We start from the raw sequence: 72,089 nt of genomic DNA on the forward strand, positions 1-72,089 counted from the left end.
AAGATAGAGATGATACTAGTTAGATGTTTTTTGCATCTTTGAATTAGAGTATGTGATGTAATTTTACTTTTGCTATGAACATTAGACAATGAATTGAACTTACTAACTCTGTATGAGTTGGTTATAGTCTTTTTCTTCCTAACAAAAGGAGTTTTTTAACAAGGTAGTCATTGCATAACTCTAGTAACTTAATAGAAACATTAAGTTTTCTTTTGGTCAAATTTAATTGTCTTATCTTTTTATTTTTTATTACATCTGTTTTAAATTTTGGGCTATAACGTGAATTTTGGGCCAGAAATTGATTTTCAGGCTAGAAATTGAATTTTAGGCTTTTTATAATTTCACGCAGCCCAAAATGATCTCGACACGTTTAAACAATTACGTGTCAGGCCGTAGGTCAAGGGCTAGGTCCGTGGATTGGCCCGAAATAAATACGGTCGGGCCGACCCGAAATTCAAACAGTCCGGACCTTTTTGGGCTTGGGCCGGGTGACCCAAATGTACACCTATACAACCTAATAAGGATATGAAATTGTTGTTGACAGACCTAACATTACGGCTTTCACTGAACAATATCTATGGTCTCATTTGCGCTTCGTGTTAGGGGCTGCGCCACATGGGGGCAACGTGGGCCATGCCCCCCTCAATTTTTGAACCTCTTATACCTAATATTATTTATTGTTAAGTATGAAAAAACTAAAGTTTTAGGTGGACCAAATCAGTCCTGCCTAGGCCTCCTCGTTGGATCGGCCCATACCTCGTGAGTCCTCACTTTCATCCTCTCGGTCTAGTCCTCACATCTATCTGTCTGGTCCCATTTTTTCCGATGTCGCCCGAGCCAACCCCCCATGCCATGTTTTCGATGCCGCCCCCTTCCTGACGCGCGACGTCGCGCGCTCCTGCCCTAGTCCTGACACCCCCATCTTGCTTGACGTCATCACTTGCTTGACGTCATCACGATGTCGGCCCGCCCGACAGGTCCGATCTCGCTCGTTGCGACCTATCCTCGACGACGACAAGTTTGACGAACCAACAAGCCCTGTCTCTCGATCGAAGAGGCCGCCTAACCTCGCCCCCTTCCCGGCGCCCCTGGACTTCGAGGAGTTAAACATTCGACAAGGTACACACAACTTTGATTCAGTTAGCAAAAATCTAGCGGTATGTTGCTTTTTTGTTCATATAGTTTTCTTTTTTGAACTTGTATCATGTATTGATATGCGACTTGAATTCTATGTAGTACTAGTTTTTTTACGATCTTGCTTTGATTTGGTCCTACCGTTTTCTTAGCCCCTCATAAATTCTCGTCCTATGTCTGCCGCCACTGCTTCGTGTTGTCAAGAGTTCTTCTTGTCTTATCCTAATACTCCATCCTAAATTATAAAGTTGTTTTGTTTTATCTAGATACATAAATTTTATTATGTATAAGTGTGTGTATATACTATATGTTTGTTTGGTAGAGCTCTAACATTGAAATCTATGCTAAATCTATAGTTTGTAGGCTAATTATAGTGGTTTAACCAATTTTGTCTAATATAAAAGACAAATGAAAATGACTCACAAATGCGCTTATCATATCTGCGCCTCTAGATCCAGGGTTTTCTAGAGCGCTTCATTAGACAGGGCCAATATCTAAATACATAATATATATATATATATACATACTGTATTTATATATTACACCTGGGTGCATTCAATATAGAGAATGCACCCAGGCCGAACCTATGTGCCAGGTCCGAGCCAACCGTCCCACCCATGCCGGTTTCGTCCCTCCCGCACGCTCCGGACAGAACCTTTTCATTTTCCCGCCCCCGTCCCTCTTTCTCCGCGAACGGCTCCTCCACGAACGGCTCAACCTCCTCACATAAGTTGCAATCACACCAGACTTGCAGTTGCAATTATACCAGACAGCAGTTGCAATCATTGTTTTGTTTTAACAGATTTTTGGACATAGTTATATAGAAGTTGCAATCACACCAGACCAGCAGTTGCAATTACACCAGACACGGTTGCAATCATTGTTTTGTTTAACAGATTTTTGGACATAGTTATATAGGAGTTGCAATCACAACCAGACCAGCAGTTGCAATTACACCAGACAGCAGTTGCAATCATTGTTTGTTTAACAGATTTTTGGACATAGTTATATAGAAGTTGCAATCACACCAGATCAGAAGTTGCAATTACACCAGACAGCAGTTGCAATTATTGTTTGTTTAACATATTTTTGGACATAGTTATATAGAAGTTGCAATCACAACAGACCCACAGTTGTAATTACACCAGACCAGTAGTTGCAATCTTGTTTGTGAGAGCACCTAGAGGGGGGGGGGTGAATAGGTGATCCTGTAAAACTTCAAAACTTAAGCCACAAAAACTTGTTAAGGGTTAGCACAAGTATGGCCAAGTGGCTATAGAGGAGTCAAAACACAATAACCACAAGAAATCAATCACAGAGATGACACGGTGGTTATCCCGTGGTTCAGCCAAGTACAAAAACTTGCCTACTCCACGTTGTGGCGTCCCAACGGACGAGAGTTGCACTCAACTCCTCTCAAGTGATCCAATGATCAACTTGAATACCACGGTGTTCTTGCTTTTCTTTTCTCAATCCCGTTTGCGAGGAATCTCCACAACTTGGAGCCTCTCGCCCTTACAAAAGATGTTCACAGAGAATCACGGAGTAAGGAAGGGGATGAGCAACACACACAAGACTTCAAAAGATCAGAGCAACAGCACGCACACAAGTCACAACAAGAGCTCGCAACACAACTCAAAGAGTCCACAACTCCACAAGAGCTCTATATGCTATCACAATGAAACAAATGCGCGAGATCGATGTCTTGGTGCTTAGGAGTGTTGTAGGAATACTTGGTATACTCCTCCATGCGCCAAGGGGTCCCTTTTATAGCCCCAAGGCAGCTAGGAGCCGTTGGGAACGAATCTGGAAGGCCATCTTTGCCTTCTGTCTCGTGGCGCACCGGACAGTCCGGTGCACACCGGACACTGTCCGGTGCCCGATTTGTTTCCTTAAACAGCACATCCGACGTTGCTTTCTGATGCAGATCTGCGCACAGTTGGCGCACCGGACATGTCCGGTGCACACCGGACAGTCCGGTGTATCTTTCCGACCGTTGGCTCGGCCACGTGTCGCGCGCCGATCGCGCGGCCGACCGTTGGCCCGGCCGACTGTTGGCTCACCGGACAGTCCGGTGCACACCGGACAGTCCGGTGAATTTTAGCCGAAGTCGCTAGAGAAAAACCCGAGAGCGGGTGGTTTGCTCCACGCTGGTCTGGCGCACCGGACACTGTCCGGTGCACACCGGACAGTCCGGTGCCCCAGCCCGAAACAGCCTTTGGCTGTACACAGCCACTCTCCACTTCTTTTCTTTTCTTCTTCTTCCTGTTTCTAACACTTAGACAAGATATTAGTACACAAAACCAAAGTACTAAGGCTTAGAAACGTACCTTTACTTGTGATTTGCACTTTGTTCAACCATGGGCACATTTAAGCACTTGTGTTTGCACTCAATCACCAAAATACTTAGAAATGGTCCAAAGGCACATTTCCCTTTCAATCTCCCCCTTTTTGGTGATTTATGCCAACACAACATAAAGCAACTAGAACAAGTGTAAAATCACTTCAAATAAAATAAATTTGAGTTTTATTCAATTTTGGCATATATGGATCATCCTTTGCCACCACTTGGTTTGTTTTTGCAAATCAAACTCAAATCTCTATCTCTAAGTCAAACACACATGTTGAGTCATAAAGAGAGTCATTCCAAAAGAGATTGATCAAGGATTTCAAAAACTCCCCCTATTTCCCATAATCACCACTTCTCCCCACAAGAAGTCAACTTTTGACAATAGAGACAATAAGAGGCAATAAAAGCTTTTGACAAAACAAAAACTCACAAAAACTCTATTCTACTATTTTCAAAATCTCTCAAGTGGTAGCTGATCCATTTATTACTTTGGCCTTTATTTTCTCCCCCTTTGGCATCAAGCACCAAAACGGGATTAATCTTGGCCTTTTAACCCCATAGCCTCACCAAAGTCTTCAATTAAGAGCAAATGGCAATAAGATTTCATGAGATGAACTTGGAATTAGTTACCCTCTCATCGGAGTGCAGTGGAAGTCTTTCATGGTCCAAGTCCACCTTTTCCCTTTCAATCCTCCTTCGAGACTAAATCATCAAACTCAAGCACATGGTTAGTCTCAAAGGGTCAAGTTGTAACACATCTCCCCCTACACATGTGCATCACTTTGCAACGGACTTGTGAGGTCCAGGGAGTGTTTGTACAACTTGAGCACCATAATAAGCAACAAAATGCAAAAAGGAACATGATCAAAAGCATAAGTACATGTATGCTTCAATTCAATCCAGGTTCCGCGAATCTATGACATTTAGCTCACTACGCAACCTGCAAAAGGTCTTCTCATCTAGAGGCTTAGTGAAGATATCGGCTAGCTGGTTCTCGGTGCTAACATGAAACACTTCGATATCTCCCTTTTGCTGGTGGTCTCTCAAAAAGTGATGCCGGATGTCTATGTGCTTTGTGCGGCTGTGCTCAACAGGATTCTCCGCCATGCGGATAGCACTCTCATTGTCACATAGGAGTGGGACTTTGCTCAGATTGTAGCCAAAGTCCCGGAGGGTTTGCCTCATCCAAAGTAGTTGCGCGCAACACTGACCTGCGGCAACGTACTCGGCCTCAGCGGTGGATAGGGCAACGGATGTTTGTTTCTTAGAGTTCCATGACACCAGGGACCTTCCTAAGAATTGGCACGTCCCCGATGTACTCTTCCTATCGACCTTACATCCAGCATAGTCGGAGTCTGAGTATCCAACTAAGTCAAAGGTAGACCCCTTTGGATACCAGAGCCCGAAGCAAGGCGTAGCAACCAAATATCTAAGAATTCGCTTCACCGCCACTAAGTGACACTCCTTAGGATCGGATTGAAATCTAGCACACATGCATACGCTAAGCATAATATCCGGTCTACTAGCACATAAGTAAAGCAAAGAACCTATCATTGACCGGTATGCTTTTTGATCAACGGACTTACCTCCTTTGTTGAGGTCGGTGTGTCCGTCGGTCCCCATCGGAGTCTTTGCGGGCTTGGCGTCCTTCATCCCAAACCGCTTTAGTAGATCTTGCGTGTACTTCGTTTGGGAGATGAAGGTGCCGTCCTTGAGTTGCTTCACTTGGAACCCAAGGAAGTAGTTCAACTCGCCCATCATCGACATCTCGAATTTCTGCGTCATCACCCTGCTAAACTCTTCACAAGACTTTTGGTTAGTAGAACCAAATATTATGTCATCGACATAAATTTGGCACACAAACAAATCACCATCACATGTCTTAGTAAAAAGAGTTGGATCAGCCTTCCCAACCTTGAAAGCATTAGCAAGTAAAAAGTCTCTAAGGCATTCATACCATGCTCTTGGGGCTTGCTTAAGTCCATAGAGCGCCTTAGAGAGCTTACACACATGGTCGGGGTACCGTTCATCCTCGAAGCCAGGGGGTTGCTCTACGTATACCTCCTCCTTGATCGGCCCGTTGAGGAAAGCGCTCTTCACATCCATTTGGTACAACCTGAAAGAATGGTGAGCGGCATATGCTAGCAAGATTCGAATTGACTCTAGCCTAGCCACAGGAGCAAAAGTCTCCTCGAAATCCAAACCTGCGACTTGGGCATAACCTTTTGCCACAAGTCGAGCCTTGTTTCTCGTCACCACCCCGTGCTCGTCCTGTTTGTTGCGGAACACCCACTTGGTTCCCACAACATTTTGCTTCGGACGAGGCACCAGCGTCCAAACTTCATTTCTCTTGAAGTTGTTGAGCTCCTCCTGCATGGCCAACACCCAGTCCGGATCTAGCAAGGCCTCCTCTACCCTGAAAGGCTCAATAGAAGAGACAAAAGAGTAATGCTCACAAAAATTAACTAATCGAGAACGAGTAGTTACTCCCTTGCTGATGTCACCCAGAATTTGGTCGACGGGATGATCCCTTTGAATCATCGCTCGAACTTGGGTTGGAGGTGCCGGTTGCGCTTCTTCCTCCATCACATGATCATCTTGTGCTCCCCCTTGATCATCTGCCTCCTGTTGATGAACCTGTTCATCGTCTTGAGTTGGGGGTTGCACCATTGTTGAGGAAGATGATTGATCTCGTTCACCTTGTTCCTGTGGCCGCACTTCTCCAATCGCCATGGTTCGTATAGCAGCCGTCGGAACATCTTCTTCATCTACATCATCACAATCAACAACTTGCTCTCTTGGAGAGCCATTAGTCTCATCAAATACAACGTCGCTAGAGACTTCAACCAAACCCGATGATTTGTTGAAGACTCTATACGCCTTTGTATTTGAGTCATAACCTAATAAAAACCCTTCTACAGCTTTGGGAGCAAACTTAGAATTTCTACCCTTTTTCACTAGAATGTAGCACTTGCTCCCAAATACACGAAAGTAAGATACATTGGGTTTGTTACCGGTTAGAAGCTCATACGAAGTCTTCTTGAGGAGGCGATGAAGGTAGACCCTGTTGATGGCGTGGCAAGCCGTGTTCACGGCTTCCGTCCAAAAGCACTCGGGGGTCTTGAACTCTCCTAGCATCGTCCTCGCCATGTCGATGAGCGTCCTGTTCTTCCTCTCTACCACACCATTTTGCTGTGGTGTGTAGGGAGCGGAGAACTCGTGCTTGATCCCTTCCTCTTCAAGGAACTCCTCCACTTGAAGGTTCTTGAACTCGGACCCGTTGTCGCTCCTTATCTTTTTCACTTTGAGCTCAAACTCATTTTGAGCCCTCCTGAGGAAGCGCTTGAGGGTCCCTTGGGTTTCAGACTTATCCTGCAAAAAGAACACCCAAGTGAAGCGGGAAAAGTCATCAACAATAACTAGACCATACTTACTTCCCCCTATGCTTAGATAGGCGACGGGTCCGAAGAGGTCCATATGCAGCAGCTCCAGGGGTCTTGAAGTGGTCATCACTGAAAGGGAAATGTGCCTTTGGGCCATTTCTAAGTATTTTGGTGATTGAGTGCAAACACAAGTGCTTAAATGTGAAAATATGCCCATGGATGAACAAAGTGCAAATCACAAGTTAAGGTATGTTTCTAAGCCTTAGTACATTGGTTTTGTGTACTAATATTCTTGTCTAAGTGTTAGAAACAGGAAGAAGAAGAAAAGAAGTGGAGAGTGGCTATGTACAGCCAAAGGCTGTTTCGGGCTGGGGCACCGGACTGTCCGGTGTGCACCGGACAGTGTCCGGTGCGCCAGACCAGCGTGGTGCAAACCAGCCGCTCTCGGGTTTTTCTCCGGCGACTTCGGCTAAAATTCACCGGACTGTCCGGTGTGCACCGGACTGTCCGGTGAGCCAACGGTCGGCCGCGCGATCGGCGCGCGACACGTGGCCGAGCCAACGGTCGGAAAGATACACCGGACTGTCCGGTGTGCACCAGACATGTCCGGTGCGCCAACTGTGCGCAGATCTGACTCAAACAGCAACGGTCGGATGCGCTGTTTAAGGAAACAAATCAGGCACCGGACAGTGTCCGGTGTGCACCGGACTGTCCGGTGCGCCACGAGACAGAAGGCAAAGATGGCCTTCCAGATTTGTTCCCAACGGCTCCTAGCTGCCTTGGGGCTATAAAAGGGACCCCTAGGCGCATGGAGGAGGCAACCAAGCATTCCTTGAGCACTCTTGATCACTCACACATCAATCTCGCGCACTTGTTCGACATTCTAGTGATTTGAGCTCCGTTCTAGTGTGCTAGTCTTTTGAGCTCAAGTCTGGGTCTTGTGTGTGCGTATTCGCTGTGATCTTTGTGTCGTGTGTGAGTTGCTAATCCCTCCCTTGCTCTGTGATTCTCTGTGAACATCTTTTGTAAGGGCGAGAGGCTCCAAGTTGTGGAGATTCCTCGCAAACGGGATTGAGAAAAGAAAAGCAAGAACACCGTGGTATTCAAGTTGATCATTGGATCACTTGAGAGGAGTTGAGTGCAACTCTCGTCCGTTGGGACGCCACAACGTGGAGTAGGCAAGTTTTGTACTTGGCCGAACCACGGGATAACCACTGTGTCATCTCTGTGATTGGATTCTTGTGGTTATTGTGTTTTGACTCCTCTCTAGCCACTTGGCATAAACTGTGCTAACGCCTAATCAAGTTTTGTGGCTATAAGTTTAAGTTTTTACAGGATCACCTATTCACCCCCCCTCTAGGTGCTCTCAATTGGTATCGGAGCCGTTCTCTTCAAGAAAGGGACTAACCGCCCGAAGAGATGGATCCTAAGGGGAAGGGAATTGTGATCAACGACAAGGAGAAGGAGTCCTTCGTCAACGAGCCAAGGGATGACAAGTCCAATGACTCGGGCTCGGGCCACAAGCGAAAAGATGGGAAGAAGAAGAAGACAAGACGCATCAAGGAGATCGTCTACTACGACAGCGATGAGTCCTCTTCTTCCCAAAAGGACGACGACCACGACAAACAAAAGACGGTTAACTCAAACTTTTCTTTTGATTATTCGCGCATTCCATATAGCTCAAATGCTCATTTGCTCCCCATTCCACTTGGCAAGCCTCCTCACTTTGATGGAGAGGACTACGGATTTTGGAGTCACATAATGCGTACTCACCTATTTTCTCTCCATCCAAGCATTTGGGAGATTGTGGAAAGTGGAATGAAATTTGATAGCTCGGATAGCCCTTCATTCATTAATGAGCAAATTCATAAGAATGCACAAGCTACCACTGTTCTTCTAGCTTCATTGTGCAGGGATGAATATAACAAAGTGAGCGGCTTGGATAACGCCAAGCAGATCTGGGACACCCTCAAGATTTCTCATGAGGGGAATGACGTTACCTTGCTCACCAAAATGGAGTTGGTGGAAGGCGAGCTTGGACGATTCGCGATGATAAGGAGCGAGGAGCCAACTCAGACATACAACCGGCTCAAGACCCTTATCAACAAAATAAGGAGCTACGGAAGCACGCGATGGACGGACCACGACGTCGTCCGACTAATGCTCAGGTCCTTTACCGTTCTTGATCCTCATTTGGTGAATAATATTCGTGAGAATCCTAGGTACACCAAAATGTCGCCCGAAGAAGTCCTAGGAAAATTCATCAGCGGGCGAATGATGATCAAGGAGGCAAGGTATGTGGACGACGCCTTGAATGGACCGATCAACGAGCCGCAACCTTTTGCTCTCAAAGCCACAAGGAGCAAGGAGGCACTACCCAGCAAGGTGGCGCAAATTGAGGCAGCCGGTCTTAATGATGAAGAAATGGCCCTCATCATCAAGAGATTCAAGACGGTGCTAAAGGGTCGCAATGGACAGCCGAGCAAGACTAAGACCAAGGGGAAGCGATCATGCTTCAAATGCGGTAAGCTTGGTCATTTTATTGCTAACTGTCCTGATAATGAAAGTGACCAGGAAAAGGGGAACAAAAGGGAGAAGAAGAAGCACTACAAGAAAGCCAAGGGCGAGGCGCATCTAGGCAAGGAGTGGGATTCGGATTGCTCCTCCTCCGACTCCGACAATGAGGGACTCGCCGCCACCGCCTTCAACAAATCGGCCCTCTTCCCCAACGAGCGTCACACGTGTCTCATGGCTAAGGAGAAGAAAGTAAGTACTCGAAACTCTACTTATGCTTCTTCTAGTGATAATGATTCTAGTGACGATGATGAAATAGACTATTCTAGTGTATTTAAAGGTCTAGATAGAATTACAATTGGCAAAATTAATGAATTAATTGATGCATTGAATGAGAAGGATAAACTCTTAGAGAAACAAGAGGATTTATTGTATGAAGAGCATGATAAATTTTTAGAAGCTCAAAAATCTCATGCTCTAGAAGTTAAAAGAAATGAGATGCTTACTTGTGAATTATCCTCATGCCATGAAACAATTTCTAAATTAAAGAGCATTAACGATGAGTTGAATGTTAAGATAGAAATAGCTAGTAAATCAACAACTTGTGTAGAAAATGTTGCTATTTGCAATAGATGTAAAGAATTTGATATTGATGCTTGTAGTGAACACATAGCCTCTATTGCAAAGCTAAATAATGAAGTGGCTAGTCTTAATGTCCAACTTAAGACTAGCAAAAGTGAATTTGATAAGTTAAAATTTGCAAGGGATGCCTACACAATAGGAAGACATCCCTCAATTAAGGATGGGCTTGGCTTCAAGAGGGAAGCCAAGAACTTAACAAGCCATAAGGATCCCATTCCCGCCAAGGAGAAAGGGAAGGCCCCTATGGCTACTAGTGCTAAAAGGAACCATGCATTTTTGTATCATGATAGAAGACAAACTAGAAATGTAAGTCATGATGCTTTTGATTCATATGTTTATGATTCTCATGCCATGTTTGCTCCTAGTTCCTCTTATGTGTATGATAGAAATGTTACTAGGAGAAATGTTGTTCCTAAAAGAAATGCTATTCATCATGTGCCTAGAAGGAATGTTATTCATGCTCCTAGGAAAATTGCAAATGAACCTTCTACAATTTATTGTGCTTTAAATACTTCCTTTGCAATTTGTAGAACGGGTATGAAGGTAATTGCTAGGAAGTTAGGGGCAAGATGCAAGGGAGATAAAACTTGCATTTGGGTCCCTAAGGATATATGTGCTAACCTTGTAGGACCCAACATGAGACCCAAGCCTAAATTTGCCTTGCAGGTTTATGCATCCGGGGGGTCAAGCTGGATTATCGACAGCGGATGCACAAACCATATGACGGGGGAGAAGAAGATGTTCACCTCCTACGTCAAGAATAAAGATTCCCAAGATTCAATTGTATTCGGTGATGGGAATCAAGGCAAGGTAAAAGGTTTAGGTAAAATTGCAATTTCTAATGAGCACTCCATATCTGATGTGTTTTTAGTAGAGTCTCTTGGATATAATCTGCTATCTGTTAGTCAATTATGCAATATGGGGTATAACTGTCTATTTACAAATGTAGATGTGTCTGTCTTTAGAAGAAGTGATGGTTCACTAGCTTTTAAGGGTGTATTAGACGGCAAACTTTATTTAGTTGATTTTGAAAAAGAAGAGGCCGGTCTAGATGCATGCTTAATAGCTAAGACTAGCATGGGCTGGCTGTGGCATCGCCGCTTAGCACATGTAGGGATGAAGAACCTTCACAAGCTTCTAAAGGGAGAACACGTGATAGGTTTGACTAACGTGCATTTCGAAAAAGATAGACCTTGTGCAGCTTGTCAAGCAGGTAAACAAGTGGGAGGAGCGCATCACAGCAAGAACGTGATGACCACTTCAAGACCCCTGGAGCTGCTGCATATGGACCTCTTCGGACCTGTCGCCTATCTGAGCATAGGAGGGAGTAAGTATGGTTTAGTTATTGTTGATGATTTTTCCCGCTTCACTTGGGTGTTCTTTTTGCAGGATAAGTCTGAAACCCAAGGGACCCTCAAGCGCTTCCTCAGGAGAGCTCAAAATGAGTTTGAGCTCAAAGTGAAGAAGATAAGGAGCGACAGCGGATCCGAGTTCAAGAACCTTCAAGTGGAGGAGTTCCTTGAAGAGGAAGGGATCAAGCACGAGTTCTCCGCTCCCTACACACCACAACAAAATGGTGTGGTAGAGAGGAAGAACAGGACGCTCATCGATATGGCGAGGACGATGCTAGGAGAGTTCAAGACCCCCGAGTGCTTTTGGACGGAAGCCGTTAACACTGCTTGCCACGCCATCAACAGGGTCTACCTTCATCGCCTCCTCAAGAAGACATCGTATGAGCTACTAACCGGTAACAAACCCAATGTATCGTACTTTCGTGTATTTGGGAGTAAGTGCTACATTCTAGTGAAAAAGGGTAGAAATTCTAAGTTTGCTCCCAAAGCTGTAGAAGGGTTTTTATTAGGTTATGACTCAAATACAAAGGCGTATAGAGTCTTCAACAAATCATCGAGTTTGGTTGAAGTCTCTAGCGACGTTGTATTTGATGAGACTAATGGCTCTCCAAGAGAGCAAGTTGTTGATTGTGATGATGTAGATGAAGAAGATGTTCCGACGGCTGCTATACGAACCATGGCGATTGGAGAAGTGCGGCCACAGGAACAAGGTGAACGAGATCAATCATCTTCCTCAACAATGGTGCAACCCCCAACTCAAGACGATGAACAGGTTCATCAACAGGAGGCAGATGATCAAGGGGGAGCACAAGATGATCATGTGATGGAGGAAGAAGCGCAACCGGCACCTCCAACCCAAGTTCGAGCGATGATTCAAAGGGATCATCCCGTCGACCAAATTCTGGGTGACATCAGCAAGGGAGTAACTACTCGTTCTCGATTAGTTAATTTTTGTGAGCATTACTCTTTTGTCTCTTCTATTGAGCCTTTCAGGGTAGAGGAGGCCTTGCTAGATCCGGACTGGGTGTTGGCCATGCAGGAGGAGCTCAACAACTTCAAGAGAAATGAAGTTTGGACGCTGGTGCCTCGTCCGAAGCAAAATGTTGTGGGAACCAAGTGGGTGTTCCGCAACAAACAGGACGAGCACGGGGTGGTGACGAGAAACAAGGCTCGACTTGTGGCAAAAGGTTATGCCCAAGTCGCAGGTTTGGATTTCGAGGAGACTTTTGCTCCTGTGGCTAGGCTAGAGTCAATTCGAATCTTGCTAGCATATGCCGCTCACCATTCTTTCAGGTTGTACCAAATGGATGTGAAGAGCGCTTTCCTCAACGGGCCGATCAAGGAGGAGGTATACGTAGAGCAACCCCCTGGCTTCGAGGATGAACGGTACCCCGACCACGTGTGTAAGCTCTCTAAGGCGCTCTATGGACTTAAGCAAGCCCCAAGAGCATGGTATGAATGCCTTAGAGATTTCTTAATTGCTAATGCTTTCAAGGTTGGGAAAGCCGATCCAACTCTTTTTACAAAGACATGTGATGGTGATTTGTTTGTGTGCCAAATTTATGTCGATGACATAATATTTGGTTCTACTAACCAAAAGTCTTGTGAAGAGTTTAGCAGGGTGATGACGCAGAAATTCGAGATGTCGATGATGGGCGAGTTGAACTACTTCCTTGGGTTCCAAGTGAAGCAACTCAAGGATGGCACCTTCATCTCCCAAACGAAGTACACGCAAGATCTGCTAAAGCGGTTTGGGATGAAGGACGCCAAGCCCGCAAAGACTCCGATGGGGACCGACGGACACACCGACCTCAACAAAGGAGGTAAGTCCGTTGATCAAAAAGCATACCGGTCAATGATAGGTTCTTTGCTTTATTTATGTGCTAGTAGACCGGATATTATGCTTAGCGTATGCATGTGTGCTAGATTTCAATCCGATCCTAAGGAGTGTCACTTAGTGGCGGTGAAGCGAATTCTTAGATATTTGGTTGCTACGCCTTGCTTCGGGCTCTGGTATCCAAAGGGGTCTACCTTTGACTTAGTTGGATATTCTCAGACTCCGACTATGCTGGATGTAAGGTCGATAGGAAGAGTACATCGGGGACGTGCCAATTCTTAGGAAGGTCCCTGGTGTCATGGAATTCTAAGAAACAAACATCCGTTGCCCTATCCACCGCTGAGGCCGAGTACGTTGCCGCAGGTCAGTGTTGCGTGCAACTACTTTGGATGAGGCAAACCCTCCGGGACTTTGGCTACAATCTGAGCAAAGTCCCACTCCTATGTGACAATGAGAGTGCTATCCGCATGGCGGAGAATCCTGTTGAGCACAGCCGCACAAAGCACATAGACATCCGGCATCACTTTTTGAGAGACCACCAGCAAAAGGGAGATATCGAAGTGTTTCATGTTAGCACCGAGAACCAGCTAGCCGATATCTTCACTAAGCCTCTAGATGAGAAGACCTTCTGCAGGTTGCGTAGTGAGCTAAATGTCATAGATTCGCGGAACCTGGATTGAATTGTAGCATACATGTACTTATGCTTTTGATCATGTTCCTTTTTGCATTTTGTTGCTTATTATGGTGCTCAAGTTGTACAAACACTCCCTGGACCTCACAAGTCCATTGCAAAGTAATGCACATGTTTAGGTGGAGATGTGTTACAACTTGACCCTTTGAGACTAACCATGTGCTTGAGTTTGATAATTTAGTCTCGAAGGAGGATTGAAAGGGAAAAGGTGGACTTGGACCATAAAAGACTTCCACTGCACTCCGATGAGAGGGTAACTAATTCCAAGTTCATCTCATGAAATCTTATTGCCATTTGCTCCTAATTGAAGACTTTGGTGAGGCAATGGGGTTCAGAGGCCAAGATTAATCCCGTTTTGGTGCTTGATGCCAAAGGGGGAGAAAATAAAGGCCAAAGTGATAAATGGATCAGCTGCCACTTGAGAGATTTTGAAAATAGTAGAATAGAGTTTTTGTGAGTTTTTGTTTTGTCAAAAGCTTTTATTGTCTCTTATTGTCTCTATTGTCAAAAGTGGGCTTCTTGTGGGGAGAAGTGTTGATTATGGGAAATAGGGGGAGTTTTTGAAATCCTTGATCTATCTCTTTTGGAATGACTCTCTTTATGCCTCAACATTTGTGTTTGACTTAGAGATAGAGATTTGAGTTTGATTTGCAAAAACAAACCAAGTGGTGGCAAAGGATGATCCATATATGCCAAAATTGAATCAAAACCAATTTGAGTTGTTATTTGAAGTGATTTTGCACTTGTTCCACTTGCTTTATGTTGTGTTGGCATAAATCACCAAAAAGGGGGAGATTGAAAGGGAAATGTGCCTTTGGGCCATTTCTAAGTATTTTGGTGATTGAGTGCAAACACAAGTGCTTAAATGTGAAAATATGCCCATGGATGAACAAAGTGCAAATCACAAGTTAAGGTATGTTTCTAAGCCTTAGTACATTGGTTTTGTGTACTAATATTCTTGTCTAAGTGTTAGAAACAGGAAGAAGAAGAAAAGAAGTGGAGAGTGGCTATGTACAGCCAAAGGCTGTTTCGGGCTGGGGCACCGGACTGTCCGGTGTGCACCGGACAGTGTCCGGTGCGCCAGACCAGCGTGGTGCAAACCAGCCGCTCTCGGGTTTTTCTCCGGCGACTTCGGCTAAAATTCACCGGACTGTCCGGTGTGCACCGGACTGTCCGGTGAGCCAACGGTCGGCCGCGCGATCGGCGCGCGACACGTGGCCGAGCCAACGGTCGGAAAGATACACCGGACTGTCCGGTGTGCACCGGACATGTCCGGTGCGCCAACTGTGCGCAGATCTGACTCAGACAGCAACGGTCGGATGCGCTGTTTAAGGAAACAAATCAGGCACCGGACAGTGTCCGGTGTGCACCGGACTGTCCGGTGCGCCACGAGACAGAAGGCAAAGATGGCCTTCCAGATTTGTTCCCAACGGCTCCTAGCTGCCTTGGGGCTATAAAAGGGACCCCTAGGCGCATGGAGGAGGCAACCAAGCATTCCTTGAGCACTCTTGATCACTCACACATCAATCTCGCGCACTTGTTCGACATTCTAGTGATTTGAGCTCCGTTCTAGTGTGCTAGTCTTTTGAGCTCAAGTCTGGGTCTTGTGTGTGCGTATTCGCTGTGATCTTTGTGTCGTGTGTGAGTTGCTAATCCCTCCCTTGCTCTGTGATTCTCTGTGAACATCTTTTGTAAGGGCGAGAGGCTCCAAGTTGTGGAGATTCCTCGCAAACGGGATTGAGAAAAGAAAAGCAAGAACACCGTGGTATTCAAGTTGATCATTGGATCACTTGAGAGGAGTTGAGTGCAACTCTCGTCCGTTGGGATGCCACAACGTGGAGTAGGCAAGTTTTGTACTTGGCCGAACCACGGGATAACCACTGTGTCATCTCTGTGATTGGATTCTTGTGGTTATTGTGTTTTGACTCCTCTCTAGCCACTTGGCATAAACTGTGCTAACGCCTAATCAAGTTTTGTGGCTATAAGTTTAAGTTTTTACAGGATCACCTATTCACCCCCCCCTCTAGGTGCTCTCTTGCTGTGATGCGCTCCTCCCACCTGTTTCCCTGCTTGACAAGCTGCACAAGGTCTATCTTTTTCGAATTGAACATTAGTTAGACCTATCACGTGTTCTCCCTTTAGAAGCTTGTGAAGGTTCTTCATCCCCACATGTGCTAAGCGGCGATGCCACAGCCAGCCCATGCTAGTCTTAGCTATTAAGCATGCATCTAGACCGGCCTCTTCTTTTGCAAAATCTACTAAATAAAGTTTGCCGTCTAATACACCCTTAAAAGCTAGTGAACCATCACTTCTTCTAAAGACAGACACATCTACATTTGTAAATAGACAGTTATATCCCATATTGCATAATTGACTCACAGATAGCAGATTATATCCAAGAGACTCTACTAAAAACACATTAGAGATAGAGTGCTCATTAGAAATTGCAATTTTACCTAACCCTTTTACCTTGCCTTGATTCCCATCACCGAATATGATTGAATCTTGGGAATCCTTATTCTTGACGTAGGAGGTGAACATTTTCTTCTCCCCCGTCATATGGTTTGTGCATCCGCTATCAATAATCCAGCTTGAACCCCCGGATGCATAAACCTGCAAGGCAAATTTAGGCTTGGGTCTTAGGTACCCAACTCATGTTGGGTCCTACAAGGTTAGTGCAAATATCCTTAGGGACCCAAATGCAAGTTTTGTCTCCCTTGCATTTTGCCCCTAGCTTCCTAGCAACAATTTTCTTATCCTTTCTACAAATTTCAAAGGAAGCATTCAAAGCACAATAAATTGTAGAAGGTTCATTCACTACTTTCCTAACAACATTTCTCCTAGGCATTTGATGAATAACATTTCTTCTAAGCCCATTTCTACCATGCATAACATGAGAACTAGAAGCAGTCATAGCATAAGAGTCATAAGCATGTGAATCAAAAACATCATGACCTCTAAAAGCATTTCTAGAATATCTCCTATCATAGTACATGAAAGCATGATTCTTCTTAACACTATTAGCCATAGGAGCCTTCCCTTTCTCCTTGGTGGAGATGGGAGTCTTATGGCTTGTTAAGTTCTTGGCTTCCCTCTTGAAGCCAAGCCCATCCTTAATTGAGGGATGTCTTCCTATTGTGTAAGCATCCCTTGCAAATTTTAACTTATCAAATTCACTTTTGCTAGTCTTAAGTTGGTCATTAAGACTAGCCACTTCATTATTTAACTTTGCAATAGAAGCTATGTGTTCACTACAAGCATCAATATCAAAGTCTTTACATCTATTGCAAATAACAACATTTTCTACACAAGTTGTTGATTTACTAGCTATTTCTATCTTAGCATTCAACTCATCGTTAATGCTCTTTAATTTTGAAATTGTCTCATGGCATGAAGATAATTCACAAGTAAGCATTTCATTTCTTTTAACTTCTAGAGCATGAGATTTTTGAGCTTCTAAAAATTTATCATGCTCTTCATACAATAAATCCTCTTGTTTCTCTAAGAGTTTATCCTTCTCATTCAATGCATCAATTAATTCATTAATTTTGCCAATCGTAATTCTATCTAGACCTTTAAATAAACTAGAATAGTCTATTTCATCATTGTCACTAGAATCATCACCACTAGAAGAAGCATAAGTAGAGTTTCGAGTACTTACTTTCTTCTCCTTAGCCATGAGACACGTGTGACGCTCGTTGGGGAAGAGGGTTGATTTGTTGAAGGCGGTGGCGGCGAGTCCTTCATTGTCGGAGTCGGAAGAGGAGCAATCCGAGTCCCACTCCTTGCCTAGATGCGCCTCGCCCTTTGCCTTCTTGTAATGCTTCTTCTTTTCCCTCTTGTTTCCCTTTTCCTGATCACTATCATTATCGGGGCAGTTAGCGATAAAATGACCAATCTTACCGCACTTGAAGCATGAGCGCTTTCCCTTCGTCTTGGTCTTGCTTGGCTGCCCCTTGTGACCTTTTAGCACCGTCTTGAAGCGTTTGATGATGAGAGCCATCTCTTCATCATTAAGTCCGACCGCCTCAATTTGTGCCACCTTGCTAGGTAGCGTCTCCTTACTTCTTGATGCTTTGAGAGCAAAAGGTTGTGGTTCGTTGATCGGTCCATTCAAGGCGTCGTCCACGTATCTTGCCTCCTTGATCATCATTCGCCCGCTGACGAATTTTCCTAAGACTTCTTCGGGCGACATTTTGGTGTACCTGGGATTCTCACGAATATTATTCACCAAATGAGGATCAAGAACGGTAAAGGACCTTAGCATTAGTCGGACGACGTCGTGGTCCGTCCATCGCGTGCTTCCGTAGCTCCTTATTTTGTTGATAAGGGTCTTGAGCCGGTTGTATGTTTGAGTTGGCTCCTCGCCCCTTATCATCGCGAACCGTCCAAGCTCGCCCTCCACCAACTCCATTTTGGTGAGCAAGGTAGCGTCATTTCCCTCATGAGAGATCTTGAGGGTATCCCAGATTTGCTTGGCGTTATCCAAGCCACTCACTTTGTTATATTCATCCCTGCACAATGAAGCTAGAAGAACAGTAGTAGCTTGTGCATTCTTATGGATTTGCTCATTAATGAATATAGGACTATCCGAACTATTAAAGTGCATTCCACTATCTACAATCTCCCATATACTAGGATGGAGAGAAAATAGGTGACTACGCATTTTGTGGCTCCAAAAACCGTAGTCCTCCCCATCAAAGTGTGGGGGCTTGCCGAGTGGAATGGAAAGCAAATGTGAATTTGAGCTTTGCGGAATACGAGAGTAGTCAAAGGAAAAGTTAGAATTAACCGGTTTCCTTTGCTCGTAGTCGTTGTGGTCGTCGTCCTTTTGGGAAGAAGTAGACTCATCACTGTCGTCGTAGTAGACGATCTCCTTGATGCGCCTCGTCTTCTTCTTCTTCCCTTCCTTTCGTCTATGACCCGAGCCGGAGTCGGTAGGCTTGTCATCTTTGAGCTCATTGACGAAGGACTCCTTCTCCTTATCGTTGATCACGATTCCCTTCCCCTTAGGATCCATCTCTTCGGGCGGCTAGTCCCTTTCTTGAAGAGAACGGCTCTGATACCAATTGAGAGCACCTAGAGGGGGGGGTGAATAGGTGATCCTGTAAAACTTCAAAACTTAAGCCACAAAAACTTGTTAAGGGTTAGCACAAGTATGGCCAAGTGGCTATAGAGGAGTCAAAACACAATAACCACAAGAAATCAATCACAGAGATGACACGGTGGTTATCCCGTGGTTCGGCCAAGTACAAAAACTTGCCTACTCCACGTTGTGGCGTCCCAACGGACGAGAGTTGCACTCAACTCCTCTCAAGTGATCCAATGATCAACTTGAATACCACGGTGTTCTTGCTTTTCTTTTCTCAATCCCGTTTGCGAGGAATCTCCACAACTTGGAGCCTCTCGCCCTTACAAAAGATGTTCACAGAGAATCACGGAGTAAGGAAGGGGATGAGCAACACACACAAGACTTCAAAAGATCAGAGCAACAGCACGCACACAAGTCGCAACAAGAGCTCGCAACACAACTCAAAGAGTCCACAACTCCACAAGAGCTCTATATGCTATCACAATGAAACAAATGCGCGAGATCGATGTCTTGGTGCTTAGGAGTGTTGTAGGAATGCTTGGTATACTCCTCCATGCGCCAAGGGGTCCCTTTTATAGCCCCAAGGCAGCTAGGAGCCGTTGGGAACGAATCTGGAAGGCCATCTTTGCCTTCTGTCTCGTGGCGCACCGGACAGTCCGGTGCACACCGGACACTGTCCGGTGCCCGATTTGTTTCCTTAAACAGCACATCCGACCGTTGCTTTCTGATGCAGATCTGCGCACAGTTGGCGCACCGGACATGTCCGGTGCACACCGGACAGTCCGGTGTATCTTTCCGACCGTTGGCTCGGCCACGTGTCGCGCGCCGATCGCGCGGCCGACCGTTGGCCCGGCCGACTGTTGGCTCACCGGACAGTCCGGTGCACACCGGACAGTCCGGTGAATTTTAGCCGAAGTCGCCAGAGAAAAACCCGAGAGCGGCTAGTTTGCTCCACGCTGGTCTGGCGCACCGGACACTGTCCGGTGCACACCGGACAGTCCGGTGCCCCAGCCCGAAACAGCCTTTGGCTGTACACAGCCACTCTCCACTTCTTTTCTTTTCTTCTTCTTCCTGTTTCTAACACTTAGACAAGATATTAGTACACAAAACCAAAGTACTAAGGCTTAGAAACGTACCTTTACTTGTGATTTGCACTTTGTTCAACCATGGGCACATTTAAGCACTTGTGTTTGCACTCAATCACCAAAATACTTAGAAATGGTCCAAAGGCACATTTCCCTTTCAGTTTGTTTAACAGATTTTTGGACATAGTTATATAGAAGTTGCAATAACACCAGACCAGACGTTGCAATTACACCAGACCAGCAGTTGCAATCATATTTTTTAACAAAATTTCTCAGAGTTATTCAGTACTTGCAATCACATAAGAGCAACTCAGCAGTTGCATCCACACTACACCAGCAGTTGCAATTACAACACACCATCGGTTGCAATCATTTTGTTTACATTTTTTAACAGATATTTGAGTAAAATTATACAACAGTTGCAATCACACATAATGCGGGCTTGCAATCCCACCTAATGCGGGGGACAAGGAGGCACGCAGACAGAGAGGCGCGCGGCGGCGCGGGGACAGGGAGGCGCGCGGCGGCGCGAGGACAGGGAGGCGCTCGGCGGCGGTGGGATCTAGGTTTAGAGGATCGGAGGAAGGAGGAGACGGCGGCGGCGCGGGGATAGGGATGCGCGCGACAGCGGCGGGGGCGGGGAGGCGCGCGAAACAGGACTTACGCCTGGGTGCATTCAATATAGAGAATGCACCCAGGTGCATTTTAGCAGCGCTATATATATATATATATATATATATATATATATATATATATATATATATATATATATATATATATATATATATATATATATATATATATATATATATATATAACTTATAATTTAAAACCGAGAAAAATATATCCTTCACATTTTTGTCTAGCTTACATCTAGAAGATTGTATAATCTTCCATTGGCATCTTCATTATTTTACAGGCCTCTTGCTATTAACTCATATTTTTTATATGCCATGCAATTCACATTTTTGTTCTTCAGAAATCTGAATGTTTACCTTCTTATTCCTATCATGGTCATGGGGTTCATGAAAGTAGTTATGGCTCGTGCCTGTTCACTTGCCTCATGGTGTTCTTTGACAAATCTAGCATCAATGGCAGAGCATTATTGAATTATTATGGCGTCAAGATCCTTTGGAAATTTCATCATCCGTCTCGGTTTGTGCCAAACTGAATGTGCGTTTCTACAACTACTTCAAACGCAATAGCGTACTGCCAGGCTAGGCCTTGCTGCTCCCTCCCGCTCAAGGTACACAGATGATTAAAGGCCGAACAGGGTCGCCATTTACATATCTTTAACTCGGTTATGAACAGCAGGAAACAGAAACAACCAAAGCGAAAACGTCCAGTGATGCTTACAGTGGGAACCAGCAATTCATGGCTAATAACGATACTGTTGGCAACAACAATACAACATAAGATCCCATCACCTCCGCAGGGAAGAGGATTAAGCTACGGGACTACACCAAATGTAGGAAATAGTACTGACAATGGGCAGGTATGGTGAAGGCGAAAACACTGGCCCAGGTACGGTAAGTTCTTTGATAGTTACCATATATATTTTGCAACTTTGTGATAGTAGATGAAACATGTAGGGGGGCTGATGTTTTGTTCGCTCAAATGTGTGTGGCATAGTATTGTACCCTCACTTTGGACCTCCATATGCAGTATGTGTGGCACGGAGGAAGTTGCAGAATCCACCAGATTTCTATGTGGAGTTCCAGATATATGAAGCCATTTGCGCGATGATGAAGATGTCGGTTCTTCGCCTCGGTCATGTTCACTTAAAGGGGGCAAAGAGAATCGATGAGTTGTGCCCACCGAATCCGAATGAGTTGGACAACGCCACCTTCACTTCACATCTCTCCTTCTGTGACCCTACCAAGACGCCCACGTCCTGTATCAAAGATAAGCATTAAAACACCATTCAATATATAGATTCTGCTCTTTCATTCATATATCTAGAAGTAGAGAAGATGATAACAGTGGCATTAAATCATGCATCACTAAAAGGAGCTTACCACGGTGTCCTCTGGATTTTCTAAATTCAAATTTGGATGGACCCAACCAGTTCTTATAGCCTGCAATGAACAAGAAGTTTCCCATGATGCCTAAAATTCTAAAAAAACATTTTCCTGATGAGCCAGTTTTGCAATGAAACCGATAACAAAGCACATGCTCTGTTGTGATTTCAATTCATGCTGGTTGAAGCCAAAATGCCCAAAACACCGAGAGCTGTGGTAAATGTAACAAAAGAGAGTTCATGGCTACATGAGAATGAAACCAAATGCCAATGTTCACTGCAAAAGAATAACTGTCTGCAATATCATATTGACCATTCCTGGTCTAGGATGATTGGGTATTTTCTTTTGCGGGGATAATTGGAGTTATATCCAATCGAAAAGTGCCTATTAATCTTCCAGAAAACTGGGTGATGCAAATTTATTGTTTGGAGATAAATAAATGAATGAAAGAAAAAGATAAATGTATCTGTAAATAAATTCAGCCAGACGACCACAACATAATCTAGAAAAAAGGCAGATGTAGCTAAATTTCATTTTAGCATAACTTAGCTTCAGTTCCACTATGTTCAACATATATTTGAGTGAGAAATTGAAGGGTGATACTGTGTGATCTGATTATTTTTCAAAATAAAAGTAATAGGTTATGTGCTGAATTTTTCAGTTAAAGAGTTTGGCCGCCCTAAGGTGGCAATCCTTTGTATCATGTCTGGCCTCTAAGGCCTTTCTTTTCTACTGCTTAATATAACTTTAGAAAAAAAAAGTTACAGAGTTCATGTCTTCCAATAAATTACTTATTGCACTGGAAATTCACTATATTGGACATACAGAAAGATACAATGAACATATACAATTCAATGCTATAAATGCATAGCTCATATTCCGTGAAGTAAATTTTGTATTATTAATAGAATAATGCCAAGTAAATATGTTCCCTGTAAGGGTACTAAGAATTCCTTACTTGTATAGAAGCAACTGCTTCTATTCCACCAGCTGCTCCTATAAGATGCCCAGTCATTGATTTGGTCGAGTTCACCCTCAGCTTCATAACAGAAAAAAATGGATTTAGATGGTTCGCAGTACGATGGTTTGCAATAAAAATTTGCTGTACAATCGCTTGCATCAGGTGGCATACTTGAGGGTTCTGGCGAAAACAGCGCACGATAGCCTCATACTCCTTCAAGTCACCTGCTTGTGTAGATGTTGCATGGGCATTCACGTAGTTGATTTCTTCCCTTGCTACCCCTGCATCAGCTAGTGCCTTTTCGATGCAGAGAGTAATCCCTCTTCCTGATATTTATTAGTGAAAAGGCTACATCAGAAGGTTTCATTAGATTTAAGTAGGAGGAAAAGAAAGGGCATGGCAAAGCCAAGATATACACTTCACCTTCAGGATGTGGCTCAGTCATGTGGTAAGCATCACATGTGAAGCTTCCACCAAGAAATTCAGCATATATTGTTGCACCTCTTTCCTGGAGAAGGTTCACAGATCTCAGGAGGCAGTAATGTTTGAACATAATAACAAGCCATTGAACTGGAAACAAACAGCTGAAAGATCGATAAAGAGGGACAACATAAATTGCATGTTTAAAACCTTGGCATGCTCAAGTTCTTCCAATACGAGGACACCAGCCCCTTCCCCCATAACAAAACCATCACGTCCCTGTAACATAAAGATCAAATATCTCACTCTAGCACAACAAATGGACCAAGCTGGTAAGTTAAATAGTTAATTAAACCAACATGGTGCTGATGTGGTTGTACTAGATGATGATAATTACTTATCCAGCAAAATGTTGTCATAATAGGGTTTGCAATAAAAGATACTAACCATGTCCCAAGGCCGAGAAGCTTTTGTTGGGTCACTGTTCCTCTGTGAAAGAGCTCTGCATGCCACAAAACCTCCCAATCCTGCATGTCATGGTCAAAACACTTGAAACTGCAAAAAAAACTGTGGAAAACTGGAGGCATAATAATGAGGAATTGGGATTTGGGACCACAAACCGATTGGGATAAGAGGTGCATCAGAACCACCGCAGAGCATAACGTCCTGAAAGATTATGAATTAGGTTGAAAATAAAAAGGTTACTTTTCAAATACAACATGGATGTTTGAAGTTACTTACAGCTTCGCCTCTTCTGATGTGGTTTGCTGCATTAAGGATACAGAAGTTACTGGTAGCACAAGCTGTGGAAATAGAATAGTTTGGTCCCATCCATCCCTGCAAGTCACAGAAAGTATGAGCTGTGGTAATCACTGTTTCCTAAATAGAAAATTAGAAAAAGGAATCAGATCATGTCACACCAGATCCATTGCAAGGATCGCAGAGCCCATATTCGTAGTTGCAAAAGGAACACAAAATGGGTTCATTTTCTTGTAAGAGACCCTCAGTGCTTCAATTGCATCATTAAAAACCTGCTCGACAGTCCATCATAACTTGTATCAGGACATGGGAACCATGTTCCATGCATGGTTGGAATTCATCGAGATATACAACTAAATACTAGTATACTGGAAGAATAGAACCTTCATGCCACCCATTGCAGAACCAATAAGAACCCCACACCTGGTTTTGTCCAACTCATTCCTTAGTTCTTCAGTGAGTCCACCATTTTCTAATGCCTTCTTTCCAGCAGTTATCAGATATAGCATAAACTTGTCCATCCGCTTTGCAAGTTTAGGTGCAACCCAACCATCAGTAGAGAAGGATTTTATCTCTCCTGCAATTCTCTGTATTAAAGTCCAAATATCAATCACAGTATGGTAACATTTGACCAAATCGCGAAACCAGCCCAAGCACCACTGCCGGAAAGATTGAAGGGAATCATGTGCTCCATATTACCGTGGGGAAGTTGGAACAGTCAAACCTCTCAATCTCACTTATTCCGCTAACACCATCAAGAAGATTGTTGTAAAACACGTCAGGATCATGGCCCAATGGTGTCACTACACCCATGCCAGTGACAACCACCCTCCTTTGTTTGATATCGGGTTTCTTCTTTTCAATGACACTTCTTTCAGCTTGTAAGGCAACAGCCATAGTCATTCCTGGAAACCACAACCAATTTGTTGAGACCCTTGTCAGCTCGAGTGACAAACGAAATGCAGCCTGAAGAGGGTGAGAAAACATGCACACTGGACAAAACTAAATAAATTGTTTGCTTGATGCAAGACGTGCCATGATAAATATGACCCCCTAACTCTTAAATTATTTTTAGAGTTTTTGGAGGCTTCCAAAACCACTCTTAATAGTTTATATTAGCAAATGAGGAAAAAAAACATTCTATCTAGATTCTCAAGTCAAACTGAATGGAAGAAAATGATGTTGAAGACACCAGTTCAGCAGCAGAGCAGAAGCAGGCGAACCTAAAACCCACGCAGACTAAACTAACAAAAGATCCTCAGCACAATCCAGAGAATAGTCCTCACTCCTCACCCTGCAGACGCATTACGCATCGCAAACGCATAATATGACGGCCGAAAACAGGATTAAAAAACGCACATTTACCCTGGGCGATACTACCGATGCTGAGAAAGTACACTAGGATTCGCACATATGGGCATGCAAGGATCCAACAAAGCGAACAAAGGACATGAGACAACCAAATGCTGAGTGTATCTCGTCTCACCAGAGCGCGCCAAGCCGCGACGCCGCGCGCCGAGGCGGCGGCGCTGGCCGAGCATGACACCGCCCCCAGCGCGGCTTCCGCCTGCGCAGAAATGCTTCTGCTTGTGCTCTTCAGCGTCGCATGCCGCAGATAAGCACGCGGCGACGAGCCACGTGCAGAGTGGGCCTGCCACGGCCGCCATTGCCCCCCTCCCCTCCGGTTGTGTGGACGCCGCCCCTCCCACTCACCGCCTGATGGATCTCTTCCACCCTACGGAGCCGCACGAGGGACTCGTATTTCGCGTAGTGGGCACCGGTGGACAGTGGTGTGCCCCTGTCCAAGAACGGCGGAGGCCAAAGACCTTAAAGCACGACGAGATGTGGAGGCGACCGCGCGACGGCTCGGGGCCGAAGAAACGAACGACGAGCGGGAATGAAGCACGAGAGGGGGAGGTGCGTCGATCTCACGGGGAAAGAAGGTGGCTTGCGCGCATCGAAGGGGTGTGGGCGGGAGCCGCCATTGGCAGTGCCAAGTGCTCGACGGGAGGAGTGGAGGGACAGGGACGACTGGGGAGGAGAGGGGTTTGGGGAGTTTAATATAGGAGGAGAAAATTGGAGATTTTTGGTGGATTTTTAAAATATTATTTTTTGTAAATCCTTTTCCACTGTTCCTCTCACCATTTTTGTCCCTTTTCAGTCTAAATTGTTTTTTACACCTAAGATGGGGCCCAACCGATTTGGTTCACACAAGTTACTCAACTCACGGTGGGGATGGGATCGTAAAATAAAATAAAATAAAAGGGTTTTAAGCATCTCTAACAGGAGTTCTAAACGAAGTCCTATTTTAAAATATAAGATTCTAAATGGTCTTATTTTACACTAAAAACCTACTTTAAAAGGGTCGTATTTTATAAAAATTCATTAAATAATTATAGGACGTCGTCTCTCATGTCCTAAACATAAGACCTCATATGTTGGAGCGTTGGAGCTCTATCATCATTTTGTACAATATTCCTAACCTTTTATTTCCTAATAATGTAATTTGTTTTCTAATAACGCGATATAGAACTCAATAGTTGGAGTTGTAAATGTTTTTTGTCCCTAAACACTTTAAATCAGGTCTTATTTTAAATTTTATAGCTTAAATATAGAACATCTTGTTGGAGATGCTCTTAAGGAGCTTTAGGGTATCTTTAGCAACTTTTTATGTCACCTTCTATCTTAACTCCACACTATAGATAATATTCTATACAATATAAGGGCTAGTTTGAAAACTACATTTTTTCAAGAAGTTCATATTTTCCAAAGGAAAAATAAAGTAATTTTTCTTAGAAAAATGAAAATTCCGTGGAAAACGAAGTTCCCAAACTACTCTTAAAACAATATTTTAGACGGCTATATATACAATCAAATCTAACTGGTTTTGGTTTGGTTGGTGTGACTAGATTGAGAAAGTGGAATTGTGGGCGTGCATGTGTAAGAGAGAGATGGGAACTTGAAAAAATGGAGCTTCATGTATATACTAGGTATGTACCCGTGCGATGCTACGAAACACAAATTGATGAGCCTCTAACAACTCAGGACCTTGGCGACGGATAACGTGAGTACAATGTTGACGATAAAATCTGTGGTTAAATATAGTTATGGAACGATATAAATACGTAATATTATTATAATTGAACTTATGTCGAACAAACAATATCAATATCGTATAAATTATTTCTAAAAAGTAAATATAGAATGTTTAATCATAAGCAAATGTCGACATCTTGTACACTAATCTAATTTTTTTAGAGATATCGATAAGTCCCTGTTGTATTAAACTTGTATGTTAGATGTAACTGAGATATCTTGTTATCAATGAAATACAAGAACAACAAAGCCTTTGGCCTCAACCAAGTTTGGTTAGGGTAGACAGGATGTGTAGGAGAATTCTAATGATATCATATTCATGTCATGTTTCACAAAAATAGATTATTACTGTGACTTAACACACGAAAACATATCGTACCAGAAATAGGTCATCTCCTAAAAAAAGTTGTACTGTCACCTTCAACTATTACAACCGTAATAACTGATCCTCCATGAGTCGAATCAAAAAGCAACTGAAGTGACCCCATACCCCAAAATGGTAGTAGTAGCTGATTGTGCAGCTGCTGAACTGACACAAGATGAAAAATAGAAATAAAATTGTACCCTTACTTTAACATGACAGTTTTACCTTTTCACCTCCTCTTAGATTAAAATTCATCCAAACAATGCAGAGCGGAAAATTAGTGAGAGGAACATCTTATTTTGTTCACCATCATCTATTTCTTGAAGAATATTGACCTGTGAAGGACAGACAGCACAGCGCGGCCCGGCCGCACAGGGACGGCTCCACGCTCTCTTGGTTCAGCGGCCCGGTGTGGGATCTTCTGTCTGGCTTCCGGCGTCGAGTTCTCTCCCTGTGGCCGCCGTTCTCCCTCGTGCGAACGTACTGTGTGCTAAAGTCGAGGCTCCTGCTGCAGCTTTGTTCATGTAGAATCCTACGTCAATCCACATAGGAGCTGGAAGCATAAGGCTATCCGCACTCATACTACTCTAAATTCATACTCTAAAAGGAATATCTTGTCCTGGTCAGCAAAACTATCTACCCTATACTACAATCCTCTACAGTCATGTTTACTCTATATATCAACTCTATACTAACTACTATATATTTTATCATTTCTTTCTAACTCTGCAACAGTTGAACTCCGCAGCCGACAGTCTAACTGATCAGGCTATCCGTACTCTGCAACAGTTTTCCAATCGGAGTTACACTACTCTGGAAGTAGCGTTTCCGATTTCCTCATAGAGTTTACAGTAGATCAGACAGTTGACCGCTGCAGCAGTCTTCAACTGTATATTCAACTCTATATGTATAGCGTACCGGTTGAAGTTCTTCAGTGCGGAAAGCCTAAGTGCTTTTTTTTGAGGGGGAAGGGCTGGACACTTGGGACGGTGGGACCTGAACCTGAACCATCCTTGCTAAAACCCATAGTTTGCTTGGTTTAGCAACTTTGCTTCGCCTGTAATGCGCCCACTTTTGAGCTTCACGGTGGGTGCAGTGCAGTGCACACACCAAGCCAGAGGGTCCGTTAACAGGGCGTTTGGTTTCACAGATAGGCTGATTCAGCATGACTTGATCCGGCAGCGGTCCATCCGGTGATTTCATATGGAATGGATTGATCCTATATATTGGCTTACAAACAAAACAAGGTGATGATGGATGACATCCTTCTATGATGCAAACCAAATATCAACGGAGGATCGGATACAGGTTCGGATGGCTCCAGAAGCGACCAAACCTGCAATCCAAACACACTGTAACTGCACAAGTCTAGCTTATTTCTCTCTTTTTGTGAGATCATACAACTTAACAAAAGGTACTCTAGTTCACTTAAGCAAAAAAATTGGACGGATCCAGTAACCCCAAGGGATTAGAACTTTCATCCTAGCGGTGCGAATGATCCTAGCTTCTTCTTCTTTTTTTTGTACCAGCAGCATCTGATGGAACAAGATAATGGTCGTAAACACTTATGTCAGCCTGGAGCATTAGCGAACAGCTGACTGATGATACTGGAACAATTAACGGGGGAGGGAGTGGGGGGAGATAATGGACAGGTAGATTCAGAGCCTCGCTGAAGCCACCCGCGGCCACAGCTTGCTTAGGAGGCTAAGCAACCGGAGCGTCCTAGTCCTAACTTGTATATATCTCGCCGCCAGGTGCAGAGAGGTCGCAGCCGTGGTCCACAGACACCACCACCTTGACGCCGAGCCGCTTCACAAGGCGGAGCACGGTCGACATTGCTGTCACGTAGGCCGACCCCACGCGGAGGTGGACGGTCACGGCGTCGCCGCTGTTGATGGTCACCAGCTCCGCGGGGTCCAGGGCGTCCACGTTGTACGCCATGAACTGGAGGAACACGCCGAGCTCGCGGGCGAAGTGAAAGGGAATTAGGCTTAACCCTAGTTCCTAAATAATTTTGGTGGTTGAATTGCCCAACACAAATATTGGACTAACTAGTTTGCTCTAGTACTCAAGTTATACAGGTGCAAAAGGTTCACACTTAGCCAATATAAAGACCAAGTTTTGGATTCAACAAAGGAGCAACGAGGCAACCGAAGGCACCTCTGGCTGAAGGCACCGGACTGTCCGGTGTGCACCGGACAGTGTCCGGTGCGCCCAGAGGACTCCAACTCCAACTCTTCGCTCTCGGGAATTCTCGGAAGCCGGCGCGCTATAATTCACCGGACTGTCCGGTGTGCACCGGACATGTCCGGTGCTCCAAGGAAGCGCGGTCTCCGGAACTCGCCAGCCTCGGGTTCGCGCGGCAGCCGCTCCGCTAAAATTCACCGGACTGTCCGATGTGCACCGGACTGTCCGGTGTACCAGCGGAGCAACGACTCTTTTCGGCGCCAACGACTCCCTGCGGTGCATTTAATGCGCGCGCAGCGCGCGCAGACGTCAGACATGCCCATACCGGTGCACCGGACATCAAACAGTACATGTCCGGTGTGCACCGGACACCCAGGAGGGCCCAGAAGTCAGAAGCTCCAACGGTCAGAATCCAACGGCAGTGATGACGTGGCAGGGGCACCGGACTGTCCGGTGTGCACCGGACTGTCCGGTGCGCCATCGAGCAGACGCCTCCTGCCAACGGTCAAGTTTGGTGGTTGGGGCTATAAATACCCCAACCACCCCACCATTCATTGCATCCAAGTCTTCCACTTCTCAACCACTTACAAGAGCTAGGCATTCAATTCTAGACACACCCAAAGAGATCAAATCCTCTCCAATTCCATACAAACACTAAGTGACTAGTGAGAGTGATTTGCCGTGTTCATTTGAGCTCTTGCGCTTGGATCGCTTTCTTTCTTTCTCACTTGCTCTTGTGATCAACACTCAATTGTAATCAAGGCAAGAGGCACCAATTGTGTGGTGACCCTTGCGGGGAAGTTTTTGTTCCCGGCTTTTGATTTGAGAAGAGAAAGCTCACTCGATCCGCGGGATCGTTTGAGAGAGGGAAGGGTTGAAAGAGACCCGGCCTTTGTGGCCTCCTCAACGGGGAGTAGGTTTGAGAGAACCGAACCTCGGTAAAACAAATCCTCGTGTCTCACTTCATTATTCGCTTGCGATTTGTTTTTGTGCCCTCTTTCGCGGTCTCTATTATATTTCTAACGCTAACCCGGCTTGTAGTTGTGTTTATATTTGTAAATTTCAGTTTCGCCCTATTCACCCCCCCTCTAGACGACTATCAATTGGTATCAGAGCCCGGTGCTTCATTAGAGCCTAACCGCTCGAAGTGATGTCGGGAGATCACGCCAAGAAGGAGATGGAGACCGGCGACAAGCCCACTACAAGCCAAGGGAGCACTTCGTCGGAAGAGTCCCACACCAAGAGGAAGGAGAAGAGGAAGGTCTCCTCCAAAGGAAAGGAGAAAAGACTTTCTTCGCACCGCGAAGAAAAGAAGAAGGATTCCTCCAAAGGGAAGGAGAAATCTTCTTCGCATCACAAGGAAAAGAAAGAAAAATCCTCTTCTCACAAGCCGCATCGGAGTGGGGACAAGCACAAGAGGATGAGGAAAGTGGTCTATTACGAGACCGACACTTCATCAACATCTACCTCCGGCTCCGACGCGGCATCCGTCACTTCTAAGCGCCAAGAGCGCAAGAAGTATAGTAAGATCCCCCTACGCTACCCCCGCATTTCTAAACATACACCTTTACTTTCCGTCCCATTAGGCAAACCACCAACTTTTAATGGTGAAGATTATGCAATGTGGAGTGATTTAATGCGATTTCATCTAACCTCACTCCACAAAAGTATATGGGATGTTGTTGAGTTTGGTGTACAGGTACCATCCGTAGGGGATGAAGACTATGACACGGATGAAGTGGCCCAAATCGAGCACTTCAACTCTCAAGCTACAACAATACTCCTCGCCTCTCTAAGCAGGGAGGAATATAACAAGGTGCAAGGGTTGAAAAGCGCAAAAGAGATTTGGGACCTACTCAAGACCGCGCACGAGGGTGATGAACTCACCAAAATCACCAAGCGTGAAACGATCGAGGGGGAGCTCGGTCGCTTTCGTCTTCGCCCAGGGGAGGAGCCACAAGATATGTACAACCGGCTCAAGACCTTGGTGAATCAAGTGTGCAACCTCGGGAGCAAAAAGTGGGATGACCACGAAGTGGTTAAGGTTATTTTAAGAGCTCTTATTTTCCTTAACCCCACACAAGTTCAATTAATTCGTGGTAATCCTAGATATACTCAAATGACCCCCGAGGAAGTTATCGGGAATTTTGTAAGCTTTGAATGCATGATTAAGGGCTCCAAGAAGATTAACGAGCTTGACGAGCCTTCCACATCCGAGGCGCAACCGGTGGCATTCAAGGCAACGGAGGAAAAGAAGGAGGAGTCTACACCAAGTAGACAACCAATTGATCCCTCCAAGCTCGACAATGAGGAGATGGCTTTAATCATCAAAAGCTTTCGCCAAATCCTCAAGCAACGGAGGGGGAAGGACTACAAATCCCGCTCCAAGAAAGTATGCTACAAATGTGGTAAGCCCGGTCATTTTATTGCAAAATGTCCTATGTCTAGTGACAGTGACAGGGGCGACGACAAGAAGGGAAAGAGGAGAGAAAAGAAGAAGTATTACAAGAAGAAGGGCAGTGATGCCCATGTTTGTCGGGAGTGGGACTCCGACGAAAGCTCAAGCGACTCCTCCGACGACGAGGACGCCGCCAACATCGCCGTCACCAAGGGACTTCTCTTCCCCAACGTCGGCCACAAGTGCCTCATGGCAAAGGACGGCAAAAGGAAGAAGGTTAAATCCAACTCCTCCACTAAATATGAATCGTCTAGTGATGACCATGCTAGTGATGAGGAGGATAATTTGCATACTCTTTTTGCCAACCTTAACATGGAACAAAAAGAAAAATTAAATGAACTAATTAGTGCCATCCATGAGAAGGATGATCTCTTGGACTCCCAAGAGGACTTCCTAATCAAGGAAAATAAAAAACATGTTAGGGTTAAAAATGCTTACGCTCTACAAGTTGAAAAATGTGAAAAATTGTCTAGTGAGCTAAGCACGTGCCGTGAGATGATTGACAACCTTAGAAATGAAAATGCTAGTTTAAATGCTAAGGTTGATTCTCATGTTTGTAATGTTTCAATTCCCAATCCTAGAGATAATAATGATGATTTGCTTGCTAGGATTGATGAATTAAACATTTCTCTTGCTAGCCTTAGATTAGAGAATGAAAATTTGATTGCTAAGGTTAAAGATTTTGATGTTTGCAAAGTTACAATTGCCGATCTTAGAGATAAGAATGATATACTTCGTGCTAAGATTGTTGAACTTAATTCTTGCAAACCGTCTACATCTACCATTGAGCATGTCACTATTTGTACTAGATGTAGAAATGTTGATATTGATGCTATTCATGATCATATGGCTTTAATTAAACAACAAAATGATCATATAGCAAAACTGGATGCTAAAATTGCCGAGCACAACCTAGAGAATGAGAAATTTAAATTTGCTCGTAGCATGCTTTATAATGGGAGACGCCTTGGCATCAAGGATGGTATTGGCTTCCAAAGGGGAGACAATGTCAAACTTAATGCCCCTCCAAAGAACTTATCTATTTTTGTCAAGGGCAAGGCTCCCATGCCTCAGGATAACGAGGGTTACATTTTATACCCTGCCGGCTATCCTGAGAGCAAAATTAGGAAAATTCATTCTAGGAAGTCTCACTCTGGCCCTAACTATGCTTTTATGTATAAGGGTGAGACATCTAGTTCTAGGCAACCAACCCGTGCTAAGTTGCCTAAGAAGAGAATTCCTAATGCATCAAATGAACATAGCATTTCATTTAAGACTTTTGATGCATCCTATGTTTTGACTAACAAATCCGGCAAGGTCGTTGCCAAGTTTGTTGGGGGCAAACACAAGGGGTCAAAGACTTGTGTTTGGGTACCCAAAGTTCTTGTTTCTAATGCCAAAGGACCCAAAACAGTTTGGGTACCTAAAGTCAAGAACTAAATTTGTTTTGTAGGTTTATGCATCCAGGGGCTCAAGTTGGATACTCGACAGCGGGTGCACAAACCACATGACAGGGGAGAAAAGGATGTTCTCCTCATATGAGAAAAACCAAGATCCCCAACGAGCGATCACATTCGGGGATGGAAATCAAGGTTTGGTCAAAGGTTTGGGTAAAATTGCTATATCTCCTGACCATTCCATTTCAAATGTTTTTCTTGTTGATTCATTAGATTACAATTTGCTTTCCGTATCCCAATTGTGTCAAATAGGCTACAACTGTCTATTTACTGATGTAGGTGTGACTGTCTTTAGAAGAAGTGATGATTCAATAGCATTTAAGGGAGTGTTAGAGGGTCAGCTATACTTGGTAGATTTTGATAGAGCTGAACTCGACACTTGCTTAGTTGCTAAGACTAACTTGGGTTGGCTCTGGCACCGTCGACTAGCCCATGTTGGAATGAAGAATCTTCACAAACTTCTAAAGGGAGAACACATTTTGGGACTAACCAATGTTCATTTTGAGAAAGACAGGATTTGTAGCGCATGCCAAGCCGGGAAGCAAGTTGGCACCCATCATCCACACAAGAACATTATGACAAGTGACAGGCCACTGGAGCTCCTTCACATGGATTTATTCGGCCCGATCGCTTACATAAGCATCGGCGGGAGTAAGTACTGTCTAGTTATTGTGGATGATTTTTCTCGCTTCACTTGGGTGTTCTTTTTGCAGGACAAATCTCAAACCCAAGAGACCTTAAAGGGATTCTTGAGACGGGCTCAAAATGAGTTCGGCTTAAGGATCAAGAAAATTAGAAGCGACAATGGGACGGAGTTCAAGAACTCTCAAATTGAAGGCTTCCTTGAGGAGGAGGGCATCAAGCATGAGTTCTCTTCTCCCTACACTCCACAACAAAATGGTGTAGTGGAGAGGAAGAATCGAACTCTATTGGACATGGCAAGAACCATGCTTGATGAGTACAAGACACCGGACCGGTTTTGGGCTGAGGCGGTCAATACCGCCTGCTACGCCATCAATCGGTTATATCTTCATCGAATCCTCAAGAAGACATCCTATGAACTCCTAACCGGTAAAAAGCCCAATGTTTCATATTTCAGAGTTTTTGGTAGCAAATGCTTTATTCTTGTTAAGAGAGGTAGAAAATCTAAATTTGCACCTAAAACTGTAGAAGGCTTTTTACTAGGATATGACTCAAACACAAGGGCATATAGAGTCTTTAACAAGTCCTCAGGACTTGTTGAAGTTTCTTGTGACGTTGTGTTTGATGAGACTAACGGCTCTCAAGTAGAGCAAGTTGATCTTGATGAGATAGGTGAAGAACAGGCTCCATGCATAGCGCTAAGGAACATGTCCATTGGGGATGTGTGTCCTAAGGAAACCGAAGAGCCTCCACATGCACAAGATCAACCATCCTCCTCCACGCAAGCATCTCCACCAACACAAGATGAGGATGAGGCTCAAGATGTTGAACACGAAGATCAAGAAGATGAGCCACCTCTAAATGACGGCAACGATCAAGGGGGAGATGCAAATGATGAAGACAAGGAGGAAGAAGAACCAAGGCCGCCACACCCAAGAGTCCATCAAGCAATCCAACGAGATCACCCCGTCGACACCATCCTCGGCGACATTCATAAGGGGGTAACTACTCGATCTCGGGTTGCACATTTTTGTGAACATTACTCCTTTGTTTCCTCTATTGAGCCACACAGGGTAGAGGAAGCACTCCAAGATGCGGATTGGGTGATGGCGATGCAAGAGGAGCTCAACAACTTCACGAGGAACGAGGTATGGCATTTAGTTCCACGTCCTAACCAAAATGTTGTAGGAACCAAGTGGGTCTTCCGCAACAAGCAAGACGAGCATGGTGTGGTGACAAGGAACAAAGCTCGACTCGTGGCCAAGGGGTATTCACAAGTCGAAGGTTTGGATTTTGTTGAAACCTATGCACCCGTAGCTAGGCTTGAATCTATTCGCATATTATTGGCCTATGCTACTTACCATGGCTTTAAGCTTTATCAAATGGACGTGAAAAGTGCCTTCCTCAACGGACCAATCAAGGAAGAGGTCTATGTTGAGCAACCTCCCGGCTTTGAAGACAGTGAGTATCCTAATCATGTTTATAGGCTCTCTAAGGCGCTTTATGGGCTCAAGCAAGCCCCACGAGCATGGTATGAATGCCTTAGAGATTTCCTGATTGCAAATGGCTTCAAAGTCGGCAAAGCCGATCCTACACTCTTTACTAAAACTCTTGAAAATGACTTGTTTGTATGCCAAATTTATGTTGATGATATTATATTTGGGTCTACTAACAAGTCTACATGTGAAGAGTTTAGTAGGATCATGACACAGAAATTCGAGATGTCTATGATGGGGGAGTTGAAGTATTTCTTAGGATTTCAAGTGAAGCAACTCCAAGAGGGCACCTTCATCAGCCAAACGAAGTACACTCAAGACATCCTAAGCAAGTTTGGGATGAAGGATGCCAAGCCCATCAAGACACCCATGGGAACAAATGGGCATCTCGACCTCGACACGGGAGGTAAGTCCGTGGATCAAAAGGTATACCGGTCGATGATTGGTTCATTGCTTTATTTATGTGCATCTCGACCGGACATTATGCTTTCCGTATGCATGTGTGCAAGATTCCAAGCCGACCCTAAGGAATCACACCTTACGGCCGTGAAACGAATCTTAAGATATTTAGCTCATACTCCTAAGTTTGGCCTTTGGTACCCTCGGGGATCCACATTTGATTTAATTGGGTATTCGGATGCCGATTGGGCAGGGTGTAAGATTAATAGGAAGAGCACATCGGGGACTTGCCAGTTCTTGGGAAGATCCTTGGTGTCTTGGGCTTCAAAGAAACAAAATTCGGTCGCTCTTTCTACCGCCGAAGCCGAGTATATTGCCGCAGGCCATTGTTGCGCGCAATTGCTTTGGATGAGGCAAACCCTGCGGGACTACGGTTACAAATTAACCAAAGTCCCTTTGCTATGTGATAATGAGAGTGCAATCAAAATGGCCGACAATCCCGTCGAGCACAGCCGCACTAAACACATAGCCATTCGGTATCATTTTCTTAGGGATCACCAACAAAAGGGGGATATCGAGATTTCATACATCAATACTAAAGATCAATTAGCCGATATCTTTACCAAGCCACTTGATGAACAAACTTTTACCAGACTTAGGCATGAGCTTAATATTCTTGATTCTAGGAATTTCTTTTGCTAAACTTGCACACATTGCTCATAAATATACCTTTGATCATGTCTCTCTTATATATGCTATGACTAATGTGCTTTCAAGTGTATTTCAAACCAAGTCATAGGTATATTGAAAGGGAATTGGAGTATTCGGCGAAGACAAAGGCTTCCACTCCACTCTACTACTCATCCTTCGCCGTCACTCCGAGCATCTCTCCAACTTTGGTATAATCCTCACTACTATGTTTCATTTACCAAAGGGGAGAAACTAGTCATCAAAGGGCTCTAATGATTCCGTTTTTGGCGATTCATGCCAAAGGGGGAGAAAATATGAGCCCAAAGCAAAAGGACCGCACCACCACCCTAATTTTAACATATGATTTTCAATTGATTGAAAACTTCAAATTTGGTATCTCTTTGTGTTCTAAAGGGGGAGCAAGTAGTATTTTCAAAACTTAATATCTTAAAACCCTCTTGAACACTAAGAGGAAAATTTATTTGAGGGGGAGTTTTGTTTAGTCAAAGGAATGGCATTTGGAACAGGGGGAGAAAATTTCAAATCTTGAAAATGCTTTGCAACTCTTATTCATTTACCATTGACTATTTGCAAAAGAACTTTGAAAAGAATTTACAAAAGAATTTTGCAAAAACAAAACATGTGGTGCAAGCGTGGTCCAAAATATTATATAAGAAAGAAACAATCCATGCATATCTTGTAAGTATTAATATTGGCTCAATTCCAAGCAACCTTTGCACTTACATCTTGCAAACTAGTTCAATTATGCACTTTTGAATTTGCTTTGGTTTGTGTTGGCATCAATCACCAAAAAGGGGGAGATTGAAAGGGAATTAGGCTTAACCCTAGTTCCTAAATAATTTTGGTGGTTGAATTGCCCAACACAAATATTGGACTAACTAGTTTGCTCTAGTACTCAAGTTATACAGGTGCAAAAGGTTCACACTTAGCCAATATAAAGACCAAGTTTTGGATTCAACAAAGGAGCAACGAGGCAACCGAAGGCACCTCTGGCTGAAGGCACCGGACTGTCCGGTGTGCACCGGACAGTGTCCGGTGCGCCCAGAGGACTCCAACTCCAACTCTTCGCTCTCGGGAATTCTCGGAAGCCGGCGCGCTATAATTCACCGGACTGTCCGGTGTGCACCGGACATGTCCGGTGCTCCAAGGAAGCGCGGTCTCCGGAACTCGCCAGCCTCGGGTTCGCGCGGCAGCCGCTCCGCTAAAATTCACCGGACTGTCCGGTGTGCACCGGACTGTCCGGTGTACCAGCGGAGCAACAGCTCTTTTCGGCGCCAACGGCTCCCTGCGGTGCATTTAATGCGCGCGCAGCGCGCGCAGACGTCAGACATGCCCATACCGGTGCACCGGACATCAAACAGTACATGTCCGGTGTGCACCGGACACCCAGGAGGGCCCAGAAGTCAGAAGCTCCAACGGTCAGAATCCAACGGCAGTGATGACGTGGCAGGGGCACCGGACTGTCCGGTGTGCACCGGACTGTCCGGTGCGCCATCGAGCAGACGCCTCCTGCCAACGGTCAAGTTTGGTGGTTGGGGCTATAAATACCCCAACCACCCCACCATTCATTGCATCCAAGTCTTCCACTTCTCAACCACTTACAAGAGCTAGGCATTCAATTCTAGACACACCCAAAGAGATCAAATCCTCTCCAATTCCATACAAACACTAAGTGACTAGTGAGAGTGATTTGCCGTGTTCATTTGAGCTCTTGCGCTTGGATCGCTTTCTTTCTTTCTCACTTGCTCTTGTGATCAACACTCAATTGTAATCAAGGCAAGAGGCACCAATTGTGTGGTGACCCTTGCGGGGAAGTTTTTGTTCCCGGCTTTTGATTTGAGAAGAGAAAGCTCACTCGATCCGCGGGATCGTTTGAGAGAGGGAAGGGTTGAAAGAGACCCGGCCTTTGTGGCCTCCTCAACGGGGAGTAGGTTTGAGAGAACCGAACCTCGGTAAAACAAATCCTCGTGTCTCACTTCATTATTCGCTTGCGATTTGTTTTTGCGCCCTCTTTCGCGGTCTCTATTATATTTCTAACGCTAACCCGGCTTGTAGTTGTGTTTATATTTGTAAATTTCAGTTTCGCCCTATTCACCCCCCCTCTAGGCGACTATCAATTGGTATCAGAGCCCGGTGCTTCATTAGAGCCTAACCGCTCGAAGTGATGTCGGGAGATCACGCCAAGAAGGAGATGGAGACCGGCGACAAGCCCACTACAAGCCAAGGGAGCACTTCGTCGGAAGAGTCCCACACCAAGAGGAAGGAGAAGAGGAAGGTCTCCTCCAAAGGAAAGGAGAAAAGACTTTCTTCGCACCGCGAAGAAAAGAAGAAGGATTCCTCCAAAGGGAAGGAGAAATCTTCTTCGCATCACAAGGAAAAGAAAGAAAAATCCTCTTCTCACAAGCCGCATCGGAGTGGGGACAAGCACAAGAGGATGAGGAAAGTGGTCTATTACGAGACCGACACTTCATCAACATCTACCTCCGGCTCCGACGCGGCATCCGTCACTTCTAAGCGCCAAGAGCGCAAGAAGTATAGTAAGATCCCCCTACGCTACCCCCGCATTTCTAAACATACACCTTTACTTTCCGTCCCATTAGGCAAACCACCAACTTTTAATGGTGAAGATTATGCAATGTGGAGTGATTTAATGCGATTTCATCTAACCTCACTCCACAAAAGTATATGGGATGTTGTTGAGTTTGGTGTACAGGTACCATCCGTAGGGGATGAAGACTATGACACGGATGAAGTGGCCCAAATCGAGCACTTCAACTCTCAAGCTACAACAATACTCCTCGCCTCTCTAAGCAGGGAGGAATATAACAAGGTGCAAGGGTTGAAAAGCGCAAAAGAGATTTGGGACCTACTCAAGACCGCGCACGAGGGTGATGAACTCACCAAAATCACCAAGCGTGAAACGATCGAGGGGGAGCTCGGTCGCTTTCGTCTTCGCCCAGGGGAGGAGCCACAAGATATGTACAACCGGCTCAAGACCTTGGTGAATCAAGTGCGCAACCTCGGGAGCAAAAAGTGGGATGACCACGAAGTGGTTAAGGTTATTTTAAGAGCTCTTATTTTCCTTAACCCCACACAAGTTCAATTAATTCGTGGTAATCCTAGATATACTCAAATGACCCCCGAGGAAGTTATCGGGAATTTTGTAAGCTTTGAATGCATGATTAAGGGCTCCAAGAAGATTAACGAGCTTGACGAGCCTTCCACATCCGAGGCGCAACCGGTGGCATTCAAGGCAACGGAGGAAAAGAAGGAGGAGTCTACACCAAGTAGACAACCAATTGATCCCTCCAAGCTCGACAATGAGGAGATGGCTTTAATCATCAAAAGCTTTCGCCAAATCCTCAAGCAACGGAGGGGGAAGGACTACAAATCCCGCTCCAAGAAAGTATGCTACAAATGTGGTAAGCCCGGTCATTTTATTGCAAAATGTCCTATGTCTAGTGACAGTGACAGGGGCGACGACAAGAAGGGAAAGAGGAGAGAAAAGAAGAAGTATTACAAGAAGAAGGGCGGCGATGCCCATGTTTGTCGGGAGTGGGACTCCGACGAAAGCTCAAGCGACTCCTCCGACGACGAGGACGCCGCCAACATCGCCGTCACCAAGGGACTTCTCTTCCCCAACGTCGGCCACAAGTGCCTCATGGCAAAGGACGGCAAAAGGAAGAAGGTTAAATCCAACTCCTCCACTAAATATGAATCGTCTAGTGATGACCATGCTAGTGATGAGGAGGATAATTTGCATACTCTTTTTGCCAACCTTAACATGGAACAAAAAGAAAAATTAAATGAACTAATTAGTGCCATCCATGAGAAGGATGATCTCTTGGACTCCCAAGAGGACTTCCTAATCAAGGAAAATAAAAAACATGTTAGGGTTAAAAATGCTTACGCTCTACAAGTTGAAAAATGTGAAAAATTGTCTAGTGAGCTAAGCACGTGCCGTGAGATGATTGACAACCTTAGAAATGAAAATGCTAGTTTAAATGCTAAGGTTGATTCTCATGTTTGTAATGTTTCAATTCCCAATCCTAGAGATAATAATGATGATTTGCTTGCTAGGATTGATGAATTAAACATTTCTCTTGCTAGCCTTAGATTAGAGAATGAAAATTTGATTGCTAAGGTTAAAGATTTTGATGTTTGCAAAGTTACAATTGCCGATCTTAGAGATAAGAATGATATACTTCGTGCTAAGATTGTTGAACTTAATTCTTGCAAACCGTCTACATCTACCATTGAGCATGTCACTATTTGTACTAGATGTAGAAATGTTGATATTGATGCTATTCATGATCATATGGCTTTAATTAAACAACAAAATGATCATATAGCAAAACTAGATGCTAAAATTGCCGAGCACAACCTAGAGAATGAGAAATTTAAATTTGCTCGTAGCATGCTTTATAATGGGAGACGCCCTGGCATCAAGGATGGTATTGGCTTCCAAAGGGGAGACAATGTCAAACTTAATGCCCCTCCAAAGAACTTATCTATTTTTGTCAAGGGCAAGGCTCCCATGCCTCAGGATAACGAGGGTTACATTTTATACCCTGCCGGCTATCCTGAGAGCAAAATTAGGAAAATTCATTCTAGGAAGTCTCACTCTGGCCCTAACTATGCTTTTATGTATAAGGGTGAGACATCTAGTTCTAGGCAACCAACCCGTGCTAAGTTGCCTAAGAAGAGAATTCCTAATGCATCAAATGAACATAGCATTTCATTTAAGACTTTTGATGCATCCTATGTTTTGACTAACAAATCCGGCAAGGTCGTTGCCAAGTTTGTTGGGGGCAAACACAAGGGGTCAAAGACTTGTGTTTGGGTACCCAAAGTTCTTGTTTCTAATGCCAAAGGACCGAAAACAGTTTGGGTACCTAAAGTCAAGAACTAAATTTGTTTTGTAGGTTTATGCATCCGGGGGCTCAAGTTGGATACTCGACAGCGGGTGCACAAACCACATGACAGGGGAGAAATGGATGTTCTCCTCATATGAGAAAAACCAAGATCCCCAACGAGCGATCACATTCGGGGATGGAAATCAAGGTTTGGTCAAAGGTTTGGGTAAAATTGCTATATCTCCTGACCATTCCATTTCAAATGTTTTTCTTGTTGATTCATTAGATTACAATTTGCTTTCCGTATCCCAATTGTGTCAAATGGGCTACAACTGTCTATTTACTGATGTAGGTGTGACTGTCTTTAGAAGAAGTGATGATTCAATAGCATTTAAGGGAGTGTTAGAGGGTCAGCTATACTTGGTAGATTTTGATAGAGCTGAACTCGACACTTGCTTAGTTGCTAAGACTAACTTGGGTTGGCTCTGGCACCGTCGACTAGCCCATGTTGGAATGAAGAATCTTCACAAACTTCTAAAGGGAGAACACATTTTGGGACTAACCAATGTTCATTTTGAGAAAGATAGGATTTGTAGCGCATGCCAAGCCGGGAAGCAAGTTGGCACCCATCATCCACACAAGAACATTATGACAAGTGACAGGCCACTGGAGCTCCTTCACATGGATTTATTCGGCCCGATCGCTTACATAAGCATCGGCGGGAGTAAGTACTATCTAGTTATTGTGGATGATTTTTCTCGCTTCACTTGGGTGTTCTTTTTGCAGGACAAATCTCAAACCCAAGAGACCTTAAAGGGATTCTTGAGACGGGCTCAAAATGAGTTCGGCTTAAGGATCAAGAAAATTAGAAGCGACAATGGGACGGAGTTCAAGAACTCTCAAATTGAAGGCTTCCTTGAGGAGGAGGGCATCAAGCATGAGTTCTCTTCTCCCTACACTCCACAACAAAATGGTGTAGTGGAGAGGAAGAATCGAACTCTATTGGACATGGCAAGAACCATGCTTGATGAGTACAAGACACCGGACCGGTTTTGGGCCGAGGCGGTCAATACCGCCTGCTACGCCATCAATCGGTTATATCTTCATCGAATCCTCAAGAAGACATCCTATGAACTCCTAACCGGTAAAAAGCCCAATGTTTCATATTTCAGAGTTTTTGGTAGCAAATGCTTTATTCTTGTTAGGAGAGGTAGAAAATCTAAATTTGCACCTAAAACTGTAGAAGGCTTTTTACTAGGATATGACTCAAACACAAGGGCATATAGAGTCTTTAACAAGTCCTCAGGACTTGTTGAAGTTTCTTGTGACGTTGTGTTTGATGAGACTAACGGCTCTCAAGTAGAGCAAGTTGATCTTGATGAGATAGGTGAAGAACAGGCTCCATGCATAGCGCTAAGGAACATGTCCATTGGGGATGTGTGTCCTAAGGAAACCGAAGAGCCTCCACATGCACAAGATCAACCATCCTCCTCCACGCAAGCATCTCCACCAACACAAGATGAGGATGAGGCTCAAGATGTTGAACACGAAGATCAAGAAGATGAGCCACCTCTAAATGACGGCAACGATCAAGGGGGAGATGCAAATGATGAAGACAAGGAGGAAGAAGAACCAAGGCCGCCACACCCAAGAGTCCATCAAGCAATCCAACGAGATCACCCCGTCGACACCATCCTCGGCGACATTCATAAGGGGGTAACTACTCGATCTCGGGTTGCACATTTTTGTGAACATTACTCCTTTGTTTCCTCTATTGAGCCACACAGGGTAGAGGAAGCACTCCAAGATGCGGATTGGGTGATGGCGATGCAAGAGGAGCTCAACAACTTCACGAGGAACGAGGTATGGCATTTAGTTCCACGTCCTAACCAAAATGTTGTAGGAACCAAGTGGGTCTTCCGCAACAAGCAAGACGAGCATGGTGTGGTGACAAGGAACAAAGCTCGACTCGTGGCCAAGGGGTATTCACAAGTCGAAGGTTTGGATTTTGTTGAAACCTATGCACCCGTAGCTAGGCTTGAATCTATTCGCATATTATTGGCCTATGCTACTTACCATGGCTTTAAGCTTTATCAAATGGACGTGAAAAGTGCCTTCCTCAACGGACCAATCAAGGAAGAGGTCTATGTTGAGCAACCTCCCGGCTTTGAAGACAGTGAGTATCCTAATCATGTTTATAGGCTCTCTAAGGCGCTTTATGGGCTCAAGCAAGCCCCACGAGCATGGTATGAATGCCTTAGAGATTTCCTGATTGCAAATGGCTTCAAAGTCGGCAAAGCCGATCCTACACTCTTTACTAAAACTCTTGAAAATGACTTGTTTGTATGCCAAATTTATGTTGATGATATTATATTTGGGTCTACTAACAAGTCTACATGTGAAGAGTTTAGTAGGATCATGACACAGAAATTCGAGATGTCTATGATGGGGGAGTTGAAGTATTTCTTAGGATTTCAAGTGAAGCAACTCCAAGAGGGCACCTTCATCAGCCAAACGAAGTACACTCAAGACATCCTAAGCAAGTTTGGGATGAAGGATGCCAAGCCCATCAAGACACCCATGGGAACAAATGGGCATCTCGACCTCGACACGGGAGGTAAGTCCGTGGATCAAAAGGTATACCGGTCGATGATTGGTTCATTGCTTTATTTATGTGCATCTCGACCGGACATTATGCTTTCCGTATGCATGTGTGCAAGATTCCAAGCCGACCCTAAGGAATCACACCTTACGGCCGTGAAACGAATCTTAAGATATTTAGCTCATACTCCTAAGTTTGGCCTTTGGTACCCTCGGGGATCCACATTTGATTTAATTGGGTATTCGGATGCCGATTGGGCAGGGTGTAAGATTAATAGGAAGAGCACATCGGGGACTTGCCAGTTCTTGGGAAGATCCTTGGTGTCTTGGGCTTCAAAGAAACAAAATTCGGTCGCTCTTTCTACCGCCGAAGCCGAGTATATTGCCGCAGGCCATTGTTGCGCGCAATTGCTTTGGATGAGGCAAACCCTGCGGGACTACGGTTACAAATTAACCAAAGTCCCTTTGCTATGTGATAATGAGAGTGCAATCAAAATGGCCGACAATCCCGTCGAGCACAGCCGCACTAAACACATAGCCATTCGGTATCATTTTCTTAGGGATCACCAACAAAAGGGGGATATCGAGATTTCATACATCAATACTAAAGATCAATTAGCCGATATCTTTACCAAGCCACTTGATGAACAAACTTTTACCAGACTTAGGCATGAGCTTAATATTCTTGATTCTAGGAATTTCTTTTGCTAAACTTGCACACATTGCTCATAAATATACCTTTGATCATGTCTCTCTTATATATGCTATGACTAATGTGCTTTCAAGTGTATTTCAAACCAAGTCATAGGTATATTGAAAGGGAATTGGAGTATTCGGCGAAGACAAAGGCTTCCACTCCACTCTACTACTCATCCTTCGCCGTCACTCCGAGCATCTCTCCAACTTTGGTATAATCCTCACTACTATGTTTCATTTACCAAAGGGGAGAAACTAGTCATCAAAGGGCTCTAATGATTCCGTTTTTGGCGATTCATGCCAAAGGGGGAGAAAATATGAGCCCAAAGCAAAAGGACCGCACCACCACCCTAATTTTAACATATGATTTTCAATTGATTGAAAACTTCAAATTTGGTATCTCTTTGTGTTCTAAAGGGGGAGCAAGTAGTATTTTCAAAACTTAATATCTTAAAACCCTCTTGAACACTAAGAGGAAAATTTATTTGAGGGGGAGTTTTGTTTAGTCAAAGGAATGGCATTTGGAACAGGGGGAGAAAATTTCAAATCTTGAAAATGCTTTGCAACTCTTATTCATTTACCATTGACTATTTGCAAAAGAACTTTGAAAAGAATTTACAAAAGAATTTTGCAAAAACAAAACATGTGGTGCAAGCGTGGTCCAAAATATTATATAAGAAAGAAACAATCCATGCATATCTTGTAAGTATTAATATTGGCTCAATTCCAAGCAACCTTTGCACTTACATCTTGCAAACTAGTTCAATTATGCACTTTTGAATTTGCTTTGGTTTGTGTTGGCATCAATCACCAAAAAGGGGGAGATTGAAAGGGAATTAGGCTTAACCCTAGTTCCTAAATAATTTTGGTGGTTGAATTGCCCAACACAAATATTGGACTAACTAGTTTGCTCTAGTACTCAAGTTATACAGGTGCAAAAGGTTCACACTTAGCCAATATAAAGACCAAGTTTTGGATTCAACAAAGGAGCAACGAGGCAACCGAAGGCACCTCTCGCTGAAGGCACCGGACTGTCCGGTGTGCACCGGACAGTGTCCGGTGCGCCCAGAGGACTCCAACTCCAACTCTTCGCTCTCGGGAATTCTCGGAAGCCGGCGCGCTATAATTCACCGGACTGTCCGGTGTGCACCGGACATGTCCGGTGCTCCAAGGAAGCGCGGTCTCCGGAACTCGCCAGCCTCGGGTTCGCGCGGCAGCCGCTCCGCTAAAATTCACCGGACTGTCCGGTGTGCACCGGACTGTCCGGTGTGCACCGGACTGTCCGGTGTACCAGCGGAGCAACGGCTCTTTTCGGCGCCAACGGCTCCCTGCGGTGCATTTAATGCGCGCGCAGCGCGCGCAGACGTCAGACATGCCCATACCGGTGCACCGGACATCAAACAGTACATGTCCGGTGTGCACCGGACACCCAGGAGGGCCCAGAAGTCAGAAGCTCCAACGGTCAGAATCCAACGGCAGTGATGACGTGGCAGGGGCACCGGACTGTCCGGTGTGCACCGGACTGTCCGGTGCGCCATCGAGCAGACGCCTCCTGCCAACGGTCAAGTTTGGTGGTTGGGGCTATAAATACCCCAACCACCCCACCATTCATTGCATCCAAGTCTTCCACTTCTCAACCACTTACAAGAGCTAGGCATTCAATTCTAGACACACCCAAAGAGATCAAATCCTCTCCAATTCCATACAAACACTAAGTGACTAGTGAGAGTGATTTGCCGTGTTCATTTGAGCTCTTGCGCTTGGATCGCTTTCTTTCTTTCTCACTTGCTCTTGTGATCAACACTCAATTGTAATCAAGGCAAGAGGCACCAATTGTGTGGTGACCCTTGCGGGGAAGTTTTTGTTCCCGGCTTTTGATTTGAGAAGAGAAAGCTCACTCGATCCGCGGGATCGTTTGAGAGAGGGAAGGGTTGAAAGAGACCCGGCCTTTGTGGCCTCCTCAACGGGGAGTAGGTTTGAGAGAACCGAACCTCGGTAAAACAAATCCTCGTGTCTCACTTCATTATTCGCTTGCGATTTGTTTTTGCGCCCTCTTTCGCGGTCTCTATTATATTTCTAATGCTAACCCGGCTTGTAGTTGTGTTTATATTTGTAAATTTCAGTTTCGCCCTATTCACCCCCCCTCTAGGCGACTATCACGAAGCCCGACAGGTTCTCGTGGATGAGGTTCAGCTCCAGCGAGTGGTGCGACGCCGGTGACACCACCAGCGAGTGGTGCGACGCCGGTGACACCAATGCAGTCACCTTGAGCGTCGCCGCGGGGCAGCGCTGCGCCAGCTCCTGCATCAGCGACACCACTCCTAGCCCATGCCGATGTCCAGGTCCAGCACATGGATGCGGCCGGCGGCCCTGAGCTCATCCAGCACCGCCTGCACGCAGGTGAGGTGCGTGAACTGGAGCACGGGGGACACCTCGGAGAAGGCCTTGTACGCGCCGAGCTTCAGGACCACGTCGTACGACGTCGACACCACCGGGGGCGCCAGGGCCTCGCCGGTCGAGGAGAGCGCAACGCGCAGGGTCTCCTTGAAGTAGAAGGTTGAGAGGAGCAGCGGAGTCCCGGTCGTGGGGACGGCGGGGAGCCGATAATTGAGCCGCGCCAATATCTCGCGGGCGTCGAAGGCGTCGCCGGCCTCGGCAAGTCTGGCCGCCTCGGCAAGATGGTCCACCGCAGCGGCCGCCTCGTCGTTACCCGCCTCCCCTTGGGCTTCAAGGCGGACGCGAACCCGCCGCCCGCCTGGGCGACAGGCCCAGGGAAAGACGACAGCTTCGGCGCCGGCGTGCCGGCCATCCGGTGGGGTCACTTCGGCTGCGTCGCCGCATTAGAGCATGTCGTCGGGCGGGCGAGGGAGATCCCAATCTGCGACGGACGGGCGGCGCTCCCCTCATCGTTGGTGCGTTAGAGCATGTGTGGCATGGACAGAGAGGGAGGCGGCCAGGCAGTCGGGAGAGTGAGAGGCCAAGAGGGAGAGGATTAGGGCGGAGACCATGAGGAAAGGGATGGAAAGGATTGCGCGTGGAGACCTTCCATCGGCGAGCAGAGGCGTGGCGGCGGATTTGGCGCAGGGGCGCGGATGGAAAGGATTGCGCGCTGGCGCGTGGAGACCTTCCATCGGCGAGCTGGGGCGTGGCGGCGGATTTGGCGCAGGGTCGATGGATTGCGCGTGGAGACCTTCCATCGGCGAGCAGGGGCGTGGCGGCGGATTTAGCGCAGGGGCGCGGTGGATTGCGCGCGCGGATGGCAGGCGGCGGATTGCGCGCGGATTTGGCGCAGGGGCGCGGCGGATTGCGCACGCGGATGGCAGGCGGCGGATTGCGCGCGGATTTGGCGCAGGGGCGCGACAGATTGCGCGTGAAGAAATCGCGGCGGGCAGAACAGCGTGCCTGTGCACACCTACACTACCAACATATAGAGTAGTAGAGATATGCATGTCCATGTCTGCACCGAATAAAACTTTTACCTTTATACCTTGCCGATTTGACATGAATCACAGAGTAAACTGTACCTGAGGTTGGCTACTTGGTCATACACGTGCTGACGTGCATCGTGCACGCATGTTTCCTATGAGAAGAATTTATCTGTACCCGAAATTATATGTTAGCTTTAATATAGATTTAGCTTATATTTTATTTAATTAAACTAGATAAATTTCTTAACTATACTAAATGCTATGGTGTAATATAGTTTTAATTATGTATCTGATTTTTACGGGCCCGTAGCCTTAGATTCACTCATATACAAAAGCTCTATAGCGGTGATTGTGAACCAATTTTTACTGGCATTTCACTTATAACCGTCGTTGCTCGGGGTTAGTAGGTTAACTGAGGACCACCAGTGAAAATCGATTTACACTGACGGTTGAGTTAAGAAAACCGCCAGTGTTAAACGGATTTTAAAAATAGCAAAAAAATATTTAGGAGAGGTCTCAGTCGAAGTCGCAAAGTTACGACATTTTTCGCGCGCTACGCGCTTGTTAGGAATCGACCCCACCCGTCTTAAGTCGCAAAGTTACGGTATTTTTTGCACAAAATTCATGCGCTACGCGTTTGTTAAGAATCGAATCCCCTAACCTCATTCTCGCGCATACCCCCACTGTCACTCCGTCTATGACATGCTTTATATTTAGTTTGTAGTTTTGTTGTCCATATACTACAACCAATTGAGTGTAAATTGTTTGTTTGAGACCGTAAACAAATTCAAATAAAAAAAAACTATCAAATACAAAGTTGAATAACTTTTGAAGTTCTACATCTTTAATTTTGACACTTTTTTCATCCGAGATCGTTTGTAAAATTTGAATTTTAAATTTGACAAGTTTAGATGCAATTTTGGAGAATCAAAATGAGTTCAAATAAAAAATTTGCCAACTACAAAGTTTCATAACTTTTAGAGATCTATAACTTTTATTTTGGTGGTTTTATCATACGAGGTCGTTTGAAAAACTCGAAAAATTAAAGATAAAAATGATTTCTAGTGGCGGTTCCTTAAGAAAACCGCCACTAAAAATTGATTTCTACATGCGGTTCATTCAGAAAACCGCCAATAGAAATTATGGTATCGGTTTTCTAAGGAACCGCACGTAGAAATCGATTTCTAGTTGCGGTTTTTCTTAAGGATCCGAAACTAAAAATAACACAGACAATTGATAACAAAATTCGCATGTGAAAATATATCGTTCTTGAAAGGGAATTAGGCTTACACCTAGTCCCTATTTAATTTTGGTGGTTGAATTGGCCAACACAAATCTTTGGACTAACTAGTTTGCCCAAGTGTATAGATTATACAGGTATAAAAGGTTCACACTCAGCCAATAAAAAGACCAAGTTTTGGATTCAACAAAGGAGCAAAGGGGCAACCGAAGGCACCCCTGGTCTGGCGCACCGGACTGTCCGGTGTGCCACCGGACTGTCCGGTGTGCCACCGGACATGTCCGGTGCACCAGGGGGACTCAGCCTTAAACTCTCCACCTTCGGGAATTCCCAAAGGCGACTCGGCTATAATTCACCGGACTGTCCGGTGTACACCGGACAGTGTCCGGTGCGCCAAGAGAGATCGGCCTCGAGAACTCGCCAGCTTCGGGAAACGCCAACGGCTCGTCCGCTAAAATTCACCGGACTGTCCGGTGTGCACCGGACTGTCCGGTGCGCCTCCGAAGCAACGGTCTTCTCCGCGCCAACGGCTCTCTGCCGCGCATTTAATGCGCGCTCTGCGCGCGCAGGGGTCAGAAACGCCCATGCTGGCACACCGGACAGCAAACAGTACCTGTCCGGTGTGCACCGGACACCCAGGCGGGCCCACAAGTCAGAAGCTCCAACGGTCAGAATCCAACGGCAGTGATGACGTGGCAGGGGCACCGGACTGTCCGGTGCGCCATCGAGCAGACAGCCTCCCAACGGCCACATTTGGTGGTTGGGGCTATAAATACCCCAACCACCCCACCATTCATTGCATCCAAGTTTTCCACTTCCCAACTACTACAAGAGCTCTAGCTCACAAGCCGCATCGGAGAGGAGACAAGCACAAAAGGATGAGGAAGGTGGTCTACTACGAGACCGACACTTCATCAACATCGACCTCCGACTCCGATGCGCCCTCCGTCACTTCTAAGCGCCAAGAGCGCAAGAAGTATAGTAAGATCCCCCTACACTACCCTCGCATTTCCAAACATACACCTTTACTTTCCGTCCCATTAGGCAAACCACCAACTTTTGATGGTGAAGATTACGCTAGGTGGAGCGATTTAATGCGATTTCATCTAACCTCGCTCCACAAAAGTATATGGGATGTTGTTGAGTTTGGTGCACAGGTACCGTCAGTAGGGGATGAGAACTATGATGAGGATGAGGTGGCCCAAATCGAGCACTTCAACTCTCAAGCAACAACAATACTCCTAGCCTCTTTAAGTAGAGAGGAGTATAACAAAGTTCAAGGGTTGAAGAACGCAAAGGAGATTTGGGATTTACTCAAGACCGCGCATGAAGGTGATGAGCTCACCAAGATCACCAAGCGGGAAACGATTGAGGGAGAGCTCGGTCGATTCCGGCTTCGCAAAGGGGAGGAGCCACAACACATGTACAATCGGCTCAAGACCTTGGTGAACCAAGCGCGCAACCTCGGGAGCGTAAAGTGGGATGACCACGAGGTGGTTAAGGTTATTCTAAGATCACTTATTTTCCTTAACCCTACTCAAGTTCAATTAATTCGTGGTAATCCTAGATATACTAAAATGACCCCCGAGGAAGTTATCGGGAATTTTGTAAGTTTTGAGTGCATGATCGAAGGCTCGAGGAAGATCAACGAGCTTGATGATGCCACCACATCCGAAGCTCAACCCGTTGCATTCAAGGCAACGGAGGAGAAGAAGGAGGAGTCTACACCAAGTCGACAACCCATAGACGCCTCCAAGCTCGACAATGAGGAAATGGCGCTCGTCATCAAGAGCTTCCGCCAAATCCTCAAGCAAAGGAGGGGGAAGGATTACAAGTCCCGCTCCAAGAAGGTTTGCTACAAGTGTGGTAAGCCCGGTCATTTTATTGCTAAATGTCCTATATCTAGTGACAGTGACCGAGGCGACGACAAGAAGGGGAGAAGAAAGGAGAAGAAGAGGTATTACAAGAAGAAGGGCGGCGATGCCCATGTTTGTCGCGAGTGGGACTCCGACGAGAGCTCAAGCGACTCCTCCGACGACGAGGACGCCGCCAACATCGCCGTCACCAAGGGGCTTCTCTTCCCCAACGTCGGCCACAAGTGCCTCATGGCAAAGGACGGCAAAAAGAAGGTTAAATCTAAATCCTCCACTAAATATGAATCCTCTAGTGATGACAATGCTAGTGATGAGGAAGATAATTTGCGTTCCCTTTTTGCCAACCTTAACATAGCTCAAAAGGAAAAATTGAATGAATTGGTTAGTGCTATTCATGAAAAGGATGACCTTTTGGATTCACAAGAGGACCTCCTTATTAAGGAAAACAAGAAACATGTTAAGGTTAAAAATGCTTACGCTTTACAAATTGAAAAATGTGAAAAATTATCTAGTGAGCTAAGCACTTGCCGTGAGATAATTGACAACCTTAGAAATGAAAATGCTAGTTTAAATGCTAAGGTTGATTCTCATATTTGTAATGTTTCAATTCCCAATCCTAGAGATAATAATGATAATTTACTTGCTAGGATTGAAGAATTAAACATTTCTCTTGCTAGCCTTAGATTAGAGAATGAAAATTTGATTGCTAAGGCTAAAGATTTTGATGTTTGCAATGCTACCATTTCCGACCTTAGAACTAAGAATGAAATGTTGCATGCTAAGGTTGTAGAACTTAAATCTTGCAAACCCTCTGCATCTAATGTTGAGCATGTTTCTATTTGCACTAGATGTAGAGATATTGATGTTAATGCTATTCATGATCATATGGCTTTAATTAAACAACAAAATGATCATATAGCAAAATTAGATGCTACAATTGCCGAGCACAACTTAGAAAATGAGAAATTTAAATTTGCTCGTAGCATGCTTTATAATGGGAGACGCCCGGGCATTAAGGATGGCATTGGCTTCCAAAGGGGAAACAATGTCAAAATTTGTGTCCCTCCTAAGAGATTGTCCAACTTTGTTAAAGGCAAAGCTCCCATGCCTCAGGATAACGAGGGTTACATTTTATACCCTGCCGGTTATCCCGAGGACAAAATTAGGAAAATTCATTCTAGGAAGTCTCACTCTGGCCCTAATCATGCTTTTATGTATAAGGGTGAGACATCTAGTTCTAGGCAACCAACCCGTGCCAAGTTGCCTAAGAAGAAAATTCCTAATGCATCAAATGAACATAGCATTTCATTTAAGACTTTTGATGCATCATATGTTTTGACTAACAAATCCGGCAAGGTCGTTGCCAAGTTTGTTGGGGGCAAACACAAGGGCTCCAAGACTTGTGTTTGGGTACCCAAAGTTCTTGTTTCTAATGCCAAAGGACCCAAAACAGTTTGGGTACCTAAAGTCAAGAACTAAATTTGTTTTGTAGGTTTATGCATCCGGGGGCTCAAGTTGGATACTCGACAGCGGGTGCACAAACCATATGACTGGGGAGAAAAGAATGTTCTCCTCATATGAGAAAAACCAAGATCCCCAACGAGCTATCACATTCGGGGATGGAAATCAAGGTTTGGTCAAAGGACTTGGTAAAATTGCTATATCTCCTGACCATTATATTTCCAATGTTTTTCTTGTTGATTCCTTAGATTACAACTTGCTTTCTGTTTCCCAATTATGTCAAATGGGCTACAACTGTCTTTTTACTGATGTAGGTGTCACTGTCTTTAGAAGAAGTGATGACTCAATAGCATTTAAGGGTGTGTTAGAGGGTCAGCTATACTTAGTAGACTTTGATAGAGCTGAACTCGACACATGCTTAATTGCTAAGACTAACATGGGTTGGCTCTGGCACCGCCGACTAGCCCATGTTGGGATGAAGAATCTTCATAAGCTTCTAAAGGGAGAGCACATTTTAGGATTAACGAATGTTCATTTTGAGAAAGACAGGATTTGTAGCGCATGTCAGGCAGGGAAGCAAGTTGGAGTCCATCATCCGCACAAGAACATCATGACGACCGACAGGCCGCTTGAGCTACTCCACATGGATCTATTCGGCCCGATTGCTTACATAAGCATCGGCGGGAGTAAGTACTGTCTAGTTATTGTGGATGATTATTCTCGCTTCACTTGGGTATTCTTTTTACAGGAAAAATCCCAAACCCAAGAGACCTTAAAAGGATTCTTGAGACGGGCTCAAAATGAGTTCGGCTTAAGAATCAAGAAAATAAGAAGCGACAACGGGACGGAGTTCAAGAACTCTCAAATTGAAAGCTTTCTTGAGGAAGAGGGCATCAAGCATGAGTTCTCCTCTCCCTACACCCCTCAACAAAATGGTGTAGTAGAGAGGAAGAATCGAACTCTATTGGACATGGCAAGAACCATGCTTGATGAGTACAAGACACCGGACCGGTTTTGGGCCGAAGCGGTCAACACCGCCTGCTACGCCATCAACCGGTTATATCTTCACCGAATCCTCAAGAAGACATCCTATGAACTCCTAATCGGTAAAAAGCCCAACATTTCATACTTTAGAGTTTTTGGTAGCAAATGCTTTATTCTTGTTAAAAGAGGTAGAAAATCTAAATTTGCTCCTAAAACTGTAGAAGGCTTTTTACTTGGTTATGACTCAAACACAAGGGCATATAGGGTCTTTAACAAGTCCACTGGACTAGTTGAAGTCTCATGTGACGTTGTGTTTGATGAAACTAACGGCTCTCAAGTAGAGCAAGTTGATCTTGATGAAATAGGTAATGAAGAGGCTCCATGCATAGCGCTAAGGAACATGTCCATTGGGGATGTGTGTCCTAAGGAATCCGAAAAGCCTCCAAGTGCACAAGATCAACCGTCCTCCACCACGCAAGCATCTCCACCAACTCAAAATGAGGATGAGGCTCAAGTTGATGAAGGGCAAAATCAAGAAGATGAGCCACCTCAAGATAATGGCAATGATCAAGGGGGAGATGAAAATAATCAAGAAAAGGAGGATGAGGAAGAACCAAGACCGCCACACCCAAGAGTCCACCAAGCAATCCAACGAGATCACCCCGTCGACACCATCCTCGGCGACATTCATAAGGGGGTAACCACTCGATCTCGCGTTGCACATTTTTGTGAACATTACTCTTTTGTTTCCTCTATTGAGCCACAAAGGGTGGAGGAAGCACTTCAAGATTCGGATTGGGTGATGGCGATGCAAGAGGAGCTCAACAATTTCACGAGGAATGAGGTATGGCATTTGGTTCCACGTCCTAACCAAAATGTTGTAGGAACCAAATGGGTCTTCCGCAACAAGCAAGATGAGCATGGTGTGGTGACAAGGAACAAAGCACGACTTGTGGCCAAGAGATATTCCCAAGTCGAAGGTTTGGATTTCAGTGAAACCTATGCACCCGTAGCTAGGCTTGAGTCAATTCGCATATTATTAGCCTATGCTACTTACCATGGCTTTAAGCTTTATCAAATGGACGTGAAAAGTGCCTTCCTCAACGGACCAATCAAGGAAGAAGTCTATGTTGAGCAACCTCCCGGCTTTGAAGACAGTGAGTATCCTAACCATGTTTATAGGCTCTCTAAGGCGCTTTATGGGCTCAAGCAAGCCCCAAGAGCATGGTATGAATGCCTAAGAGATTTCCTTATTGCAAATGGCTTCAAAGTCGGAAAAGCCGATCCTACTTTGTTCACTAAAACTCTTGACAATGATTTATTTGTATGCCAAATTTATGTTGATGATATCATATTTGGGTCTACTAACGAATCTACTTGTGAGGAATTTAGTAGGATCATGGCACAGAAATTCGAGATGTCTATGATGGGGGAGTTGAGGTATTTTCTAGGATTCCAAGTCAAACAACTCCAAGAGGGCACCTTCCTTAGCCAAACAAAGTATACTCAAGATATTCTAAGCAAGTTTGGAATGAAGGATGCCAAGCCCATCAAGACACCCATGGGAACCAATGGGCATCTCGATCTCGACACGGGAGGTAGGTCCGTGGATCAAAAGGTATACCGGTCGATGATTGGTTCATTACTTTATTTATGTGCATCTCGACCGGACATTATGCTTTCCGTTTGCATGTGTGCAAGATTCCAATCCGACCCTAAGGAATCACACCTTACGGCCGTAAAACGAATCTTGAGATATTTGGTTTATACTCCTAAGTTTGGGCTTTGGTACCCTCGGGGATCCACTTTTGATTTGATTGGTTATTCGGATGCCGATTGGGCGGGGTGCAAAATTAATAGAAAGAGCACATCGGGGACTTGCCAGTTCTTGGGAAGATCCTTGGTGTCTTGGGCTTCAAAGAAGCAAAATTCGGTCGCTCTTTCTACCGCCGAAGCCGAGTACATTGCCGCAGGTCATTGTTGCGCGCAATTGCTTTGGATGAGGCAAACCCTGCGGGACTATGGTTACAAATTAACCAAAGTCCCTTTGCTATGTGATAATGAGAGTGCAATCAAAATGGCCGACAATCCCGTCGAGCATAGCCGCACTAAGCACATAGCCATTCGGTATCATTTTCTTAGGGATCACCAACAAAAGGGAGATATCGAGATTTCTTACATTAACACTAAAGATCAATTAGCCGATATCTTTACCAAGCCTCTTGATGAACAATCTTTTACCAAACTTAGGCATGAGCTAAATATTCTTGATTCTAGAAATTTCTTCTGCTAGATTGCACACATAGCTCATTTGAATACCTTTGATCATATCTCTTTTATATGCTATGACTAATGTGTTTTCAAGTCTATTTCAAACCAAGTCACAGGTATATTGAAAGGGAATTGGAGTCTTCGGCGAAGACAAAGGCTTCCACTCCGTAACTCATCCTTCGCCATCGCTCCAAGAAAAGGACCTTGTCTTTGGGGGAGAAAGTAAAAGCCCAAAGCAAAAGGACCGGATTTCGTCTTTGGTATAATCTTAACTCATTTACTTATGACCAAAGGGGAAGAAATTACTTCGAGGGCTCTAATGATTCCGTTTTTGGCGATTCATGCCAAAAAGGGGGAGAAATGAGCCCAAAGCAAAAGGACCGCACCACCACCAAATTCAAAAACTTAGTGCTTTCCAAAAGTATTTATCAATTGGTATCCTATTGTGTTCAAAAGGGGGAGAAAGTAGTATTTCAAAAATGGTATATCAAAACCCTCTTGAACACTAAGAGGTGGATCTCTTTTAGGGGGAGTTTTGTTAAGTCAAAAGAAAAGCATTTGAAACAGGGGGAGAAAATTTCAAATCTTGAAAATGCTTTACAAACTCTTATTCATTTACCTTTGACTATTTGCAAAAGATCTTTGAAATGGATTTACAAAAAGAATTTGCAAAAACAAAACATGTGGTGCAAACGTGGTCCAAAATGCTAAATAAAGAAAGAAACATTCCATGCATATCTTGTAAGTAGTTATATTTGGCTCAATTCCAAGCAACCTTTACACTTACATTATGCAAACTAGTTCAATCATGCACTTCTATATTTGCTTTGGTTTGTGTTGGCATCAATCACCAAAAAGGGGGAGATTGAAAGGGAATTAGGCTTACACCTAGTCCCTATTTAATTTTGGTGGTTGAATTGCCCAACACAAATCTTTGGACTAACTAGTTTGCCCAAGTGTATAGATTATACAGGTATAAAAGGTTCACACTCAGCCAATAAAAAGACCAAGTTTTGGATTCAACAAAGGAGCAAAGGGGCAACCGAAGGCACCCCTGGTCTGGCGCACCGGACTGTCCGGTGTGCCACCGGACATGTCCGGTGCACCAGGGGGACTCAGCCTTAAACTCTCCACCTTCGGGAATTCCCAGAGGCGACTCGGCTATAATTCACCGGACTGTCCGGTGTACACCGGACAGTGTCCGGTGCGCCAAGAGAGATCGGCCTCGGGAACTCGCCAGCTTCGGGAAACGCCAACGGCTCGTCCGCTAAAATTCACCGGACTGTCCGGTGTGCACCGGACTGTCCGGTGCGCCTCCGAAGCAACGGTCTTCTCCGCGCCAACGGCTCTCTGCCGCGCATTTAATGCGCGCTCTGCGCGCGCAGGGGTCAGAAACGCCCATGCTGGCACACCAGACAGCAAACAGTACCTATCCGGTGTGCACCGGACACCCAGGCGGGCCCACAAGTCAGAAGCTCCAACGGTCAGAATCCAACGGCAGTGATGACGTGGCAGGGGCACCGGACTGTCCGGTGTGCACCGGACTGTCCGGTGCGCCATCGAGCAGACAGCCTCCCAACGGCCACATTTGGTGGTTGGGGCTATAAATACCCCAACCACCCCACCATTCATTGCATCCAAGTTTTCCACTTCCCAACTACTACAAGAGCTCTAGCATTCAATTCAAGACACACCAAAGAGATCAAATCCTCTCCAAACTCCACACAACGCCATAGTGATTAGAGAGAGTGATTTGCTTGTGTTCTTTCGAGCTCTTGCGCTTGGATTGCTTTCTTCTTTCTTGATCCTTTCTTTGCAATCAAACCCACTTGTAATTGAGGCAAGAGACACAAATCTTGTGGTGGTCCTTGTGGGAACTTTGTGTTCCAAGTGATTGAGAAGAGAAAGCTCACTCGATCCGTGGATCGTTTGAGAGAGGGAAGGGTTGAAAGAGACCCGGCCTTTGTGGCCTCCTCAACGGGGAGTAGGTTTGCAAGAACCGAACCTCGGTAAAACAAATATCCGTGTCTCACTTGCTCATTCGCTTGGGATTTGTTTTGCGCCCTCTCTCACGGACTCGTTTCTTTATTACTAACGCTAACCCCGGCTTGTAGTTGTGTTTATATTTGTAAATTTCAGTTTCGCCCTATTCACCCCCCCTCTAGGCGACTATCAGTTCTGCAGGCCTTTTTTATTAGTGATTAAAAGGGCCTTTTATTAGTGATTAAAAGATAAACTATACGTGCATCTGTTTAAAAGCATCAACAGACTAATGATGCGTCGCCGCCATGGAGTCGAGGTGAGGCGCCATGTCATAGGATGGTCTTGCTACTTAGACGAGCTAAAGCTATGGGCCTGTTTGTTTCGGCTTCTGGTAGCTTCTGGCCACCAAAAACTGCTGTGGACTGCCAAACGCTCAGCTTTTCAGCCAGCTTCTATAAAATTCGTTGAGGCAAAAAGCATCCAAAATCAATATAAACACATAATCGGTTGAGTCGTTGTAATAGTATGAATCCGTCACTTTCTAGATTCTGAACCCGATTAACAACTTTATCTCCCTCCATACGTAATCGTAATAATACTCAGATTCTCCCTACAGCCAGATTCTCCCTACAGCCAGATTTTCAGAAAAACTGGTCAGAAAAAAGCTGAACCAAACATGCCCTATGTCCAGCGATTCGCAGCTTTGGATGTGCATCATTTGCGTCGCGATGTATATTTTTGAGCAATAGAAAAAGTAAACGTATACAACAGTTCAAAAAACCACGAGGAAATATGCGACTGTACATCTGAGCGCTCATTTTGTACAACGATATCCGCGACTACAGGAAGCATGAATAGTTAAATATGATCCTGCAAAATACGCATCCGTGGGTGGATACGCAAAGTTGCTTGACATAGCCTAATAGAAGAGAGTAAACCGTTGAGTGGCCTGTAACAATTAGCTTATAGGCATACGCTACATTTATCTCTTCGATAAATCTACCCGCTGAAACGTAAGAAAAATACGAAATAGATCAACCAACAAATCACAGAGTATGACACATGGATTTATGTGGAAAACCCTTCAACGCGATAGAAAAATCATGAACACCAGTCATGCGAAACCTTTACCGTATGTGGAGCGTTTACAAAACGTCGTCCGTAGACAGCGGACTACAAAATGAGTAAATAATGATGACGCGCAACAAATCCTAATTAGAGTCACTCGACGACGGATACTACACCAAAATAGTGAACTTCCTAGAGCCTAAACTCTAGGAAGTTAGCGAAACCCTCGGAAGTAAAGGTATCCTGTTGGAAGTTTGGCTCTCGAATTTTTTCGAAAGTTAGCTTAACTTTTTAGAGCCCTCTAGGAAGTTATCCAACAGTGCCTCTAGGAAGTTATTAGGTTATCGGAAGTTAGTAGGTTCACGCCGTCAGCTGACTAACTTCCTATGACTTACTGTAGCCCGTAGGAAGTTAGCGGCTCGTTTGACCGCACGCGCGGATTAGCAGCTGAAAGCTAACTCACTAGAGGATGTCGTACGAAGTTAGCCGCCTCTGCTAACTTCCTAGAGTAGGCCGTAGAAAGTTAGCGGCTCGTTTGACCACACGCGTTGGTCAGCATTTGAAAGCTAACTTCCTATACCTTTTATAAAAAACGTAGGAAGTTATGTTTATTTCCTAGAGTTAACAGTTGTCTCTCGGAAATTATTTATTTCCTACGATTTGTTATAAAAGCTGTAGAAAGTTAAAAAAACCGTAGTAAGTTTATGTTTTTTGTGTAGTGGGATCTCTGCTCGCTAACACGGCCTCGAAACGTAGAATTTAGATCACAAACCCAACAATCACCTCCACATAAAAGCCTCTCATGCGAACAAACGAACACACATAATTAAGTCAACGAAGCTTTCCTGTCTCGGTCCTATGCTTGCGTGGAGAGTTGGGAGAGTATGCCTCGTGCAGTCAATTTGTTTACGTCATTTTTTTGGTGGGTGGGGGGATTATCGTGAATGCTCGTTAGGGGGTGTTTGGTTTTTAGGACTAATGTTTAGTCCCTAGATTTTATTCCATTTTAGTTCTAAAATTGCCAAATATAGAAACTAAAATTTTATTTTAGTTTCTATATTTAGCAATTTATACACTAAAAAGGAATAAAATGAAGGGACTAAACATTAGTCCCTAGAAACCAAACACTCCCTTAGTCATTGTTGTGGATTATTATCTTCTTCGTCTTTTTCATGGCGGACGCCACAGAGACGTTGTGCGTGATGGTGGGAGAGTAGTTGCTACCGGCCTACCGCCGTGAGGCTTTAGATAATGGTTATATTGAATATTACTTAGGACAGTCTCAACAAAAAAAAATCATCAAAGTTTTATTACTATTTAATAAGTTGCAACTTGTAAAAAATTCATCAAACTTTTATTTATATTTAATAAGTTGTAACAAACATTTTATCATGTCCCCTATGTATATATATGGGGTTGGTGGCTTGGTGTGGCCGCGGACGTTGCACAGCGAGTGATTAGCCCCCTTATACGTATGAAACAAGACTCAGGACTCGACTTGCCCCCATGCAGTCTCTGGCTTGAGGTCGTTGCCTCGCTGCTGCACAGTGCACAGCAGAATGAAATTAACCTGAATACATCCCATGGGATGCGGAATCACGGATGCCAAACATAGCTGGCATTTTGTTACTGATACTGGCTACAGTACTAGTAATTAAGTAGGAGTATCTATATGCCATCACAAAGTTCACAACTCGCATGGGTGTTGTAGTTCGTACCACTATGGATCGACAGGCCTCAACCAACAAGGCAACAACGTTTCGCATGGGTGTTTGCTGCTGTATGACAGACTTATTACCTGTTCTGAGCCATTTGTTGCTAAGCATAGGCCTCTAATAAGAGCCAACTCGTCTGATAAATCAGTCTTGCAATATGCACCCATACAGGTGTATATATGTGTCGATGTCCTCATCAACATTCTTCCCACACCCCCGATTCTCTAGTTTGATTGTAACAAGTGCTTGGCTATTACTGCTATAGAGAGCAAACGATCAGAAACGAGCGTTTTCAAATTCTAGAGATGCTGGCCAGATCGACTCTCTAACAAATGACCTCTCTAAATCGATTAAGTGGTGTAAGGCCTGTTTGGTTTGGTTTGAGGAACTAAAAATTAGTCTCTCAAGTTTAGTCTCATTTAGTCCTTAAATTTCCAAACGTTAAGACTAAGAGAGGTGTTTGGTTTGTAGAGTCTAATTTTTAGTTCATCTTTTTTATTTAATTTATTTCCTAAATTGCTAAAACGAAAACTAAAAATTTATTTTAGTCTCTAGACCCTAAAGGGGTGACTAAAAGGAACTAAACCATATCAATTCTAATTTTTGTCTCTCTTTTTAATAATTTTAGTCCCTATAACTAAACATGAACTAAACTTAACTACAGATTCTAAGTATCTAAAGTTCAAACACGGGACCTAACTACGCACTTATGTATAGAAATCTATCTTTTTTTTAATTTATCCATATTAAGTAATTTTCTAATGCATATTTTAGCCTCTAAACGATTTTAAATAAAAAATGTTCAACTGCAAAGATTTGGACCTTGTCGATCGAGCTCTCAACTTTGATAAACGGTATATCTCCATCTAATATTGTATAAAAATTCAATTTTAAAATAAACATTTTAAAAAAAATACTTGAGACATCAAACAACTTTAAATAGAAAACTTATGAGGAACAAACTTATATATTAGGTCGGCTACTGTAACTTTAATTTCTTTTTCCTTCTCATGTCAATGTTTTGCTGGACCGCAGATCAACACTGGCCTATAGTCCTTCACTCTGCAGTCCCATAACAGGAAGATAATTTGTCAATAATAGGCACGTAGTACAATCTGAATAGGAAAGTACCACGGTGTTTTAAATGCACTGCGGTTTATTAATTACTATAGTTCCGTCTGTTCAAAGGACACATGTGTCTTAAAGTCCAATGTGTAAGGCAGACATACGAAATAATATGGTCAGTTATTAGTTCCACAAGAAATCTGTCAACCAAGCAAAATGTATTCATACTTTTGTAGCTCCTTATGTTGTTTCCTTGTCTAATGACATATCCAGGGCCGGTCCTGACATTTCGGGGGCCCCAAGCGGAAATTTATACGGAGGCCCCTATACGAAAGTTTGAGTCTGCTATTTTTCAACTTTTAAATAATATCTGAAAATAAAAGAAGTTAAAGATTTACACAGTTTTATTCAAAATGATATGACTGTAGACGCTGTTACATTATTTTATGAGTCATAAAATTATACAAATTATGTAATATAACTCTGCATTTATTTTGACTTTTGAGAGAGTATTTTTACTTTTAATTTGTCAAACTAGCATAAACCTTAAAATACACAGTAAACCAAATCTAAATACATTAGAGCAAATCTTCTGAACACAAAGTTCAGGAAACTAAACTAGAATTAAGCAATGTAGGTTATTAGGGTCGGCCCTCCGGTAGGATAGAATTAAATAACGCGACAGGCACAGGTGTACAACACCTTCGGTCCTTCCCCCATCAATTTTAGTATTTGTCATCAAGCAGACTGTTGCGCGACATCGAAGAGATGATTGACAGAAAATAAAAGAGACGCAACAAAAGAATGAGAATAAAAATTTATCTGTAACGTATATGTATTTGGATATAAGATAGATAAACGGTGGCCCTACGGACCTTGGGGGCCCTGAGCGGTGGCATACCCTGCACACCCTCAGGGCCGGCCCTGGACATATCTAGCCCATGGAGATTGATGGTTGTTCAGGTAAACATGATTCATAGTTCAAAAAAAAATCAAGCGACTTGGACATAACAAAACCATATTCCTGGAGAGTAATGTTACCACCCTCCAGGCAGGACTTTGAGTGAACAAGCAGGAGATTTATTATTTGTTCTGATTCTGGGCGCAGGATCAAGATGTGGCCCGCACCGGCCTCGTCCACTACCTGAGTTTCTGACATATCATCACATCACACCGACTCACCGAGGGCGAGGAGGCAAGGACTGATGACCTCTGAAGCTGCTGCATTTCACCCATCTTTCTGCCATCCTTGGTTGGTTGCAGTCCTTCCTCCACCAAAAGTCACTGCAGTTATGGCGCTGCGGCTCACTGTCCCTTCTTCAATTCACTCATCATGCATGTATGAGGTCCTTTCTCAGTTTTGTGTTCCAGTCATGTGGCGAAAGCCTGTGTGCATCTTCTTGATTTCCGCCGAACCCTAGGTGGTGTTAGATGCTGCTGCAAACCTTGAATGCTGCCCAACTGTAAGCAATAAAAGGGATTGCCATACTAGACGGCTTGCAAGTGTACAGTCCGCGCCTGTGTCCGGCGTTCCCCCCAGACATGAGGGCTATCTTGAATTCAGTGGGGGCACCCGTTCGGTTGTGTTTCTTCAGAAAAGTATCTTTCAGTTCTGTTGGCCTTCTATAAGTTCTAATAAGTGGCACTTCACTTCGGATCTGACTATTTATTAGGCTAGGGCCAGCAGATCGCACAGATGACCGTGCAAAACATTGTTTTTCACTGTAGATGACACTGTTTACATAATACAATTTGAAATGAGAGATGAAGATGAGTAAACTGCCGGATATAGTGTTACGATGAGTGCTCAAGTTGGACAATCTGGACTTCCCTGTGCTTTGTAGTCCTGCAAATGCTCAGGGGGTGTTTGGTTTCTAGGGACTAATTTTTAGTCCCTACATTTTATTACATTTTAGTTCCAAAATTGCTAAATATGGAAACTAAAACTCTATTTTAATTTCTATATTTGACAATTTATATACTAAAATGGAATAAAATGAAGAGACTAAACATTAGTCCCTAGAAACCAAACACCCCCTCAGTATTCTAACTTTCTCAGCTTATTTGACCTTTGCAGCAGAAGGTAGGCTTAAGTTTTTTTTTTTTTTTTGAAGAGAAGATATATATCTGGAAACTTCAGTGAAGGCATGGGTTTCAGCTAAGCAGTCCTAATCGTCCTTAAAGACAGAGAATAAATTGATTAAAAGTCTAGAAATAATAGGTGCTATGGGTGCATCTTATCATTTAAGTGGGGAACATCACTTATGGAAATTGGAATATTCCCTTACTAAGTCTGGATGATTGCGACGTAGGAGTAGTATACATAAATACATCGTCAAAGGACAGCACGCATTTACATGCATGTAGTTAGCATGCCAGCGCACTTCTGAAGAATGAAGTGTGATGAATAGCTGAACGGATTTGAGTTATGTTTCAGTTGCGATGAGTAGGACCGGGATTAGATCTGAACAGTTATTTCAGAGGCATTTTAGTTTTCTCGCCTTTATTGCCTACTGTTGGTTACAGATCGAGAGTAGAAATCCACTTTGCTGCCGTTTGTTGTCTGTCAGTCTGTTCGCTTGACTTTAATCCATACAGGTTCTAATGCTTATACAATGTTTTTTCTAGCCAGCGTCGCTACAAAGGTACGTTCTACAGTTTTTTTTGCGGTACATAACTACTACATTTAAAACTGCAAATTGGAATGTAATGTCTTCACTGAAAACACATGTAGATCAATTAGTCAGTATGTTCTTTCACATCTGATGGTTGAAAATGTCAGTTGCAATACTGGAATCTGCTGATTTCATCGAAATTGATTCATAAATTTTGAGTTCACTTCAATACGTAGATGCTAGTTTTGTAACGTGGTACTTCTTATTGCAGTATCCATAGGCATCTGGTATGTTGTTTTATCTTGCATTTCCAGGAGGGTTCAGCTGTTTTGGTGAAATAAACATGTCCTACATTTTTTTAAAAAGGGTTGTGAGGGTGTACAGTTGGCAAAGACGAGGCAGCAGGGATTTACGTTTTATTAAAAAAAGGTATTTTAGCCACACTTGTTTGGTTATCTTAAATCTTCTTCTTACGCCTAGTATGTAGATCCTCCTCCTGATCTATTGTGCACTCTCAGAGAAAATTATATTGTTACCAGCTATATCGTCAATCTATTTTACTTAACTATAACATGTACTATAGTTTTGGACTAGTTTGAACAATTGAAGAACAATGTAAAGTGGTAATCTTCCATTCCAAATAAAAAGGCTAGAAATGTAATGACTATACTACTCTAGTTGTTATTTTTGAAATATGCAAGTATCCTGAAGTTCGGATATGTTTCCAAATTGTAATGATTTAGTGCCTGTACTGAGAAAAGGGACATGCTGCTGTCTGTTTTTCTAAATTTTGGAAACTAATGTATGACTGTAATTGATATGTTTACAACATAAGAATGACCTTTCTATAATCTCAATGAAGCAGAATGGAGGATAATCTACCGGTTAATGCCCGGGAAAACCAAGAACGGCCAAGAAAACACTCCCAAAGATGCACTATGATTATATCAACAATGGGGGAGCAGAGGATGAGTATACACTGATGAGAGGGAGAACATTGCAGCATACGGAAGGATTCTGTACTGTTCACCTCACCAATACTTTTAAACCTCATTAAGAAGTGGGGTCCTTACTTTTTGGTGTGGATTACACAGGTAGGGTTACGGCCACGAGTCCTTTAGACGTGAGCAAGATATACATGTGAACAAGCTTATTAGGATCTAATATGTCATCGCCAATAATTGCCACTCGTACAGGATGGCACAAATCAGCAAATCTAGAAGGTACAAAATCAAGTCGTCCAAATGATAAAACCGGCTATCTATCTATCTTCACAACCATTGGTTAAGTGTTCATTTCAGGGGAGGTGTGGCCACAGCAAGAGCTTCTGCAGCATGTGGTACCGTAATGGTGACTGCTGATTTTGAGAGGAGGGGAGTATTCTGTGGTGATGTACTTACTCATCTTTAGGCCCTCTGTACATTGTTACACGTGTTCATCTGTTTCATACAGGTGCTTTCCTTGTCATCAAGCTGCAGAGTCGAGGAGGTCGCCTCCATGGTCATTCGCTTTTATCAGTTATATGTACGCCTTTAGTGTCTAGAGACCAGGAGTAATCTTAGTGCTATTGTATCATCTTGATGTATCAAATGTACGATGCCTTGGGCATTGACCCTTATTTTTCAGCAAATCCCCCCCTGCTGCTATCTGATTTCTGAAATTTTTCCTTGTGTAACTTAGGAGACGGGATGTTTCGGCAACATTGGTACGGCGGGCTGGGAGTCTAGGATTATTCAGGGCAATTGTTTTGACAGTCCAGACGCCTGTGCTTGGCAGATGTGAATGCTGCTGTCAGAAACAAGTACAGTAGTGCTTGTATCTCTGCTAAAATATCTCCTAAAGTTGAGCGAAGTTATGTTCTTCTACAATTCATAATTCCAGTTTCCTAAACCCTCTCTGCTACTACCGAAGGCTAAAATCGTAGGTAGAGGGCGTAGACGATCGTCGATACATACATTTATGCAGAGCATTGGTAATAGCTACAGCTTCAACATGACAATGTTGCTAATTTTTTCTCCCCTTTCCCTTTGTCGATCTTGAGATGTTCCGTAACTGAGCTGATCGTCCGTGCAGGATGATTGCTCCACGGTGCTGCGAGTGAACGACGAACTCCTTTTTTGTTTCCTTTCTCTTTGTCATGGCGACTCGGAGCTCGCACGGGAGACGCTGGATCCATCGTTGTCATGGAAGGTCGTACGTCCAGATAACACAGAGCAGCCCCATGCATGGCCGTGCCATAAATTTCCTCGAATCATCTTGAATTCCATGGCATGTGGTCCGGCATCCGCAGTACAGTACTGGCTGGGCAAGCATATATGGAGCGTCAACATCGCATCGGGAATATATAATAACTAGGTATATACCCGTGCGTTGCTACGGAATCACTGGAAGGAAATGCATACGACCTCGTAGGGTGGCTGCAATGTTAGTTGCAAAGAGAGTGGCAGAAGAGTTTGGTTGTCGGCTGGGAGAGGAAGTTGGTTATGCTATCCGTTTCGAGGACTGTACAGGTCCGGACACAGTGATTAAGTACATGACTGATGGTATGCTTCTGCGTGAAATAATTGTTGATGAGAACCTTTCCCAGTATTCTGTTATCATGCTTGATGAAGCCCATGAAATTATTGTTGATGAGAACCTTTCCCAGTAACATCTTCACAATTCTTGGAAGAACATTCCCAGTAGAGATACTGTACACTAAACAACCTGAAAGTGATTACTTGGATGCAGCATTAATTACTGTGCTGCAGATTCACTTGACAGCCAGAAAGAGACATCCTTGTTTTCCTGACAGGGCAGGAGGAAATCGATCATGCCTGCCAGTGTCTTTATGAGAGGATGAAGGGGCTGGGCAGGGATGTTCTTGAGCTCATAATCTTGCCTCGCAACCTCACGATAAGAATCTTCGCCACAGCTACACTACTCAACATCCTAGTGTAACCACTGTCCACTTATCTAGCTAGCAGCAGCTAAATGCCGAAAAGACTAATGTATCGGTCGATGTCCCCGACATACGACGCAACAACCGCTTCAGTGTCAGGCAGTCTCATGTCCATAGGCCAGCGCACAGCGTCCCCGGCCTCCCACTATTTCTTTGCCTCCTCCGCCCACACATTAGATCTCGATTCGACATGTCGTCAAACAGCAACACAACATGGTTCTAGCAGAAATATATTTAAATAAAGTACATATAAAATATGAAATTATTCTAGTTGGACGAAAAGGTTATCTTTATTTTAACAATAAGTCAAAAACCCACACTCTAATTTCAGAAAATGGACAAAGCTTTACATTATCACAAGGATGAAATGAACTATCATAGGCCAGTGCAAATTCATCATCAAAGATCACTACAGGAAACGCCTAAATTTTCGTAGGCCGATATATTTTCGTCGGCCGGCCCACGAAAATAGAAGGTTATTTTCGTCGGCCTTCGTGACCGACGAAAATTCGGCCTAATTTCGTGGGTCAGGCTGTATGTTCGTCGGTTTGCCGACGAATTTACGAACCTTTATTTTCGTCGGCCTCTAAACCGACGAATATTTTCTGTATTTTCGTCGGTTTCCTATCGGCCGACGAACATACGTTATTTTTTTCGTCGGTTCCAGCCCAGCCGACGAAAATAAACTTTTAACGGGCAACTATTTTCGTCGGCCTCAAGGAGGCCGACGAAAATACAGGCCGTTATCTTCCATCCCGGCCTTCTCTCTCTCGTCTCTCACGCGTCCTCTCTGTCTCTCACGCATTCCGCCGCCGCCGCCGCTTCAGCCGCGCCGCGCAACCGCCGCCGTGCCGCGCGCCCGCCCGCAGCCGCGCGCCCGCCCGCACCCGCCCGCAGCCGTGCGCCCGCCCGCAGCTGCGCGCAAACGCCGCCGCGCCGCGGCCCGCCCGCCGCTCGCCCGCCACCGCGCGCCCGCCACGCGGCGCCCGCCACCGCGCGCAACCGCCGCCGCGCTGCGCACTTCGGAGTTGTGCCGCTGTCGGCTACGAAGAAGGAGCTCCCGCTCCCACCCGCACACCATAGCAAGGTATGTCCAATCCCTTCCACCGTGCTGTTGTTATTACTGCCTGGTGGGATGTAGGGGACTTTGAACAGGTATACAAAATGACATATGTTCGATGCAAATGCACGCTTATCAGGCATTTGCAAGCACGTATGTGCATTTGCAAGCACGTATGTGCTTTTCTGTGTTGGAAATTATCAGGCATTTGCAAGCACGTATGTGCACAGATGTACACACACATAATGCTATATGATACACAGTAGACCTAGCACCATGGCAATCATCATTAACAGGTTGGCCTTGACAAAACAAGGAGCCTGATGCCCTTATCAACTGTACTAGTTTATTTCCCTTCTCGGGGACAGTTCTTTAGTGTTCCCCAGATATGTATTTTTGCAGATTAATCTCTAGCTTGCATTGCAGCTCTAATAACTACTCTAGGAGTATAATAAGACCACTAGCGTGTGACATAATGCATAATCAGGGTTTAGAATAACGAGTAATGTATTCTGTGTTGGCAACCATCGTGTTGTTGTTTTTTGCAGGTTTTAGAAACATCACTTTATAGTGGAGGTGCTGCCGATTTTTTTATTAACAATAGTAATTTTTGTACATAGGTGTTCTTTCGACTTGACCTTCTCCATCGTGTTAGCTGGACTCGTACATTATTCTCAGGTATACATTGTTTTCGTAATTTCGGTTAATGTGTCATTTATTATTTACTATATAGTTATTAGTCACTCGTTCGGAGGGTGATCGGAGGGTGATGTCTTTTGTTTAATCTCCGAGATATTTTTTAATGTTTAGAGTTCAGTTTTAATCGTTAACCGTAGCGAACCGTATGCGTCACCCGTTCGGGAACGGCAAACGTCACATTGGCTTGTGAGGTTCGCCGTTCCGGAATTGTCCACGTATTTTGGACAGCCTGAGAGTGTAAGCCGATGCTTGTGATTTGTGACATGTGCCTTACGATTGACGCGGAATTTTGGTTGTGTAACCCAGTTGTTCTCCAACACACCATGTTCAGGCGTGTGCTTGGAGAGCAGCGGGGTTATGCTGCCGAAATTTAGCGACAATCGTAGGCTACACGTCATAAATCACAAGCATCAGCCTACACTCTTGGGTGGGTTTAGGGCCTTTACCTAATAGGGAGTTCACCTAATTAAGCCACGGACGATCGTTGATGTTCTTTGACTTTTGTTTAGCCTTTGAAATGGACGGTGATCGGAGGGTGATGTATGACGGGTGGAGAAAGGATGGGGCACATTCGAATGAATGGATGGGTGTAACAAAGGCTTTTCTTGAGCACGCTTTCAAAGATGCAACTGGTCGTCTAGTGAAGTGTCCTTGCAATCGCTGCGAGAACAAGTGGCCTCAGAAGAAGGAAGAAATGGAGAAACACCTTTGCAAAAGTGGGTTTATGCCGAACTACCTTGTATGGTACCGGCATGGAGAGTCTATTAGACACGTTGACGCGGAGGTGGAGCTTGATGACGATCATGATAAGATGGACGATATGTTGCATGATCTTGGTAGGGAGGTTGAAATGAACGCTGAGGAGCCGGGGCAGCTTCCACGCGATGCTCAAGAATTCTTCCGGCTACTCGCCGCGGGAGAAGAGAGACTGCACGAGCACACTCAGATGTCAGTTCTTGGGACTCTCACAAGACTAATGGCGATAAAGTCGAAGCACAACATTTCAAACAGTGCTTACAACGACATCGTCCAACTTATGGGTGAGGTTCTACCGGAGAATCATAAGTTGCCAAAAAATATGTACTTCGCAAAGAAGATGTTGGCTGGTCTTGGGATGACATATGAGAAGATCGACGTGTGTCCCAACAGTTGCATGCTATTCTTTGAGGAGGATGACAAGCTGGACCGTTGTAAGCATTGTGAAGCTTCTAGATATGTCGAGGTGACAAATGATGAGGGTGAATTGGTAGTTACGAAGGTCGCAGCTAAGCAACTTCGTCGGTTGCCCATCATTCCTCGGCTTTCAAGGTTGTTCCTCAACAAGGAAATAGCTCTGCATATGACGTGGCCAAAGAATGGTGTACGACTCGTCACTGATCCAGACATAATGGTCCATCCGTCGGACGGTGATGCGTGGAAGGCATTTGACGAGTTTGATCCCGAATTTGCAAACGACCCTAGGAGTGTACGGCTTGGTCTATCGACGGACGGATTCACACCTTTCAATACCAGTGCAAGCCCGTACTCGTGTTGGCCTGTCTTCATTGTGCCATATAATCTTGTCAGGTGGCTGTGTCAGGTGGAGGGGGAAGTGTACGGCTTGGTCTATCGACGGACGGATTCACACCTTTCAATACCAGTGAAAGCAGTAGCGGAGGGGGAAGTTCGGAAAAAAAACGAAGGACTTGTCAGGTGGCTGTGTGGGACGAGTTCTGGGTGAGTTTACTTTCGTATATAAGCAATTCATTGAATTATTGCTTCTCCTAATCTTACTTTAACTTAACTTCTCCATTGATATGTAGGGGAGGTTCCAATTGCCGGATGACATCGAGGAGGATCAGGCTCAGTGGACACGTGTGAAGAGGCACTTTCGGAAGTGCGCTGATAAGATAATCAAGGATGCCATGTACAATGCTCGCATCGCGGCCGTCAACTACTACTACAAGAAGATAAAGGGTCAGAAAATGAGCAAAGCATTAGGGGCCAATGAGATCTACCTCACAGAGGAGCAGTACCTGGAGAGCGTTGTGGATTGGCTGTCGAAGGACATGGAAGCCTGGAGGTGGTTGGCTAAGAGATGGGCGTCGCCTGAGTGGATTGCAGAGTCCAACAAGCACCGTGCCAACCGTGGCACTGAAGGACCGGGGCACAGGTACGGCGCCGATGGACACCTTGGTACCGCACGCCGCATGGTAAGTATATAAATCAAACTTGTATGTTACATCTATGAAAATTATATGGTTTAACTCTTGTTTTTCATGCAGGAAGCTGAAAGTGGAGTTTCTCCAAGTTTTATGGAGGTTTACGTCCGTGGTCACCGTGGCCCTGATCCGGCGAACCCTGATGTGCTATGCAGTGAGGCGGCAAGGGAGAAAATGGTAAACAAGTTTGTATTTACGAATTAAATTGCATGTTTTGTGTTTAACTCCAACTCTAACTTTCTTTGCAGAATGCATATGGGGAGGAAATGACTCAACGCCA

General features: G+C 44.6%; 1 protein-coding gene and 2 pseudogenes across 2 annotated transcripts; all 3 read right to left on the reverse strand.

Annotated features, from left to right (window-relative positions):
* Positions 1-21,335: 21,335 nt before the first annotated feature.
* Positions 21,336-26,260, reverse strand: LOC100280304 (3-oxoacyl-[acyl-carrier-protein] synthase II chloroplastic). Of its 2 annotated transcripts, none has more exons than XM_035960548.1 (13): positions 25,465-25,559; positions 24,941-25,146; positions 24,625-24,828; positions 24,403-24,513; positions 24,224-24,319; positions 24,103-24,148; positions 23,930-24,009; positions 23,693-23,761; positions 23,486-23,570; positions 23,234-23,388; positions 23,060-23,140; positions 22,099-22,158; positions 21,336-21,974 (listed from the first exon to the last, which is right to left on the reverse strand). In XM_035960548.1, exons 2-13 carry the CDS (start codon positions 25,142-25,144, stop codon positions 21,858-21,860), a joined length of 1,308 nt encoding a protein of 435 aa, XP_035816441.1. In that variant the 5' UTR covers positions 25,145-25,146; positions 25,465-25,559; the 3' UTR covers positions 21,336-21,857. The 2 variants fall into 2 exon arrangements, with proteins under 2 accessions (XP_035816441.1, NP_001353055.1); NM_001366126.1 differs by lacking the exon at positions 25,465-25,559 and adding an exon at positions 25,728-26,260 and having other exon boundaries at positions 21,435-21,974.
* A 3,169-nt stretch (positions 26,261-29,429) lies between these two features.
* Positions 29,430-48,013, reverse strand: LOC118473042 (scarecrow-like protein 6; annotated as a pseudogene).
* A 20,613-nt stretch (positions 48,014-68,626) lies between these two features.
* LOC103634394 (uncharacterized) overlaps positions 68,627-72,089 on the reverse strand; it is a 7,909-nt pseudogene continuing 4,446 nt past the window's right edge.

This window comes from Zea mays, chromosome 7 (assembly GCF_902167145.1).
Source record: "Zea mays cultivar B73 chromosome 7, Zm-B73-REFERENCE-NAM-5.0, whole genome shotgun sequence".
NCBI classification, from domain to species: domain Eukaryota; kingdom Viridiplantae; phylum Streptophyta; class Magnoliopsida; order Poales; family Poaceae; genus Zea; species Zea mays.

Coding starts and splice junctions, on each gene's coding strand:
- LOC100280304 (NM_001366126.1), bottom strand. CDS start 25,908: ATGGCGGCCGTGGCAGGCCCACTCTGCACGTGGCTCGTCGCCGCGTGC. Junction 24,829..24,940: donor ACTGTTCCAACTTCCCCACG/GTAATATGGAGC, acceptor ACTTTAATACAG/AGAATTGCAGGAGAGATAAA. Junction 24,010..24,102: donor TGCACCTCTTATCCCAATCG/GTTTGTGGTCCC, acceptor CATGACATGCAG/GATTGGGAGGTTTTGTGGCA.